This window comes from Thunnus albacares, chromosome 22, assembly GCF_914725855.1.
Source record: "Thunnus albacares chromosome 22, fThuAlb1.1, whole genome shotgun sequence".
In the NCBI taxonomy this organism is placed as follows: domain Eukaryota; kingdom Metazoa; phylum Chordata; class Actinopteri; order Scombriformes; family Scombridae; genus Thunnus; species Thunnus albacares.
The window spans coordinates 27,140,514-27,212,602 of NC_058127.1; the positions used below are offsets into that span (position 1 = coordinate 27,140,514).

Below are 72,089 nucleotides of genomic sequence, written 5' to 3' on the forward strand. Positions count from 1 at the left end.
ACAAGATTTGATGCACACACACATAATGTTGGAGTGCTTTATTGGAGATTATGGCTCAACATTAATTGAGGAAGACTCTATGTTTATACTCCATACTCTTGGAAATACAAAATTAAATGAGCAATTTCACATTTTAATTTTCTTGACAAAGATAGTGGCGTTTGGATCCGGGTTGCAGCTGACTGGCAGAAATTTGAAATGGAATTGAACCGCTATCAAAAACTTTATATCTCAGAATCAAGGGAAAAATAATTAAAACTAATGGCCTTATCATTAACTTATCGTATTGTTGACTTATCAAGGACACTTTCCTGTTTTTGTGTTAATTAAAGGAAAAACTGGAACAGGTCTGAATCCTGACCCCTACAGCGAGGATCTGGTGGATCTGTTATACTGCGGGGGGCATTTTGCTGGCATGGTTTGGGTCCACTTGTCCCTTAGAGGGAAGGGTCACTGCAAAACAGTACAAAGTTGTTCTGAGTCATCACCTTTATCCTATGATGAAATATTTCTGTCCTGATGGAGAATGGTCTCTTCCAGGGTGATAATGTCCCAGTTCACAGGGCACGAGAGGTCACTGAATAGTTTGATGAGTATGAAAATGATGTGAATCATATGCTATGGCCTTCTCAGTCACCAGATTTCAACCTGATTGAACACCTATGGGAGATTTTGGACTGACATGTTAGACAGTGCTCTCCACCACCACCATAATATGATTGTTATTAATCTTAATTATGATTTTGCAAGGGTATAGTTTTTTTTAAGGTTTAGTGACTGACACATTTATTACTAATACTACAGCCACAAGTACTTAACACTACAACATTTTACAGACAAGACACAAGAGGAAAAGGGAAACTAGTACACAGGGCTATGACTAGAAAATGATTGAAATGCATGATGTAGAGTTATCTATTGTGTAGCTGGTACTGATGACTGTAGCCTGAGAAGCAGCAAGTCAAATCAATGGTACCACAGCTTAGTTCAGAATTTCCAATTGAAATTACAAATCATGAAAGCACCAAGGTTTAAGCAAGTTGATGGAAGTTTTGTACTTGCTTGCTCCCTGGGGTGGCTTCTTGTGGAGAATGGAGTCCATTGTGCTGGGGTGAGGAGCTGGAGTCTGGATCTGGTAGTGATGAGTGACTCAGCTGGTCCGGACTTGAAAAGGTTCCATTGGAAGAGAGCTCCTAGTTTATGCTCTCATGTTCTCCAAGGCTTGATCCTCAACTCATGACTCCAGATTCAGAAGATGCTCTGAATCACATCTTCAGACTAGCAAACTGTAAGCTTTCCACCGGCATGGCAGAAAGCAAGAAGAACCAGCAAGCAGCATCAAGCAGCCTTAAAGAGCAACCACGGACAGGCGGGTACAGTTCCTGAATATGGTTACTCCATATAACAAAGTATTTACAATTTAACAATTTCATGATTCCTAACTTTGCAATTTGGATAGTAGCTTTAGCGTTCTGACAGTGAAACAAGCAGAATGGTACTAAACATGATAGGGTTATCATGGATGATGGGATTATGTTAGTGGTACATGTCTTGGCTTAAAAGTAGTGGAATAAAAGTCTAACCAAAGCACATAACAACACACATAAGATATACACACAAATCAACAAACAACAATAATTGTCCTTAGACAAAATCTAAAACTAATCCATGGGTTTTACAGTCCTCTGGTCTTTGGTATGACTGCAAACGGCAGGAGTCCATGCCATTTTAGGGTGTGGGTCTGTGTGTGTGTGTGTGTGTGTGAGAGAGAGAGAAAGAGAGAGAGAGAGAGAGAGTGAATGGGCATGGCATATAGTGCAGCATGTCTTGTGCCTTATGCTGGTTTGTCCAGTGATCAGTTCTGGGGTTGGTCACCCAAGTCCTGAAAATCAAAATCCACAGTGGGATTAAAGTTGGTGCCAGCTCATCTCTGTGTGTGACTGGCTCTAAGAGATGTGTCATGATAACCAATGGTGGGGGTAGTTTATCCAAATGGTGCTATCAGTTCACACTGGGGTGTGAATTAGTCTCTCTATCTTGCTGGCTCTTGTAGCTGATAGCTGAAGGCTCTGCCTCCCATTCTACTTTTAAAGACTGTAGGAACCACTAGTAAGCCTGCATTCTGGGAGCGCAGTGTTCTAGTGGGATAATACGGTATTATGACCTCTTCAAGATATGATGGTGCTAGTCAGTGGTCTGGTTTGGTGACCATGCAGGAGATGGGGGCCAGCATTCCTGAGGGCTGACGAAAGAGCTGGTCTGTTGTTTGAGGCTTGTGCTGTCTGCCTTTGAAACATGCAGGGACTTTATCCTACAGTAGCTTACACTAAATTAACATGTAATAATGTCCAAAACTTATTTTAATTAAGATACAAGACTGATAATGTTAGTGACATGATGACAATTTTTTTTGCTCTGTTTTGCTTACCACTTTCTCCATGTGCTTGATGGATTGAGTAATGTGAGCTATACTTCCTTAATTTGTGGTGACATGATTACTTTTGTTTACGGTTACATAGATATAGGGGTTGGCTCATTTTACCCACTGGCTCGACTTACCCCATTCTCCCCTACAAATTAAAGTAAAAGACATTTCAGTTGAAAGTGAGATGTTCACACCAACACATTCAATCTCAACTTCAATCAATCAATCAATCAATTTTTATTTATATAGCGCCATATCACAACAAAAGTCATCTCAAGGCACTTTTCACATAGAGCAGGTCAAGACCATACTCTTTAATTTACAGAGACCCAACAAGTCCCCCATGAGCAAGCACTTGGCAACAGCGGTAAGGAAAAACTCCCCGTTAACGGGTAGAAATCTCAAGCAGAACCCGGCTCTTGATGGGCGGCCATCTGCTTTGACCGGTTGGGTTGAGAGAGAGAAAGAGAGAGGGAAAGGGGGAGGGGGGACAGAAGAACAACAATCATAACAATAAGTATAAGCAGCAATAGCCAGGGAAGGATGCCATCAGGTCTGTGAAGGACCGCGAAGGCTCGGCCCAGAACCCAGGGTTTCCTGTGAGATGAGAAAGCACAAAAAATTCTCAGAGCTCAGTGCATCATGGGAAGCAGCAGTCTAGGCCTATAGCAGCATAACTAAGGGCTGATCCAAGGCGAGCCTGGTCGGCCCTAACTATAAGCTTTATCAAAAAGGAAAGTTTTAAGCCTACTCTGAAACATAGAGAGGGTGTCTGCACCCCAGACCGAATCTGGTAGATGGTTCCATAGGAGAGAAGCCCGATAGCTGAAGGCTCTGCCTCCCATTCTACTTTTAAAGACTGTAGGAACCACTAGTAAGCCTGCATTCTGGGAGCGCAGTGTTCTAGTGGGATAATACGGTATTATGACCTCTTCAAGATATGATGGTGCCTGACCATTAAGGGCTTTGTAAGTTAGGAGAAGGATTTTAAATTCTACTCTAGATTTTACAGGAAGCCAATGTAGTGAAGCTAAAATGGGAGAAATGTGATCTCTTTTTCTAGTTTTAGTCAGTACACGTGCAGCTGCATTCTGGACCAGCTGGAGAGTCTTTAGAGACTTGTTAGGGCAGCCTAATAATAAGGAATTGCAATAATCCAGCCTAGAAGTAACAAATGCGTGAACTAGTTTTTCTGCATCTTTTAGGGACAGGATGTGCCTGATTTTTGCGATATTACGTAAGTGAAAAAAGGCAGTCCTTGAGATTTGATTTATGTGGGAGTTAAAGGACATATCCTGATCAAATATAACTCCCAGATTCTTTACGAAGGTGTTGGAGGCCAGGGTAAAACTTCCCTTGGCCATTCAGTTTGATTACATTTTAAAGTGATTTTGACAGAGTAAAGCCCCTCCACCCCTCCCTTGATCCCTGTCTTTTCTAAAAACATTGTAACCAGACATGGTTATTGCAGCCTCTGGAGAGGAACAGGTTAACCAAGTTTCTGTCAGACCCAAAAAGTAAATGTTGGAATCACAGAATAAATTCTCCAGTTGTTCATGTTTAGGAGTCATACTCCAGATGTTTAGGTGTCTGCCAAATAACCCTTTTGCTTTACATCATGGATCCCAGACTATTTTAGCCTGATTCAACATTTGAAAGAATTTTGTGGTCCGGTGCCTTTTCATAACTGGATTCCTAGGTTTAATAGACGTAGTCGGTTGTGCATTTTGGCAGTCTGAAGTTAAGAGAGATTGTGGAGTCACACACTTACCACTGGAAGTTTCCACAGTTTGCATGCCCACCTGCACCACAGGTGACTGTAATATTATGGCAAGTTGACCAAATCCCAGACACAGGTTAGATGGTGGTATCTCCTTGCATGTCTTTGGAGGTGCCTTGGCGTGACCATTGTTTAGGATCCTGGAGAACAAAAGGTGTTTGCTTCTCAGGGCCTCTCAGGTGACAACATAATGGAAAGGACCATACAGAGAAATATAACTTTTCTTTGCTTTTTTGCTTTCACTTTTTTTGCTCCCAGCCCTCATCCCATCATATTATGCCTTGGGGTTCTGTGATGTGGCATTACGCATGACACAATGGCTGGGAATGGAGCGCTCTTTGTTAGTTTCTCTTGAAGTAGGTGTGCGTCTGTGCTTGTGGTACTGGATGGACCCGGTGTGGCATGGACCATTTCCTGCTTTCCTGCTTAAAATTAAAAGTAAAATGGGAGAAATACTTGGAGGGACAACTCAGAGACAGCACTCCCCTCCATCAACGCTGAATGTGCAATAGGAACCATACACAGGAAATAACAATTTTGAAATTAAATTAAAAATAAATAAATAAATACTGTAGTAGGTTTATAATAAGTCTAATGAATAATTGAGGACCATTAGTCTTGAATGGTCCTCAAAATTTTTGCAGAAGAACAGTGGTGAAGCATTTTGAATTTAATCTTCAGATTTTCAATGTAGGTAGCCACTGCATTTTAGTAGGAGAAACACAGCAATGTATCATAATAATACTAAAAACCATACATCACACAGGTAGAGGGTGCATGCTCATGTCACCCAGTCATGGGAAAAGAGGAGGTTGATGTTCAGTATCATTCTCGATGACTCAGATTTATGGTTTATCTTGGTACAACACAAACTGATTGATACAAGCCTCAAGGGCTACTGTAAGTGACAGCAGAGACAGACAAGAGACCTTAGTTCTGGTTAAGAGGTTGGAAAGATGTCAAAATCACTATTTGATGGAGCTGTTAACAGCTCATAGAAATCTGAAATGTGACCCCGATTTCACTTATTCATTCATTCATTTTAATTGTATATCCGTATATATTCTTAGTGTTTCCCACTCATCCCTTTTCCTTGGTTGTTCAATAAATATCTTGATATATCGACAAGTCGTTTTTGTTTGTATTGTTATTCCTACATATTTTATGGCACCCGTGTGAGGTGATTATTAAATGACCATCTCTGAAATAAAGGAAGAAAGGCAATTCATGGCCTATTTAAGTGGCCTTTCACAAAATCAAATTGCTATATACATATGTATATATGTATATATATATATATATATATATATATATATATATATATATATATATGCTACACAAACTTGACTTTTGACTTAATTACTTACCATTACTTTTTTTTTAAATAAATTGTATAATAGTTGTAAACTTGCATGTCTGCTTGCCATTTTTCCCCCCAGAATTCTGCTTTCAGAGCTAAGTATTAATTATTAAGTTATTATTAAAACCAATTATAATTGAATGCAGAGGTAATTATGTAATATGCCCAGGTGTCATGCAGTGAGTGGAGCAGGTGGACCCAAACGCAGAATATATTATTGGATACTCAAAAGCCATAGGAGACACTGAGAACAGGAACCAGGAACACTGACCATATACACAGGAGACAGGGAAAGGCGGGAAAACACAGGAAGTGAAGGTAACAAAACACAAGGAGATAACATTTCAAAATAAAACAGGAACTAAAGTAATTAGACAAGGAACAGGTGACATAACACAAGAGCAGACTGGGAGCTGATAGACTGGGGAAGACACTACCAGCAGGGCAGGGCTAACAAGGGTAATGCAGAGCAGGTGAGAGGAGGAGCACATAAGGGAAACAGAGAAAACCAAAAGTACAAAAACACAAAGAGTCCAAAAAACAAGCAGAAAGTCCAGGCAGGATGTGATACTAGGATGAAATTGAATTTGACACCCCTGTTCCAATCCCCCGAAAAGGGGTCGCTGGATTAATCAAAGAGGTCGTGAGATGATACGACAGGATGGAATACAGAAAAAACAAAAACAAATTTTGGACACAAAATTGTGATTTTTTTTCAAGCTTTCCTCTAATTTTTGCTTTATTTCTCATGGATTTTTGTATTTTACCTCCTCAAGCCTCTAAAAGTTATTCAAATAAACAAAATAATTCCTCAGTATAGAGCTGCAACATTAGTCGATCAATTGATTAGTCGATTGACAGATTGATCAGCAACTAATAATCGTTTTAGTCATTTTTTAAACAAAAATGAAAGAAAAAAGGCTGGTTTCAGCTTATCAAATGTGATGATTTATTGCTTTTCCTTGTCAAACATGATGATGATGATGTTGATATGATAAACGGAGTGTCTTTGGGTTTTGGACTGTTAGTCAGACAAAACCAGACATTAGAAGATGTAACCTTGGTGTGTGGGAAACTAATCTGTAACTTAACTGTTAGACAATGTGTGCCGAGGGATCCCGGGTTTGCTATATTTAAAGGGGTCACAGGCCAAAAAGGTTGGGAACCAGAGGATCAGAATCCTAGCGGGGACAAAAACCTTGAGTTTACAATAGAGTGACAGTGATTAAGAGCAACCAAGGCATCATTATAGATCAGTAGAATCATTTTGTTTCCAATGAGAGAGATACAGGAAAAAAATATTGAGGTCTAGTGTCCCCACACACAACTCCACCCTCCTGAGACATTTTTGACAAGCTTACAACCCAACTCAGTAATAATATCAGATTAGTATTATTTTACTTATAAATTATATTTTCTGTAAACTTAACCTGGTGCCATATGTATAGCTGTTGTGGAAGGTAATACATTCCTTAAACAAGCCTTTGTAGAATGAAAACATCTCTTTATTTCATGATAAAAGCCCTAAAATTCTAGAATTATTACCTAGGACATGACTAAGGTGTAGCCTTTAGTAGTCCTGTTACATGTGTCCTTCCAGGATTAACCCTCTGGGTAACACTCCACTCAGGGTTTATCCTCACATACTGTTCATATTCTGACTCATAATTACTCTCTATACCAAATTTCTGAACCACAAATCTTTTTTTCATTCATAAATACCTCATCAGTCATATTAAAAAGGTGATTAATCCTTGAAGAAGCTTGCAGAGAGAGTGTATTGAGGCTAGGTTTAGGTTTTACACTAACTGCTATGGAAAAAAAATCACAAGCATACTATATTATTATGGTCCTAAAACAGGAGAACATAAATTATAATACATAATTTCATGATTTCAATTAATTTAATAAAATGTCATTTTTGAATGTGATTTTTGAATAAATACGGGTCAAACTGAACCCAGAACACTCTACAGTTTGTACAAAAATGTGACTTTCAAACAAAATCATTCTAGTGTCTTCAGATTTGAGAAGCCACCCAAAAGTCCATGATAACCTGAATTCTCCTTGTCATTGCAACAACACAACCCGCACTAAAGAGTTCAGACATCCCCATTCAGAACAGACTTTTAATGTGAAGGGACGTATTACTTGTGGCACCAGTGGGGTTGTTTACATACTGAAATGTCCATGTGGCTTGATGTATATGAGGAGGACAAAACAACAATTGAAGGTTTGCATTTCAGTTCACAAAAACACTCTTAGGAGACAGGGTCTAACCTCTCCTGCAGCAAAACATTTTGTAGAACACAGACACAATTTCTAGTCTTCACTTTCAAGGCTTTGAGAAAGTGAACTGCAATAAGCGAGGTGGCAATCTGGATCCATTGCTTTTAAAACATGAAGCATTTCGGATACATAAATTAAACACACTATCACCACATGAACTGAATGAAGAGCTAGACTTGAGGTGTTTCCTTACAAGCTAAGTGTAACTTATTATTTGGCTTTGAAACAATTTGTTGGAAATTATATTGGAATTTGATATTTGATTTGTCCTTTTGGCTGGATTGATGTGTTATAATTTAATTTAACCACAAGATGGTGCTCAATTAGTGAATGATGCTTATCCTATAGGATGCCTTGTAATGTTTGAAAATGTATAAAAAGTGGTTTTCAACCCAGTGTTCCTAATTGGCCCCTGATGAAGATGTAAGTCAAAACGTTGGGCTAAATAAAGAAATTGATGAAATGATCAAGTCTGTGTTGGATCCTCCTCCTTTAACTAATGAAGAGGCTACCAGCACCAGCATTAACTTCATGGGGCTAAGGTGCTTCTTCATTTGACAAAAAGCAAATCCCCATTATATAAATCATTCTTTTTAGGGTGAAGACTTGGTTTAAAGTGGTTGGGGTTATCGGTAAGTGTCAAGGAAATGAATGTAAGACAATGCAATGTCCTCTGAAGGGATGGAAACACAACTGTGTGTGTCTGTGTGCGTGTGTGTGTGTGTGAGAGAGAGAGAGAGAGAGAGTGAGGGAGAGAGAGAGAGATAACCAGACTTACCTCTGTACTTCTGTTCATCGTTGCCAGCAGCTGTTGTATGTTTATTTTCATGCATGTGTGTAATAGTTTTAATGAGCATGCTGCTTCATGTTCACTTTTGAGCATTTACAGTACATGCTCATTAATATGTCTGATCAGCTTGTGATTTTATTTGCATCAGCATGCATACATATTGTATGTCTAATGTGTGCGCTTTTATGTGTGTGTGTGTGTGTGTGTGTGTGTGTGTGTACGTGTACGTTTGTGTGTGTGTGTGTGTGTGTGTGTGTGTGTTTGGGTGCTCTGCAGTGGCTGCATGATGATGTTGGTGGATGAGTCACCCAGTCTTCACCACGTGACATCATGAATCACTGCTGCACCTCTCCGTGGGCAGAGCTGCAACCATCAACCTCTCCATTTCTCCCTTAACTCATCCCTCCCTCCTCCCTGCCTCTGCCTCTGCCCAGCCCTCTGGTACTTTTTCCTTCAACCTGTCATCTGTCTTCTCTTTTCCCCAGGCTCTGGTCTGCTCTTTTATTTTTACCAGCAGCCTTTCATTTGAGTCTATTTCAGTGTAGCCATAAACTAATTTTAACCTCATGCCTCAACCTTACCTGCAGTCTTGCTTTGACTTTTTCATTTACTAATGCATGCCCCCATCTCATCCTTTCTGTCTTTTATCTCTGTGCATCTCTGTCACACACACAACCACACACACACACACACACACACACTGAGTCAATTTACACATCTGTTCATGTTGCCTGTCCTGAGGGTGAATGACTGAATGAGCTCTGGCAGCTTGTGAAAGTCCTTGTCATTAGACATCAGAAGGCTCCAGTGGAGGAGCAATGACCACTCTAAGGCACCTCCATGAATTTCAGTGTTTCTCAAACCTTGACATAGATATGCATTAGTGGTTACTGGTCTGCGTGGGCGTTTGCACATCCCTTCAGCCCACAATCAGCATCTCCTCCTCATCAGTATCCTAACCTCTAATCACCTGCTGAACACCCCCACCCCGGAGCGGCACGACTTATCAAAGCAAGCCTGTCTTCTGTTCCTTCCCACCTGTAATTACTGTCTGTGTTGTAATCAGCCAGAGAGACCACACAGAGATCACAGGGGATTATCATTCCTAACCCAAGATTTGATTTGTTTTTAACGATTTATTACTCAGAAGAACAATAGTTTTAAAAATGTTCCAGGCCATCAAGGCTGTTATTAGCCTAAATTTAGTGATTTTTGTTCATTTAAAGGGTGGGTTCATTTTTTGTCTGTCTTAAGACAACAGTCAGGTGCCTGAATGAACATTGAAACATGTTTTCTTTCTGTAATTATTCCTCCTGTTCAAACTGACCATTAGAAGATCCCTTCATGCTGCACTTAATGTAAGTGATGGGGGATAAAATCCACTGTGCATAGGAAAAACGGTAACACCGAAAGATGCTAATGTACGTTTTCATTTGTGATTCACTGCCAGCTGTAGCTGCTAGTTACCGACTGGTTTTTCCGGTAACACTTCATTTTACGGGTCCACAAATTTCATGGTAATTAGGTGGTAATTAGCAAGTAACTTCTTTGAAATTTCTTTGAAATTACCCCAAAATTTACCTCAAATTTCATGGTAACTAGGTGATAATCAGCAAGTAACTTCTTTGAAATTACTCCGAAATTACCTCAAAATTTGTCTCAACTTTCATGGTGAGTAGATATAATAAGCAAGTAAGTTATTTGAAATTTTGTTGAAATTACCACCAAATTACCCCAGCATTTACCTCAAATTTCATGGTAAATAAGGGAGTTGTTGCAGCTTAATTTCAGAGTAGTTTCTGTCTAATTTCTACTGAGTAAAAGTCGGGAGACTAAGCAGCCAGACATTTCTCCGTTTTCTATTTCTCTGTTTAGTGTCTTCAGGTTAGGCTAACCCATTGTTGCTAACTTTGGAGCTAACCCCCTTCACTTTTCCAGCAGTTGGGGAAACAACAGACGTGACTTTTCTTGGTCTTGACAAGCTGCAGCATTTCTTAACTTACACACTGTAGTCTTTACTATACATTTACTATCAGACTGACCACTTATTGCCAACCTTTTCCTCTGCTCTGCTCACATTCACATCACTTTTCTGCCACTTGCTCTCTCACTCAACTACTCACTCACCCACTACGCACACATATTACGCACTGCCGTATTCCTTAAAAGGAGCTACACTCCCAAGAGTTTCCCGGGCAACAACACAGAGGTTAACTCATGTTTTGGAACAGTGCTGCACAGAGGCTCACAAACGCTATTGATTTCTGAATGAATGGATATTTGGCGTTATTTTTGGCATTAGAAAATACAAACATTTTTTGGCCTGGCGGGGGTTCTCGTTATCATGTATTATGATCATTGTTATAAAGCATTATGAATACTTATAAGCAGATTATAACTCATTATAAGTATATTTATAATGCATTATAGACATAGGCATCATAGAAACTGTTACCATGTTTATTTTAGTCATTGTAAGGGTTTAATTGTGTGTGTGCAGATTTAATTCTTGTACTTCTAGTTTGATGGATACTGAAACAAGGAAATTCAGATTGTGTGATAACTGCTCTGCACACTTGTGTTTAGGCTGCTTTGTGTCTTTTTGAGGGACGATTCTATCTGTGAGTGGAGCTGCTTCATCTGCCATCCAGATCATCATCATTGCTCGTGGATACCTTCATCTTGGCGGGATGCTGACATGTGGATGTTGTGCCGTTCCAAAGGGGTAATAGGAACCAAGTCAAAGGGAACTGAACTAAGGAGCATTCTATTTTATTTTAATAAAACTGATCACAACTGATGTCATAAAGAGACTCAAAGTTGACAAACAACGTTAAAGGAACATTTGAAGTGAAGGAACCCAAGACCAAGTAAGACTAATAACCTTAAGGTAACTTAAGGGGGAAAAAAAGACTGTCAAGAACCGATAACTGATAATAAGTGCATTTTGATCCAACAGAGGATACATTTAATTTGTGTATCAAGCACTGGGAGTTGAATACTTTTTAATTTCTAACTTATTGCAGTTTTGTTTGTACATTCATTTGTTTTATTTATTTTTGTGGTATATTTGAGTTAAAGATTTGCATCAAACAAACAATTGTTTTTTTCTAAAGAGATGCTTTGCATGTATAAAAAGAAGCTATCAAGAAAATGAAAAAGGACAGAATGCCTTTATAAATATATTTTCTATTATTTTTCCTAAGTCAGCGGTCGTGTGTGTTTTGTGTGGCCTGGAGGTCTTTTCTCCTTGTAGAGGTATTATTTTTTTCTCTTTTGAATTAGCCTGTTATTTCTATACTATTTTTTAATTTCATGTCGAATTTGGTTTAGCTTCAGTTTAATTTTCACTAGTTTGTTTTTATTAGTTTTGTTTTTATCACAGATTGTTGGAGAGAGCTTATGGTTCCATCCATTATCATGCCAACCATAGGCGACACTTTGTGTATCTACAGACAGGGTCTCATACATAACATATTGAGAGAGCCTGGTGTTCTTATAAGGAGAACATCTACCGATTCAGGGGGAGGAGAACGGCCACAGCTCTTAAGATGAACCTCAGATTCATCGAGTGGAACCACCGGTTGGCCAAAAAACATGATGGAGTGGTTGGACGCCTTCTTAAAGACATCAGACTGTTTTTTAATGTGTAAAAGTAGCACAACACAAATGCTGTGTTTTCATGTCAGAAACCTTGTATAAATTTAATTTCTTTGTTAATGTATTGTCTGAAAACATAAAAGTGACATTTGTTGAGTGGTGTGAAGACATTATCAGGCCTTAATAAGGAAGTAAGGACTTTTAAAACGGTCAATTTGTAACTTGATTCTTGATTATGGAGTTGTATTTGTCAGTAACTAGAAATTTATAGTGGCTACAATTTTTAAAAAACGGATATATTGGAAATTTGTTGCAAGGTTGGACTGATCTGCTGAAATTGTACAGAAATTGGTGAGAATGTAAATGGTTAAAAATCATACTTCAATTTACTGGCCTGCAGAAGTTAGGCAGAAACTACTTGGAAATTAAGCTGCAACAACTCACTTCAATTTAGGGGTCCACTCGGTAGAAATTAGACAGAAACTAGTTGGAAATTAAGCTGGTATGATCCCCAGAAGTTAAGCAGAAATTACTTGGAAATTAGGCAGCAACAACTCACTTCAATTTAAGGGTCCACTCATTAGAAATTAGACAGAAACTAGTTGGAAGTTAAGCTGGTATGATCCACAGAAGTTAGGAAGAAATTATTTGGAAATTAGGCAGCAACAACTCACTTCAATTTAGGGGTCCACTCAGTAGAAATTAGACAGAAACTAGTTGGAAGTTAAACTGGTATGATTCACAGAAGTTAGGCAGAACTTACTTGGAAATTAGGCAGCAACAACTCACTTCAATTAAGGGGTCCACTCAGTAGAAATTAGACAGAAACTACTCGGAAATTAAGCTGCAACAACTCACTTATTTACCATAAAATTGGGTAATTTTGTGGTAATTTCAACAAAATTTCAAATAACTTACTTGCTTATTACTACTTACCATGAAAGTTGAGACAAATTTTGAGGTAATTTCAGAGTAATTTCAAAGAAGTTACTTGCTAATTACCACCTAATTACCATGAAATTTGTGGACCCGTAAAATGAAGTGTTACTGGAAAAACCAGTTGGTAACTAGCAGCTACAGCTGGCAGTGAATCACAAATGAAAACGTACATTAGCATCCTCCATCAAAAACTAGTGCAGTCACTCGGCTTGTCTGAGAATTACCTAAAATGAGAAACTATCTTTGGGAAAACTTTATTGGACGTAGGCTTTGATTTCTTTTAGTTTGGCTCATGTCCCATCCACTAACATGGGAGGGGTGAGGTTTATACCTATACAGCAACCAGCCACCATGGGACGATCAAGATATTTTGGATTCACTTTTGGGGAGCTAGCATGTTGCCCATCTTTATAAACAATCTATGATGTGGGTCTTTTAATAGCCAGTATGAACAGGAGGAGTGATTACAGTGAGGAAAAACTTCTTTAAGTGTTCATATGGACACCTAACTGTTTTAAGACACACTTGAAAAACTGTGAACCCATCCTTTAAGGGACACTCAGGCAAATGACAAAAAACATTATTTCCCTCTCATGGTATTTATTCATGTTCATTTGTCCAAGTTTTCAGTTAAGGGTCTCTAATATTTCTGCCTCCACCTCAAAACAATGAAGCTGAATGGTGTGTTTTTGTGTGTGTGGTTTTTTCTCCAGAAAAAATGTCCCTCCATCTTGACAGTCACAACAGTAGAATTCTGCTGAAGCAAATGTGTTCTTCCACATGTTTGACTGCCCATCAGTGTGTTGCCGGATGATGTTGCATTGAAGCAGGTTCGACTTATTTGTTGGACAACCCTGTGTTTTTTTGCCAGTACCTTTGGTATCGTCCCCTGAAATAAATGAGCAGGTTGCTTTTGTTTATACAGTGCTAATGTATAAACAAAAGCAACCTGCACCATTAATTTTTATGTGTGCTGACCATGGTGTCCCTTTTACTCTGAATAAAATATTGTTTTTCAAAGCTGTGGGCAGCACAAACTAAATTCCATCTACTTTTATTGTATTGGAGAGGATGCAGAAAAGTCAGAGACATACCTTAAAACCTGTACAAAGAAAACCTATCTTCATGGAGAGAAACCACTAGAACTAAGTGAAAAAATACAATATAAGTCAAAACTTTTGACTGGTATTGCATGTTTTTCATAATTTTGTTAAACCAAACACATAAGAAGTTAGAATTTGTGCCCAACCAAGATTTTTTTGATGATAAAGTCTCTCAAGAATTATTACCTTGATTTTAATGAGATTTGCTGTTGATATTCACAGTCCTCATACTGTTTCCTAATGTCCCTCTCTTTCTCTTTTAATTTCATAGTGAGTGCTTCAAAAACCATCCATCCATCCATCCACCCATCCATTCATCCATCCATCAGTTTTATCAATTTACTGTACAATTTACATAGTACATATAACTACCCCACAGAGGGCTAGACATTTCAGTCACTCTGGGGCCAGTATTTCAAAATGATCTCACAGGATTATATTGGTTGGATTAGATTAAATTATGATCTTATCTGAAAATTAGGTATTTCAAAGCAGATCCAAAGATTTCTGATCCTGAAGATTTAGATTCAGATTTGGTAATCCAACTTTGCCTTTAATCCGGACAAAATGCTGTATTTGGGTATTTCAAAATTTAGGGCAGATCTGGATTAAATTAATGCCAGAACTCAGGATTATTTGGATCCCAATTCAGAGGTGGATTTGATGTAGATTGACAAATAGCCTAGGCTTCATTTCTCACAGATATTGATACCCAATATGTTCATTATATTTAACTCCAAAACAGATGTGACCCTCAAATTTGAAAGTGTTTCAGTTCTAATAGAACCAAGTAATTGAAGAAATGTAAAGCATTGCAAAATATGGATAAGCCACACTTCTTCATGAAAACCAGGAAACACCTAGAAAAACGGCTGTGAATACATGTGTAACAAATACAGACAACACATTTCTCAAAGTCTAGTTTCACTTAAACATTGTTACTTGTTTGTACCAACATATGTTGTTTTTGTTTGTGATTACACAGTAAGCTAGCAGAGACAACAGGATTGGGTGGTCAAAACAAGGTTTTGATTGTGCTTTTATAATTAGGCAAAAATGCCAACAAAGAACTAAGTAGTTGGCCAATAACAAAACAATGAAAAATCATGACATTATCAATGACAACACTGTAGCCTACCAAAACTAACACCACTTCTGAATGAACCGCATAATTCGTACTATGTAACATCGTGTTTCCAAAGTGTTACATGTAGCCTAATTAAAACAAGTTTGCTGTGTCAGCAGGGACATAATAATGTCAGCTAGGTTGCTGACGTTAGTTTCAGTGCAGCTAAATCATAGATTTGAATACTTTGAAAGGGTTGGTGTTTGTTTAAAGAGTCAATGTATGACGTAATTGCAATTAATTCCCTTTTAAAAGTTGAACCATAGATTGCCACATACATCACCAAAGCCAGCTAACTCACTAGCCACTAGTGGAGCCAAATTAACTTCTGTTAGCATGACCTAAGCTTAATTAGTGATCATTAAGCTCTCATTTAAGTAGGTGACAATTAAAGTAGTTGGCCATGACAAGTTGGTTGCCATTTGTATAGTCTTATAAATGCTACATATTAGACAAAAGTATATTTAATTTGGACGCAAAAACTGTGCAACCACTTGCTCCTGAAATGGTGAAATGCGTGAAATGATCCACCAGGTTTTTTTTCTGTTCAGATCCAGTTGATACAGAAAGAATTCTGAAAATAACACTCAGGTCTTCCACTGGTGGCTGCAAGCAATACAAATGAGACTATTAGATCACTCGTATTGCTGCAACATATCTTCACAGCAGCACGCTGCTGCTAAGCTGCACTGAACTCAGTGAGCAAGAAAGAGACTGTGCACCATCTTTGAATTTACATGGTTTGTATTGATTTTAATGGAGGATACTTTAACTCTTTGTCAGAATTTATCATTATTTTGTGACTTAACACCTGCATGTTTATTATTTTAAAAGTTGCTAAGAAGTGTAGGGGATGAACCCAGGAATATGAGAGGAAGCTAAAATTCTCTCAAAAACATTATGATTTATTTTGGTTTAACAGTCTGTGTAGGTGCAGGAGCACACACACACACAGACACAATGACCTCTGACCTAAAGGCATGAAGGATGTCGGGAAAAGACATTGAACAGATACAAAGGGAAAATGTCAGTTGGAATTAACGACTTTGTTTTTCTGCCCCAACCTGGATGAACCACCCTCCACTCACACTTTCTCTAAAGTCTAAAGTCTGAAGTAAATTTTGGAAGAAGCTCCTTTCTGAGTGTATCCTCCTCCTCCTCTCCTCTTTTTTACACAATGAGTACCTAGGATAGTCAAAATGCCACTAAATTATTTGAAATTATATATTTTGACTTTGTAACCAATGTTAACCTTTATTGTGTTTCAGAACAATTTAATTATTTTGATATTATGGGAAATTCAAATTCTGCTTCAAAATCTGTTAATTGACATGGTACCACATGAGTGTATTTTGATATTAACTAGTGTAAGTGAATTATTTAGCTATAGTTTTTAGTACAAAGATCATGTTGACCTTTCTTAATGGTTCTTACAGATTAGAAAATTAAGGTATTGATTGTATTCTATGTTTATTTGGTTAATCAATATTGCAATTTATACAAGTTAGTTCCGAACAAGTAATTTAATTGGACAAGAGGCATTCTATGAGTGTTGATATAGAGTACAACAGCACTGGGACTTTTAACTATACATTTATCACTCTGCTTTACATGTGTTCTAATATTCGTTAATTACATTAATGGATGTTATCTAGCTTAGATTGTAACAAACTTTGCACCGCAAAGATGAACATATTTCCACAAATAACAGTTGAGTTAAATTATGAATGGTCATCAGGGGAGGATGAGGGGAGGAAATAAGCCTGGATACTTCAGTGCAAACCTCCAGGTGTGACATCAGCCAACCTGGACAAGTTTGAGAAGAGCAAAACTAACACTGTAAGGCAAACAACATGGGCTTTGAACTGCTTTCAGACTTGGCAAAGTCTCAAAAATATAAACATTGACATTCAGTACATTAAAAAGACCAAGCTAAATACAGTCTTGAGGCAATTTTGTGGATCCATCTAGACAACTAAAGGGGAGCTCTAAAGCATCAGCAGCTACCTTGGGCTTCGGGTTGGTTTAAATGCAGGACCCAGAATTCATATCAGCTTATGATGTTTTCAAAGGTGTTGTAAAAGAGATTAGAGGGGCAGAAGACAAAACAACACATCACCCCCCATTTTTACCTGAAGACCAGCGCATCTTAAAATATTCTGCAATACTGAGTCCAGACAATCCAAAAGGTGATGATATAATAATATGAGCTCTTTAAGATACAATGGTGACTGACCATTAAGGACTTTGTAGGTGACGAGAAGGATTTTAAATTCTATTCTGGATTTTACAGGAAGCCAATTCAGTGAAGCTAAAATGAGAGAAATATGATCTCTTTTTCTAGCTCTTGTCAGTACACATGCAACTGCATTCTGGACCAGCTGGAGAATCTTTAGAGACGTGTAAGGGCAGCCTGATAATAAAGAATTGCAATAATCCAGCCTAGAAGTAACAAATGCGTGGACTATTTTTCTGCATCTTTTTGAGACAGGATGTGCCTGATTTTTTCAAAATTACATAAGTGAAAAAAGGCAGTCCTTGAGATTTGTTTTATGTGGGAGTTAAAGGACATATCCTGATCAAAGATAACTCCCAGATTCCTTACAGTGGTGCTGGAGGCCAGGGTAATGCCATCCAGAGTAGCTGTACCATTGGATAAAGAGTTTCTAAGGTGTTTAAGGACAAGCACAATAACTTCAGTTTTGCCTGAGTTTAGTGGCAGAAAATTGCAGGTCATCCAGGTCTTTATGTCCTTAAGGCATGCTTGGAGTCTCTTTAACTGATTGGTTTCATCTAGCTTCATTGATAAATATAATTGGGTATCATCTGCATAACAATGAAAATTTATGGAGTGTTTCCATGCTGTCTCTGTGCTATGATGAACTCTAAATCCTGAAAATCCTCAGTAAACTATTGTTAAACTATTGTTATGAGGAAAGTCACACAACTGATTGGTGACTGCTTTCTCAAGGATCTTAGAGAGAAAGGGAAGATGAGATATAGGTCTATAGTTGGCTAAATCAAGAGTGGGCTTCTTAGGAAGAGGTTTAATTATAGTTACTGGACTGTAGTACATAGCCTGTTACCAATGACAGATTGATCATATCTAGTAAAGAGGTGCTAACTAAGGGTAAGACTTCCTTAAGCAGCCTAGTTGGGATGGGGTCTAAGAGACAGGTTGATGGTTTAGAAGCTAACAAATCATCTATTAAGTCACGTTATATTGACGTCATCTCACCTGTGTCACTTCCCACACATAATTACTACAGCTGCTAGATGGTGTAAACATAACTATAGGTCGTTAGGCCTGAATTTTAGATCTATGCTGTTGTTTTTTCTTGTGAGGACAGACTGTGTATTTGTGCATTCCTTTTTAACGGAGATGAAGTTCTCTGTATTCAGAGTTCACGACTTTCAGATATAAGACTAATTAATTTGATGTAATTAATTTCCCCCCAATTAATTAATTGATTAAAGGTTCTGTATGTAGGAATCAGAAATTCCTCTTCATTCGTGACATCTGTGGCCGTTAAATGAGGTACAGTCAACATCCTGGTGTTCACGCTCATGTGCTCACGTGCATGCTTACATGCTCGAGACTATTGCAGGTTGTGTTTTGCACCATGTTTCAGCAAAGCATCTCTCACTCCCAGCCAGTCAGCCCTTCCCCCCACTGTATGTACGTGCGCTCGCTCGCTCACACATAAACACACACACAGACCACCCGAACCTGACCCGACCCACAAACCGCCAACTTTTTTTTTTTTACCAATCGTGTTTACTATCCAGCCGTCTCATTAGCTGGATAGCTAATATCTACAGGGTGTTTCTAGTTAGATAGCACAGTTTTTGTTGTGCTATAACATTACTACCTGATCACTCATCACGCAGTAAAAAACATTAACACATCTAAATTGCTTCACAGTTCTACATATAGAACCTTTAGTTAAGTAATTAATTAATTGAGGTGGTGTCCCTTTTAATTTTACAAGTGCATAATATTCATTTCTAAGTGTAGTAATCACTACAGAAGTCTGCCAACCACCTGGTGAGTTTTCAACATTGTTTCATATGAATGCCTGAGTGTCCAGGCTTAGTAAGGTGGCTATCCTGGAATCTGATGTCCTGGACTTCCCAAACCACCTTATCTGGCTCCTCTCACACTCACATAAAAATTCTCTCTTTCCACAATGATGCATTTTCATAATAAAAATAGTTGACTTTATTTGTTTTTTTATGTGTAGCAAACGTAGTCATTGACATGCGCATATTTACATCCAGCAAACGCATGTTTATTACGATGGTTACAACAAGGTACATCTAGAAAGACCATAGACAATATTCGCTGCATACATGACTCAAACAATGATTTTAAGGTACACCAACGTCATTGTTTCTGTCATCTTTAAGATTTTTTTATTCATTTTTAATTGATGCTTTGTACATCTTCAAAGAAGCAAATTTTAGATGCAAATACACATAAACGTGCAGACACTGTACCCTCACATCTGGTCTGTCGCTCCATAACTCAGCCACTCAGTCTTTCCTCTTTCTTAATCTGTAAACTCCTGTTTAATTTCATAAAAATCAAAAAATCATTAAAAATTACAAAAAGCTTCCTCCTTTCAGTTCACTCTCTTTTTTTTAACTGATGGTCTCATGTTAGATTTTTTTTCATGATAAGATTGTCAATGCCATGATTCTGTTTTGGCTTGGCAACACACGCTGTGATTTGCTCATCCCTTAGCAACAGATGGCCACAAAGGTCAACAATACCAACAAACCAAAGAGCAACATCTGATCTTATTCCCTCTGACATATTTGAGAACAAGGAAAAAAGGAAGTGTTTATTGATTACTGATTATCAGTAACCCATGTAAGTTAAAACAAGAAATCTCACCAGTAGTCTTTTTTTGTCATGTTAAAAAAACAACAATAATTTTATAACACTGTCATCCAATCCAAACGGTAAAAAAATACCTTTGTTATGTTTTTAAAATTCATTCATCCATTGGAATGAGTTCCAGAGAATCATTTCCAAACGAATGTTGAATACTAAAATCACATTAAATAATCTTCATTGAGCTGAAGGGAACTTTGGGATTTGGAGGGCACTTTGGGGCATGTTAGTAAAATCATGGACTATCTTTAATGGATAAGGTTGGCGATATTCTATAATACAAATATATGAATCCCATGAAAAGACCCAAACCAACAATGAATGGATCTATTAACAAGTTCTACTAACAAGTGTTATGTTTGTATTAAAACCTGATATATCTTATTCCTCTGTGCTGTATAGCTCCATTGTTGTCCAAAAACTTAAAAACATATCAATGAGCCACAGTGTTGCACTGGGTGATATTTTCTTTCATTACCATGAACACACACACTGTGGTTTATTTTGACTCAATCCCACACACACCATACATTAGCCTACGTGAGCCTTTTTTAAAAATAAAATGGACTAACACATTATTGGTTTTGGTCTTTTCACTGGATTTGTTGATATTAAGAAAAATACAGAATCACATCAGCCTTGTCTTTTTAAAATGCGCGTGTTTAGTAAAAGAACAGTATGCCCACTGCTTCATACTAAACACAACAGCTGTATCCTCTTCTGAAGGCATCATATGTAAAAGAATGCCATATACAGTTTGACCAGGGTTTGGCACCATAGCAACAAGGTAATTGAAGTTATGCAAAAGGATGAGTCATCCAAGCCATTATAGTGATGTTAGTGTGGCTCCCACTGCCCTTTAAATGAAATATGCTTTTTGCTGTGTTATATTTCATTTAAAACAGCTTAGGTGGGTATGTGTGGATATGCACAATGAAAAGGAATTCTTTTGGTGACATTTTTTGCTGCTTTTTTATACAAACAACACAGAAATTATGCGCATAAAAATGTATCCCCTTTAAGACATGAGTAAGGTATCTGGACACCTTTGTGGTCTGGGGCTGTTTTTTGTGGTTTGGGTGCCTTTGTTCCAATGAGGTAAAATGTTAATGCTCCAGCATACAATGATGTTTTAGATAGTAGTGTCCTTCCAACTTGTTGTGTCAACAGTTTGTGTTTGTTCCTTTCCTGTTTCAACGTGATAATACCCCTGTCAGCTCCATAGAAATGCTTTTCCCAGTTTGCTGTGGGAGAACCTCATTCCCATCCAACACCAGCCAGACGTTATCACCAACATCAGTGCTGACCTCACTAATGCTTTTGTGCCTGAATGGGAACAAATCTCTGCAGCCAGGTTCCAACATCTGCTGGAAAGCCTGAAACCAGAAGACTGCAGGCTTTTATAGCAGCACATTCATGAACATGGTGTCAGAATCACGTTACATGACCACAGTTCTTGGTTGTCCACATACTTTTGGCCATGTAGTGTATGTCATTACTGAGAGATAATATTTGAGATATTTTTCCTGACAGATTATCACATAAATGTTCTGTTTTGAGTAGAATTACATCAGCCATCAAACATTTCCCAGCATCCATCACTACCTACAATGTATCCAGCTCTCACACTCTGACTCTGAAAAAGGATTTATTAAAGGTACAGGTAACAACATATTTAAGTGTCCTCCTTTTCTGGCATTGTAAAATGTCCAAATGGAGAATGTTGTGATGCTGGGAGTTTGGATGAAAAGTTATAGCATGATACAAATGTGTGCAGCATCATGCTTTCCAACCGACCATGTTCATACTGTTTCCCCTTCTTCACAGGGGAGGAGGAGTGTGGATTCATTTTCCTACTAAAGTTCCATTTAATGCAGACTATCACTGGAAAAAAGTCCTTTGCAAGGTCCTTTTCTAAATGATAGCCAATCAAAATAGGATAAAGAAATGTGTTATATATGTAATAGGAAACAGAATACCAGCAAAGTAAAAATATGAAGACATACAGTCTCATCTCGCTTCCTTTCCATCTTTCCCATTCTCTCTCCTTCCATCCCTCCTTCAGTCCAACATCTCTGGTTGCTTCATGAGTATCTGCTGAATGTATTTCTCCAGATCATCACGGTTGCTGCTATCTGGCTGCTTTCCAGCCACATAATAATCTTGGTTCCTAGTCGCTGTGGGTGCTGGGGCTGAGTAATAAAACTGCTTCTGTTGAGGAGGGATTACAGGCATTCTGGGAGGGGAGTGAGGTCTGGGGATGAGTAATGGCTGAAATGTCCGCAGGTACAGCGGGAGGGGGTAGCTGGTGTAGTAAGGCTTCTGGTGGAGGCCTGAGGGGGGTTTTCTCAGCCGAGGTTGGACCCAGCTATGGTAACGGCGTTTGGGAGGGAAAGTGTACGCATCATCCACTGAATTTCCCAGGAGATTGTTGAGGGTGAGAGCAGGTCTGGGGACATAATAGCGGAGTTTCGGTCTTGGAGGAGTAGGGACATAGATGGGGTAATAGTCTGAGTAGTGCTTCCTCTGGTAGTAGGAGGGGTATGTGTAGGGGTAAGGGGGGTAACCAGTCCAAACAGACTTGGTTGATTTGAGCCAGGGGTCCTGCTTGACTGACAAGGCCTTCTGAGGTTTTGGCCAAAGATTTTGATTTGTAGGCTTTGTAGTTTTGCTCCAGAGATCCTGCGATTTTGTTGGAGACTTCTCCTGAAACCAGGTCTTGAGGACATTGACAGCTGGTGAGGGTTGCTTAGCGACAGGGGGGCTGATTTGATTGGTCTGTGATACTGAAAAGTCATTGGTCGATGATGACACAGACAGGGGCATTAGGGGGCGCTGCCAACGTGACGTCATCTCAGGCAACACGTCTTTCTTCTTCTTCTTCTCCACATCGCTGATGATGTCCACCACATCATCTGCAGGGAGGTGCAGCTTGCTTGAGATCTCGATCAGCTTGTCAATAGTCTGAGGATCGATATCGTCCTCCTCTGTCACTCCCTGTTCCTCATCAGACCTCTTGTCCTCTGCTGCATTGGACAGAGATGAGCTGTATTTCTTGTTCCCGTTGTTCTGTTTGACCATGTAGCGCAGCAGCATGTCTGAGGCAATGTCGGCCAACTTCTCCTCCTCCATTTTGGCTCTCTGGGCCTCAGCTGCCTGCCTCCTCATCTCTTCCTGCTCTGCTTTTGCCTGAGCCTCCTCCTCCTCTGGACTCAATACCTCTTCATCTTCCTCCTCCTCCTCCTCTGGTTCATCATCTTCCATTGCCTCCTGCTGCGACGGAGGCTGGGACTGTACTGCATTACCACCAGCGTAATTACTGTCCTCAAATTCTTCCATAAAATTGCCTCCCCTGAATGTTGGGAAGTTCAGAGCTTTCTGCGTTTCTTCTTGCCACTTCATTTTCTTCTTAGACATGGCGAGGTTGCTGCCTTTATTTATTGGTATGATGTCATTGTAGGTGCTGTAACCCCTGCTCACTCTCTGGGTTTGCTTTGAATCTCCCTCCCTCCGAGTGGCAATGTTCAAACGAGGAAACTCCTTCATCATGGTCTCGAGGCTCTTCAGCTCCTCTGGGCTGAGCTGCTCCTCCTCCTCATTGCCTTGTTCCAGGCTGGTTGGTTCCTGCTGGGGGACACCATCCAGCCCATCCACCCCCCTTCCATCTGGAATAGCAGGCTGCTGTTGTGTTTGGACCTGCACTGTCTGGCTTGTAGTGTGACTGGTCACCCTCTCTGTCATCTTCTCCTCTTCTTCCTGAGCTTTCTTCCTCTCATCTGCCTCCTCTCTTTCCCGCTCCTTCCCTTGTGCAGTCATCAGCAGTTCTAACTCCTGTCTTCCATCTCTGTCTCGGTCTGCTCCCTCCATTGTTCTCACTTCTCTGTATGCCTCCTCTTTTTTAACCTCCTCCATCTCAGGCTTCATCTGTTTTTCCATCCCATACTCTCCGTCCCTCCTTCTCTCTACTTGTGAGTGATTCAGTGCCTCCAGTAAAACTGCTGCAAGTGTTTTGGGATCCACGTCTTTAAACAGCTCGTCCTCATGCTCTTTTTCCTCTGCTTCTCTTTTCTGTATGGATTGTCTTTCCTCATCCCTTCTCTCCCTCTCTCCTGACACCACCAGCCCAGTAGGAACAGCACTTTGCAGGTTATCTCCAGGGGTGTGGATAGGGCTGGGGTCGGACAGATGGGGGATTGAAGAAGCCCCTGTCAGGAGGACCAGAAGGATAAGGGCACTTGAGGCATCGTGGGACCCAATCATGGCCACTCAGAACAGGGCTGGCTGTGAGCAGCAAGGGGGATCAGAAATGCCTGAAGAGAGAAAAACACAGAAATGAACATTTAATTGCAATTAACATTTGCCTTTTTATCAACTTTAACAACAACCTTCCCCTGACCCTGACACAGAAAAAAGAAAAAAGAGATGGAGACTGGATCTAGTTTTGGTCCACAGGAGGGAAATCCAAAAGAAAACCCTGCCAACAAGGCGAGAATGTTCAAACTGCACACCATGGGTTAAAACCAGGATCTTTTCACTGAATGGGGACAATAAACCTCTGAACTACAGTACCACACTGGACTGGGCTATTGGTTATAATTAATCATTTTAAATCTGTAACTTTTATTGATCCCTGTTGGTGAATAGTAGGAATAATAATGAGGAAGCACACACTTATATTATAATTTAGTGCTGAGTATTCAGTCAATCCAGTTTTTTCTTTTCTATTTGTAATAAACAAAATGTGTCCATAGCACCACATATTAAAAACATGTGATTTTCAGACATTTCAACTGTTTTTAAAAACTTCCCTTGCCATCCTTTTTCCGCCATGATTTTATGACAAGGTTCACATTTTTTCCTGTTCCTTACACTGTTTTTTTGGGTGAAATATATCTACGCATTGGTTAAGTGTAATGGTCCTCTGCACTATTTTATCCCTAGCCTCTATAATATTTCTTATAGTATTTAGATTATATGGATCCATACGGATTAATGATGAATTGGCATTTGTGCCCTTATTTATGCTTTGCCAAAGTACATCCTTGACCTGTGACAATTTAGTGCCATTTGGAGGTAGATATAATTTCTAATGTATGATAATATTGCAAAGTTTTTTTGTTTTTTTTCTTTCTTTACAAATTTACACTTTTCCTTCATTTACCTTTCATTTCTGACCCTCTAATTGGTTTGTTATGTTTGATAACACTGTTAGATTATTGGCATTGGTATTATTATTGGTATTGTAAAATTTATTGGCATTATTATTTTGTATTACTTTGAGTTTTTCGGGGTATTGCTGACTCGTACGTCAAGGTGCACAACTGTCAAACTAATCTCTGTAGTCCTCTAATTGGATGGTTGAAGCAGCTCCTACGGAAATGCTGCCAATATGCCTGATGTAGGTCGGACGGACCAAAACACTGTGATTTAATGAACCTTCCAGCAGTGAGCGAGACAATGTGCGGGAGTTCCTCTCATTGTTTTCAAGACATTTCAACTGTAAAATGTAAGACATCACATACAAAACCAAAAAGCACCAACTCTTGAGCAGGACGAGGTGAGAATACGCAGTACCAACAGTAGGCACCACTGCTTAGGGAGTAATGTTACTCACTTCAGCTCAGCACCAAGGACAGCCCCTGATGCTGCTGCTGGCGGGGGAGGGACCCGCCGCTGTCCTTGGTGCTGAAATCTTCAGCGTTTTGAGTTGCAACAAGTGCAGTAACGTTGACTGGTTTGTCTCAAATATCACAGCAGCTGAACATAACTGCGGGGTTATTGTCATTCCTTATTCTAGTTGGCATCAACAAACGTTTCCCATCCACCCAGCATTCTTGGATTTGTGTTAAAATGCACGCAGGTCTAAAAGATCACTGTGTGGTTCCAGCTCGCTCACATCGCCACAATAACCTGATCTTCTTTTAAACGCCAAGCGACACCGTTTGCTGCAGTTAGTATTAGGACACTGCTAAAAATATCTGCAGTCATTGTGTCTATTATGCCTTCATAAAAATCTTATTTCCTCAAGAAAAGCGAAAAAAAAAAACAAAAAAAAAACAAAACAAAAAAACACCTGTCATCTGGGAGATTATTATTTAGTCATCCTAATACAAACGTATTTCTAAATATTTACACTCTTTTCAAGAAAATCTCTGGAACCGTGTTTAACTTTCCTATTACGAAATTATTTCCTCCCTTTTCAGTTACAAAACAAATATTTCAAGACACAGTAACAGAGCAAAAAACTGGTGGAGCCGGGCATTGTGATTGTGGTTCTGCAGTGGAGGTGGCTGGATTGCAGGGGGTATGTGATGCGTGATGCGCAAAGTCGCAGCGAATGATTAAGATAAACAGGATGTAATATGACCGAGCTCATGCTCTATACAATCCAAACGAACCGCCTTGCTTGCATGTGTCTCCCAGTCTTATTCTCTCTTACAGAAGGTGAGCTTCTGGCCTGAGCAGGTCACAGAGTTTATACCAGCAAAGCGGATTAATAATCCGCTTTTGCTGGATCAAGCAAAATCATAAAGCAAAATCAAAAGCGTAAAAGCACCTCCAGACTTCATGAGTAACCTCCCCGCAGCCTACATATCTAACCCTCAGTGTTCTGTAGAAATTTTAGACACGACAAAAGACTGTCATGGTCACTGTCTCTGTGGCATCATAACCTTCTTGTTGTCAACGTCACCACACCTTAATGCACACAAAGAGAACAGGTTGTAGTAACTTCATTCTGCTTCGTTTTTCAGCCTGGATATTTCTGGCAAAGCGAGCCATGGTGATGATGGCTGGATGTGACGATAATGGTGGTGGTGGTGATGATGATGATGATGGTGATGATAGGGAGGAGGAGGAGGAGGAGGAGGAGGAGGACAATACGGCCACCTCTGTGTTGACCATAAACAAAGAAATATGGCCAGTCCAAAAAACGATATATTTAGCTCCCACAGTGGTCGCAAATCACCACAACATCATTTAAAAACCGCCAGAACCGCTCATGTATATTTCTGTTGGCAGTGAAAGATGTTTTGGAATGTATATGATTAATAAACGATATCATTTGTCATAGCTCATATTCTTACAGGGAATTTAAATGTTTTATACTTCAACTATCAAACATGATACAATCCATCAAGCACCACAGACAACACACTCTGCTAGAAAAGAAAAACCTCTTCTGTACATGTGTGATATGTTGTGCTGTGAAGCTCTGCACACTGAAACAAATTGGGCTTTGGTTTGCCTATCAGGCTTCAGAGTAATTTTATTTATTTATTTTTAATATCTCGGGATTAATAATGAGCCAGCATTAAAACGGATATTATTTGTCAGAAAAGAAGGTTAAGTAAGTCCAAATAAGTTGACACTTACTTGCAGTTCAGTGGGAGCAGCGGGGGGATTCCAGCTTCCCCTCCTCGTCACGTCACACTTCGAGCTGCTAGAAGTCCTGTTGTCATGCACAGAGCCCGCTGCCTGCACTGTGCTGTTGTGGTGTGGTTCTTGTGTGTGAGTTGTTGTTGTTGTTGTCCTCTGGTGTTAACTGTCGTCACTGTTTTTGTTGTTTGTGATTGAGTTGGGTTCCGTTGCTGCGCTCCTCTCTCGGGATTCCGCTCCTTGGCTCGTCTGTTTTCGGGACTACAGACAGCGGCTGCGGCTGTCTTATACCTCCGCCCTCCCGGCCCACATGATTCATGCGTCAAGCGGTCCCCATTGACGTCACCAGACTGAGTTTCATTCATAAGATTTTCTGCACCCCCTCCCCTCTCTGATCGAATCAATTAGCTGCAGTGCTCGAGCTGCTGAATGAACAGAAGCTGGTGAATGAATTCGCCGTTTATGGGAACATCTCTCAGGGCCGGACTCAGCCCTTCTGAGGCCCTCCTGAGCCGAGGAGGAACGTGTCTCCGTGTCTGAACTTGGTTGAGATCTCTGCTTTTTACTGTTTCTCAATTTCAAAATACATATTGAAATGCCATATATGCAAAACAAAGAAAACTTACTGACACAGAGGGAGTCCCCCAGCCCACAGACATAAGGCCAAATGAACTTAACAGAGGCTTTAAATGCTTTAAATACTGTCTGGCAAAACCACCAAGCTAATATCTAGGGTAAAATTAAACAAACAATTAAAGCTATTACAATGATGGTAACATTGACTTTTCCATTGATGCTTTAAAATGTACAATAACTCCACAGTATGCTATTCAGGCTAGAGTTAATTTTGCTAGGGCTGCAAGGAAAACATATTGTCCACATGCAGTCCATATTGCCAACACCTGTTAGAGAAAGTTGCATTCATGTGTGTGCATTCATGAGAGCACCATCCTCAACCAGGAAGTGGACAAAACAATGATTAGAAATCAAAGCAAACAGGAAACCAATGAAACAAATACTTGACTGAAAAGTAAATAAAGCAAATGTATTAATCAACTAATGTGGATCCTAAGTTAAGATGTTGAACAGATGAACAAATCAAATATTAAACTAAACTAATAAAGAAAAGCGCTTTCACTTGATTGGTGAAAAGGTGGTGTAAAAATGAGCACTGCAAGAGTTATTATTTGTGATCTGGAGACAAGGATAAAACAGCCCTTGATTCTTTCTCATACAAAGCACATTATAAAAATGATATCAAATACATCTGGTCCCAGCAGTCTGTGAACACCAGACCAAAATCACTCACAGCATCCACTGGGAAGAGGTAAAAGTATCATTGACCAGGAGTCAGTGGACAACTGGAGAAAGATCATGAACATTCACATCTGACACCAGAGACCATCTTTGAGCAAAAACAGAGGGCACCATCTCTGTAATAACTTGAACAGGTTTCTAAATGATTTGTTGTTCATTTGCCACGTTTGTTTGGTTGTGAAGACTTGAAATAACATTTTCTGTCTTTTTAAATAGAAACAAGAGCCTTGGTTGGTGGTGAAAAACCTGCAGATGCAGCACCACTTGCAGGTCATCATCTGCACTCTCAATCAGGAATCAACAGTAGTGAATCACCTCAAAGTTCAGGCTGCCCACTCATTACACACAGCTTTTAGTGTCTAGGAACAATGAAGATGGTACACTGTGTTTTTAAGGAGGGTGTGGTGAGAGAACAGGTGGAAGAGGCCACTGTGAAATGAAAATAAACGGAGGCATGAAAGGTTGAAATAAAGGTTAAATGCTGAGAGGTCCAGTTGGGAGTCATTGGAGGACAGAATGTGGTATGAGTGCTGCGTTCAGGTCTTCAGATTTCTCTTTTTCCTAAGTAAAATTCCAAATGCAGAACTTATGAAAGTGTATTTTGAAACACTTCTTCTTCAGGCACAGTGGTGGAAAAATGGATGAGATGGAATTTTGTTTATAGTACACAACATTGAAAAATGACATTTACAGAGCAACTTAACAGATTCAGATTCAATTTCTTATGTTGCTTCAGTGATGTGCAACTGTACTCCAGGGTTTTTGTCAGTACACCATGACATCACTGCTGGGTGTGGTTACAGGTGCCTTGAGCCATTGCATCCACTAGATTTTGTCTAACCTTTGATGTTCAGTATATGAGAGACTGTGGATCATTAGGTTCAGGCACAAAAACTACTTGGTCAGGGTTAAAAGGCTGCGATTAAAAAGAATCCAAATTTGACTGTTGGTGGGATAAATGAACAGCAGTCAAGTAATCTCAGGCTTCTTCCTCCTTCACTCCTTGAAAGAGTCATTTAGGTCGTCGTTTAGTCGTTTTGGGCATTTTCAAAATATAACTGATGCTGTCATTTTTTTCAGGAGGACAGTCTGGAAATCTCTGGTTATCTTTAGAAATGCTTCCATATCTTATTTGTTTTTAATAATCTAGAATGCGACTCTACCCCATTCATTTTGGTTATGTTTTAATGTTTTGGACATAAATATGTATACTGTTTCCATTCATTTCTGTGTTAAAACTAAATCATTTGGGAATTATTTGAAGAGAACTGGTGTTTTAGAACATACCTTTTATACATCATGACTTTGGAATATATTTTTCCAAGCTCTGTATTTTCATCTGCAATAATTTCTGATTTCAACACTTTGTGCTTGTGTGAAAAAGACAGAGCCAGACTATCACAAAACATCAGGAACACACCATTTGATTTTGCTTAAAATGTTTTATTTCTTTATAAAATTACATTCACACACCAAGTCCCTTTAGCCTTTGCCTGTAGACCATTACACAGATTCAAAGAGCTTCTGCTTTTCTACGCTAGGGCCCCTTTACAGCTCACTCAACAATACACTGTCTCAAATTTTCTTCCTCAAACAGAGAGATTTAAAATCAAAATCTTCATTCTCTTTTATATTAATTAATTTATGACAATCACCAAATTGATTAAGTCAAAACATATGATGAGCTGATTGACTAAAGACAAAGTTGAAACTGGGTATTAAATAAAATCTCACCCAGTGGAGAAGAAAAAAAAACGTTATTTAACACACTATTAAAAGTTATCCACGTTAGAAGAATGTCCCTTTGAATGAGAAAAAGGGGCAGCAGAGGTCAGGGTTAATGATACAACCACAGGAAGCCCCTCAAATATGAAGAATGTGAGGAGGATTGCCCTTTCAGTATGTTTCAAATGAAGTGCTTGTTGGATTGTGGCCAAAACAGAATTTCTGACAATCACACCAACTTTAAGCAGCATTTGGACAGGTGTGCTGAGGTGTCAAAGTACGCATACAACTGTGTGCAACCCTGTGAATGTCTTCGAGGTGAGACTGTCCAAAAATGAGTGTTGTTATCCCGTCAGAACTACAAAGTCATGACACAGACACCAAATTCTTGGGGGAGGCAGTGTGATGCAGAGAGGGGGAGGTTATGATACCCTGCTTTCTAATGAGTGGCCATTCAAAACAACTAGAAACACGATGCACATCTGTCACATTGCTCCAACTAGTTCATTTGAAGAATATTGAGGGTTACAGGGATAAAGGAAAAAATACATTAAAATTCTGAGATTAGACTGAATTTTGAGATTTATGATGGAATTCAAGAATTGACAAAGATTTGTAACATTTTTCTCAAATTATTAAACATACTGCCATCTCAGAATTGAAATGATTCGTCTCCGATGCTGGTCCGGAAACAACCGACAAGCTGGTGTCTTTGTTTTGCAGCAGTTTCCAGCAGATTGTACTGCAACACATTTTCAGCTTCTCTTCCCTGTGTGCTCCTTTTTTCGCATTTGTCCCTCTTACACAGCGATACAATGCATCATTCTATCTCTGGCATATTAGAAAACAATCAGATCACACGATGAGCCCTTACTCCTGGAACATGTACTAACATTTAGAGTTCAGCAGGTGTCTCATACAGAGGAAAACAAAAGGATTTATGTGTACAGAGAACAGACATTCAGCAGAACTGACTCTGCAGTGCCATTTGCACCTCCTTAGAAAAGTTCAGCATGAATGTACTGCAGCCTGTTCCCAACTAAGACCTCTACACTTTCTTAGTTTCTCCAAGAAGTACACTTACTCAAGGGTCATGAGGATGTGCCCTCTAAAAGAACATAGTGTTGCAATGACAATTCGATATTCACTTAAAAGTTCTCTGTACAAATATACCAATAACATGTTCAGGAGGTCACATGAGGTGTGTGACAAACTTGGCTGGTGGGTGGATGGTCTGTCATGAGCTGTTGTCTGTTTCTTGTTGTAGTTAAAAGCAATATTGGAGCATTAAAAAAAGAATATTTAAAACAAAACTAAATAGAGACCCATCACCAACCAGAATCAAGCTGCTCACACAGTGTACAAACTTCAAGCATAATCTGAACATCTAAACATTTTTCACTTGAACTGATCACATCTTTGACAGTCCACATCATTCTTTAATTGCACTGCAGCAACTCTTTGAGCACGATAGCAAGACCCAGAAAAGAAGGAAAGCAGTCAAGCTAAAACCAAATTCCTCCTGTAACCACTGCCATCCAACTTTCCTTCATCCACATCTACTACCAACCACCACACCCCTGTCTTTCATACATTTGAAAGGCTGTGATCTAGGAATGTGATGAAAGCATTCAAAGAAAGAAAAGTAATTTCCTATAAGAAATTAGATGGAGGTTCAGAGATTCAGAATTCCCGATAGAACACTGTAGAAATGATAATCCTGTATAATGAAAGACAAGCATTTACTTTGAGGCAGTACAAGAAAGGTTTTCCTCTGTAGGTTTACATAGGACTGGAAAATGTAACAAGACCTTTGTAAGCAACTGCTAACAAAACAATGTATCTGGAATCCTGGTTGTCTTAATATTGTAATTCAGCCTAAAAGAAATTATTTTAAATGAAAAGATCTGTTTCAGCTGTGTGAAATGAGTGATTGATACATTTTGTGAAAGCACTGATGACATGATATTGTAATAATCAGTTCTGATTTTATGAAAATAATTATTTCAATGTATTTATTTGAAGAAAGTGAACATTTGCTGAAACTAAGTGGTTCCTGAAGCATTTTGGCTTTTTAAAACCTCATCTTGCCATGAAGGAACATGGATAAGACTGCTTGCAGACACTGTACAATCATTTATTTTCCCGAATAGTTAATCCAAGGGAAAATCTGGTTCACTACATGTGATGAATGATGAGTTTTTGTACATACCTTAAAAGTGACTGCGAAGGAAGTTTGATAGTAAAGCTAATATAATCATCCCTGTCCACAGCTTATGAAGTAAACATGTAATACATTATATAAGAACACAACACAACACACACTAACTTTAGACTAAATACCAGGGGTGTAACAGTGCACATGTTCACTCTACATTGTCAGCTTTGTATAGGGCCTGCATGGGCCTCGTACAGGTGCTGAGCAAAAGTTGCACATGTGTGAGAATAAACATAAGATCTTTGTGCATTTGCATACGTTTCCAGCAATTTACATGCCAGTCTAAACTAAATCAAGTTGAAATAGAAACTGGGAAACAAACCAAACCCTGACCTAAAACATGAGGTATGGACAAACCATGACTTTGGTGAACTGTTACACCCCTAAGAAATACATTCAAAACTGATTGCAGGCATACTACTGTTTAAAGAATGCACTTTGTTTAACTTAAATGTCATTTCATCTACTAAAGGAAGAGCATCTATATCTGCCATTTTACCTTCCTGCCCTTGATGGCATTTCACACAGATCAGATTAGATCAGCAACATCAGTAACAACCAGACATTCAAAGGATAAAAATTCATAAAATTATGTCTGACCATAGGATGTACTTGTCTATTATTTATTTCTAATTGCCTTGAACTTGAGTCCAGTCCTAACATGTAGTGTCAGTCACTCTATCTCAGCGTTAGCTTCCTGCTTTCTGGAGGTAAACTAAGTGGGATGTGATTCTCAGTTGCACTTTGTTAAATTGCATAAGATAGACTCGACATTTCAATCTTGTTAGTACATCAGTCAATCTATGGTGCATATGAATGGCTCATATTGGAACAAGCTATTTTAGGTTGTGATGCAAATCTCAAATGTCTTCAGTTCATTATTCTCAATCCATTCTGCAGTTTAACAGCCTAGGCCCACTGTATTGGGCAAGATGGACCAATCACAGATACGGGAATGAATTTCAAAAGGTACAACTCTGCCTGTATGAAAAAAGTCAACATAAAATCTTGAAGCATCAATTGTTCAATAAATTGCAATATAGTGACGGGTGTTTCTGATGCCATCTCTGGATTATATACTAGAACAACTAGAGAGTGAGGCCAGAAAAGAAAGGAAGATGTCGTAATTGTGGCCCTCAAATCCTATTAGTTATGACGACACTTGTATCTTCACTGCTGAGATCTTGGGATCATGCTGACTCAACCCGGCTTTATAATGTGATGCACAAAGCAACAACACAGGCCATTCAAGCCATCATGTGCTTAAATGACTTCACTGGAAGTGAAAGTAAATTACCCAGCCTGCCTGTTGTTAACATCCATTAGATCTTTTAGAGTACAGAGATAGTACATAGACATGAACATGCAGTGTTACAACTAGAGATGCACCAATAACGATGCACTGATATCAGATACAGGTCTGATACTGACTCAAATAGCTGGATTGGGTATCCGTGATAATGGATCGATTTGGTATTGGATACCATTATTTTAATAAATAACAATTCAGTAAATTTATATCTATGTATTTATTTGTTACAGTTTGTTTTACAAAGTTAAGAAAGCAACGTTTTTGTCAAGCTTGATATTGCCTTACATATAAAAGAATGATCCCAGTCTTCTCCACACAGTGAGGTATACAGCTTATTAATTAAACACTGGTCATCGATTGGTACATGGTATCAGCCAATACCAAAAGCCCAGGTATCAGGACTGAAAAAGTCAGATCGGTGCATCCCTAGTTACATTATAGATGACTACTACACTGTATGTTTCAGTTGATTTCTATTCAGAATCCAGTTGATATAATATGGTTAAATTGGGGATTCGTTTACAACCTGTCTGGTTCTGTTTGACATAGACTGTATCTAACAGAGTGGTTGCATCCACCGACACCAGCAGTGAAGCTGCACCATGGCCACAGAAAGTGCATGTTTCTTAATGGTTGGTGAGTGTCTGTTAGAACTATTTGAGGAAAACTCATCAACACTTTAACCACCACTCTACATTTGTGAAAGGTACAGACGGGGCCTACCTTAATGTTGCCATGTCTGCAACGGGCCACCGACCCCTGTCAAAAGATACTCGTCACCAGACCTAACAGCTTTTCTGTGGGAAACCCTGCATCTGTATATTAAACTGCAGGTAACCATAGCAATAACACCAAAGCTTCATGCAATGCAACCATCAGTTAAACAGAACTAATCATGACTTAAATTGGATGACTATTTGAACACAGTTTTTTGTTTTGTTTTGGGTTTTTTTGCAGTGGTGACAGGTAATAATCCAAGTGGGATAATAGCTCTACGAGGTGTCCTGATATTGATGACAACACACTGGTGGAACACTCATTCTCTGGTATATTATTGCTTCCATAATCAATAGGAATAATGGCGAACACTACAAAAGCAAGACTGCAAAAACATTGAATTTTTTTCTTTAAATAAGTCTGGTGATATCCAGTAGTTTTTGTTTTGTCAACAATTCAAAGTCCAAAACCAACAATAACAAGTACTGTGTGTGTATCCAAAGCCTGATATATCTTATTTCTCTGTGCTGTGAAGCAACAAATGTGGATTCATCCGCCGCTGAAAACAGTCCCCTTGAAATGCACTACTTCCTCCTGTTTGAGTAACATTTGTTAAAAACTACAGTGACCAGCTGTTTTTTTTAAATACAAAACTATATATTTGTGAGCTATTTTTTAAGATTTACATCTTCAGTAGGAACCAATGTGCTTGGGACTGAGAGCGACACACAGGGTAGGGAAGTCAGAAGTACTGAGAGATGGACTAACACATTGTTGGATTTGGTCTCTTCAAGAGAATTGTTTACAATAAGAAAATATATAATAACACCAGACTCATCCTTTAAGTGATTCCCAGTTTTTTTTCTCTCTCTTTTTCTATTCCCAAAATCCCCAACCTACTCTTAAGCCCACACTGAGTATCTGACCAAACTCCATGAAACAGTGTGCTATTTGTATCAAAGCATCAGCGAAACTACAGACCTGCCTCAGTATGGCTCTAAAGCCAGTATCCATGGTGGGTTATTATCTTAACTCTTATAAGCAAACTGGACTCCATCTCACCCATTTAAAATTCTGAACCCTCCTGCATCCACACACAGATCACACACACACACACACACACACACACACACACACACAGACACACACAAGGATCTTCCAGTCCTAACTGAGTCTCTTCCTCAGTTAAACACTGTTTATCAGTCCCCAGAGCCCACAGATACACAGAACCAGTGCTGTCAGTCCAAGCATGTTCATTCCCAGATTCCATCCCGCCCCCACTCATCCAGCCCTCTGCCTTAGTATCTATAGTCTCTCACAACGGTGCTGTGTACTACGCCAAGCCCATCTCCTCCAACACACTCCTGGGTGACTCGTCTTCCTGTGAAGAAAACAGACACAGAGATTGGAAGACTCAGTTACAGTCTTTAACGTTCACTAATTAATCACAATAAGTACAAAGAACACCAGTTAATGAATACAATAAAAAAGATATGTGTATATGAATATTTCATTAGCTACCAGCTCTAAGACGTAGCGAGCAGACTCAGGCCTTGTTCTGTCACATTACATTATGGCTACAGCTGCAAGGATGAATCGATTAGTTGCCAACTATTAAATTAATCGACAACTATTTTGATAATTGATTAATTGTTTTGAGTCATTTTTAAGAGGAAAATTTCCAAATTCTCTGGTTCCAGATTCTCAAATGTAAATATTTTCTAATTTCTTTAGTCCTCTATGACACTCAGGGCTCCTACACCTTTTCTTAAATCAAATTCAAGCACTTTTCAAGCAAATTATATATATACACACATATATACATATATGTGTGTGTGTGCGTGTGTATGTATGTATGTATGTGTGTGTGTGTGTGTGTGTGCATTTAGCACTATATCTTTAATACATACATAGCAGGGTCCAAAATGTCTGAGACCACTTTCCCATTTAGACTTTTAGATCCCACTGTAAATATACTGATCAGCCAAAACATTTAAACCACTGACAGATGAAGTGAATATATTAGGCAGCAAGTGAACAGTTTGTTCTTGAAGTTGACATGTTGGAAGCAGGAAAAATGGGCCAGCATAAGGATCTAAGCAACTTTGACAAGGGTCAAATTGTGAGACCAGATGACTGGGTCAGAGCATCTCCAAAACAGCACATATTGTGGGGTATTCCCAGTATGCAGTGGCCAGTCACTACCAAAAGTGGTCTAAGGAAAGATAGCTGGTGAACCAGTGACAGGGTCATAGTTGCCCAAGGCACACTGATGCACGTGGGGGACGAAGGCTCGCCCGTCTGGTCCGATCCCACAGAAGAGCTACTGTAGCTGAAATTGCTGAAAACGTTAATACTGGGTATGATAAACAGGTGTCAGAACACACAGTGCATTGCAGCTTGCTGCGTATAGGGCTATGTAGCCGCAGAACAGTCAGAGGGCCCATGCTGACACCTGTCCACCGCCAACAGCGCCTACAATGGGCAAGTGAGCATCAGAACTGGACCATAGAGCAATGGAAGAAGGTGGCCTCGTCTGATGAATCACATTTTCTTTTACATCATGTGGACGGCCAGTTGCCTGTGCATCATTTACCTGGGGAAGAGATGGCACCAGAATGCACTATGGGAAGAAAGCAAGCTGGCGGACGCAGTGTAATGCTCTGGGCAATGTTAAACCCTGTGTGCTGGCATTCATATGGACGTTACTTCGACATGTACCGCCTACCAAAACATTGTTGCAGACCAAGTACAGCCCTTCATGGCACTGGTACTCCCTGATGGCAGTGGCCTTTTTCAGCAGGATAATGCACCCTGCCAAACTGCAAAAACTGTTCAGGAATGGTTTGAGGAACATGATAAAGAGTTCAAGTTGTTGCCTTGGCCTCCACATTCCCCAGATCTCAATCCATCGAGCATCTGTGGAATGTGTTGGAAAAAGAAGTCCGATCCACGGAGGCTCCACCTCGCAACTTACAGGACTTCAAGGACCTGCTGCTAATGTCTTGGTGTCAGATACCAAAGGACACCTTCAGATGTCTTGTGGAGTCCATGCCTTGATGGGTCAGAGGTGTTTTGATGGCACGAGGGGGACCTACACAATATTAGGCAAGTGGTTTTAATGTTTTGGATGATATATAGATATGTATATTTAGTTGAATTTATTAATAGGATAGCCCCTTGAGATGTAGCATCTCATTTTCAAGGGGGTCCTAAAACACACAAAATACAGAATATAACACATACTTACAATGACAACGTTATATAACAAACATAGACTACAAATACACAGATACAGACAGCTCTCTCATCATCTGCCACCCACACCCCCCACCTTCAGCAGTTGTACAAGAAGCTAGATACAAGAAATGAAAAATGACCCGTAAAATCAGATCAGTTTCATCAGTACCAAGAGCACTTGAAACAATTCATCTTCTAATTGCAAATACACACAAATTAAAAGCATGAACAGGTTGTTTTAAGATGACAGAATAAAGAGGTCCTGAAGCAGTGAAAAGAATTAATAAACTTAGCACAAAAAGTAAGGAAATTTGTGCTTGGTAGATTATTTCTTTGTTGTAACAATGCTTCTTGGCAATAAATCTTATACCGTTGGAAAGCCTGTTTTTTTTCCCTTTTAAATGGTGCCACATTTGAAAGGAACATGCATTTGTGGGATGAGCAGCAGAGCTGACTATGTGGGTTGCGTCCATGAAAAATTTGCCAAATCTTCTCTGCCAATGCCAGAAAGCTTATTTTGCTCTTGCTATTGACTCCCCCAGGTGCTGCTAATCAGGTGACTGATTGGCACCTGATTGGAAGCACCTGTGAGCATGGGCCCTGCTACAGTGGTCAGTAGCATTCCACGTTTGACTGATCTGGATAGGGCCTGTGCGATTGGACAACTTAAAGCTGGTGTTCCGCAAAACCAAGTTGCAGCATTATTTGGAGAGAGCCCTAGTACCATCTCCAAAGTGAAGGCCAAGTTCCATATAACGGGGGATGTCAGAGACAGGCCGCAAAGTGGGCATCCCAAGAAGACGACACCCCAAGAAGACAGTTTCCTCACCCTGTCAGCACTTAGGTACCGTAGGCTGTCTTCTACAGATTTGCAGTCAAGGTTTGCAGGACGATATGGCTGACGGCTCTCTACCCCGACAATCTGGAACAGATTGCACGCAGCCAATCTCCAGTCTCATAGGGCTGCCAGGAGGCCTACTCTTTACCATCAGGCCCATTTGCGCTGGTTTCAGCAACACATGCACTGGAACCTGAACATGTGGAGCAACGTTATGTTCAGTGATGAGTCCAGATTCTGCCTAGGCAGTTGGATCGTAGGGTCAAAGTGTGGACAGTAATGTAATGTGAAAATGTAAGAACTTAACCAGGATGGGTCTGGGAGCAGATCTAGTGCAGGAGCTGAAGGTGGGAGGGCGATGAGCCCTTTCGATGACTGGGACCATGGGGGAATTCTCCTTGCAAAGCAGTAGTGGAATCAGCTGGTTCACAAAGGCGATCATGTCTCTTCCCTCACTTTGTTCGGGCACATTAATGAAGCGAAGATTAGATGACCTACTTCTGTTGTCTGCATCATCAACTTTCTCCTTCAGGTAGGCATTTTCTTTTTCAAGTGATTGTTTAAGTTTCATCAGGTCATCAACGTTATCCTCATAAGCACTCACCCTATGTTCAAGCTCAGAGACTTGATCACACAAGGTGGATAAAGATCCTTGAATGTTAGAGAGACTCGTTTGGATGGTCTCAATTTTAGAGTCAAAATGAGTCTTTATGTCAGATGTGGTCCGCTGAATGGCGTCCCAAATCGAATGAAGGGAAACTTTGGCCTGATCCATACCGGGGTCCAAAAAGTGATCCGAGTTAATGATCCAAATAGTTATTTACTGCAGGAGATAAATAACCAGAAAATGTCGATCTAGATAACTGGGAAATGTAGATCTGGACGTCAATTAGACAAAAGTAGCATATAAGACAGGCCCAAATTAGAGAAGCAGTCTGAGACCTGCCGGAGACCCTCATGCCACACACATGGATACTGGAATGCTTGGAAACATACAACATCAACAGGACACAATAGCCTTCATCAAGAACTCAATGGGGCTGTGGAAAATGACTCAAATTCCAACTCAAAGCCAATTGCACTAGAATGAGCGAGACATCGACTCACTGATTCACATCACCAGGATCAACAATAACGACACTGGAATGTCATTCAGACTAGATAAGTGTGGTCGGATGGTATCAAAGGGAGGTGATCAGAACCAAGGGGGTTGAACGACAAGAAGGCAGCGTTGCAGATGTTCAGGACAGCTACAAATACCTTGGGATCCCGCAGGCAAATGGGAACCATGAGGAAGCCGTAAGGAAGTCAGCCACAGCCAAATACCTACACAGAGTAAGGCAGGTCCTGAAAAGTCTGCTGAATGGGAAGAACAAGATATAAGCCATCAACATGTACGCCCTGCCAGTCATCAGATACCCCGCTGATATAATAAGCTGGCCAAAGGAGGAGATAGAGGCTACTGATATCAAGACAAGGAAGCTCCTCACAATGAATGGAGGGTTTCATCCCAAGTCCAGCACCCTGAGACTGTACACTAAGCCGAATGAGGGAGGCCAAGGACTGGTGAGCGTCAGAGCCACTATCCAGGATGAAACAACCAAGATCCAGGAATACATCAGGAAGATGGCCCCCAAAGATGAGCAGCTAAGTGAATACCTCAGGCAGCAGAAACCTGATGATGCAGAGGAGGAACCATCATGGAGGGACAAGCCCCTACATGTTGATCGACAAATGACAGAAGAAGGCAGTGGTGATAGATGTAGCATTCCCAAGCGACAGCAACATCAGGGAGAAGGAACATGAGAAGCTCGAAAAATACCAAGGGCTGAAAGAGAGGCTAGAAAAGATGTGGGGAGTAAAGGCAACAGTGGTGCCAGTGGTAATCGGAGCACTGGGGGCTGTGACCCACAAATTGGGAGAGTGGCTCCAGCAGATTCCAGGTACGACATCTGAGGTCTCTGTTCAAAAGAGCGCAGTCCTAGGAACAGCTAAGATACTGTGTAGAACCCTGAAACTCCCAGGCCCAAGGGACCCGAGCTTGAGGAAGACACATCACCACCCCCCATGGGAGGGGGGTGAGAGGGGGATTTTTTTTTTTTGTATGGTTGTGTGTGTTGTATGTATGTATGTTGTTGTGTATTACTATGCTATAAACAACCAAAATTATGTTTAGTGACGGCATTCTACAAAAGGGAGACAAATTTAAAAGAAATGTGTCACTGATCCAGCAATTGGCTATGAAAGTAATGCAATTGCAATTTCAAGCACTTTCAAGCACTTTATTCAAAATCCAAAAACATTTCAAACTTTGAAAATACCACATTAATATTCAAGTGTTTTCATGGATTTCCAGCCCTGGTACAAACCCTGTAAACTGAGTAGTTTGAGCTGTGGACAGAACAAGACACTTGAGGACATCATCTTGGACTTTGGGAAAGTGATTGACATTTTTCACCATGTTCTGACAGTATATGGACCAAACAACTAATAAATTAATCAAGAAAATAATTGACAGATCAATCGAAAATGAAAATTATCATTAGTTGTAGCCCTAATTATAGCATTATGCAGCCCGCCAAAATATTCAGCAATGCTGAAAGAAAAATGCATATAATCTAATTTATGGCAGACCACAGATAAGACTGCTCTCAAACTCATGGGTCAGTCAACTGAGCAACTAGTGCTAGTACTAAACCTCAATGCTTTTTGACACCAACCAAGATGTGTTTGTAACACCAAATATTGAAAACTACCAAGTATTGAAAGCTAAAAGTCTGAATAGATTCATAATCTAATCAAATAAAAATGACAAGAAATGTCTTCCCTGTTGTAATATTACCAGTTATATTGACACATTAACCACTAGTAACTGGATGATTAAAGCTGTACACAAGTTGTAGCAGCCTATGTTTGGGTTTGACCATTCAATGACATTCAGCACTACAAACTCCACCAGATCAGAAAGCACCACCTCTGAAAGCAGGGACTTTTTTGGCACCGGGAAACTATGTAAAACTCTGGTTTCTGTGGTGGAAACAAAATGATTCAGGGGCCCTGCTATTATTTTTATTTGGTATTTGTCTTAAATAGTAGATCAGATCCACATTTCTACTGTCAGGGCTTCCCACCATGTATTACAGCAAATGAGAAAATTACTGAAACAAAGAGTGTCCTTACCAAGGTCAGAGGGATTTCTATAAAATGTTAACCTCGAGGAAGAAAGCGTGAGGCATTTGCTAACTAAATTAATAATCATGATCTCTCTGATACAGCTCAGAGGGTGACGATTGATAGATTGATCACATCATATGTTCACTTTGTGGTTCATAAGAGAAATGTCAGGGAAAAAATAAAAACTTCAGTTCTGCTATCCAGCTCTTACCATGTCACTTCAGTATTTTTCAACCTGGACCCTATTTTTCATTTATCATTTTGTGTATAAGTGACTAATGGGGACAACAGTTTTTGAAATTGGTCCAATATTGAGTGAGAGTGCTTCAGCTGGCAGCCGCATAACAAGCGTCAATGTCCATCCACTAAAAGTGCTTGTTTTTGCCACTGACAGGAACAGATTGTTATTGTAAGTGTCTGACAACATTATGTTAAGGACCATACAGAGAAATAAAACTTTTTTCTTAACCTTTTGCTTAATCCGGTTTGTTTGTTGCATGTCTCACCAAGTCTTGCTCAATGAGAAGTCTCATTCTGAAATCGCAAGAGCTGACTTGTTGTCGAAATCAGCTAAATATTGAGCCATGATAAAGCTGGAGAGAGCAGTGCTGGGAGGAGTTTGTTGTGTTGGAGTACCAAAAAGTTTGTGTTATCTAAAAGATTTTCAAAGTCATGGGCGAATATTTAGCTGATTAGCACTATTGCCCCGTCAGATTACATTTTAGCCCGGTTTGTGGCTACTGGCTGAAGCGCTCTTGCTCAATACTGGACACAAAATGATGGCAGAATAGGGTCCAGGTTGAAAAATACTGAGGTTTCCCTTTAACTCTAATCTCCTGATAACCAACAACCAGGCAAAGAAAAAGAACAGAAACAGAGATAGTGGGTGAGGTTACCTCCTGCAGTAGGTCAGCTTGTTCAATGGCTTTGAGGACGCTCTTCTTAGATGTGTCCTGGATCTCCCCTCCCATCAGGAACTCATCCAGAATGAAGTAGGCCTTCTCAAAGTTGAAGATGATGTCCAGCTCACACACCTGTACAAACAAATACCAATCATCAAGGTATAGTTTCTGTAAATCCACATGCACAAGCAGCAGATCAGTAACCAGATTTCTCCCCACCCACAACCTGAATTTAGAAGCATGGCTTACTGATATTAACTAGTGGTGTAACGGAACGTAGCTGATCTGTGATCCCAATGGATCGCCCCCCCCCACAGTTCGGTATGCATGTGAACCGCAGATTAACTGCAAAATTTAATGTCTCATTGGAGAAAGAGTAAACTAACTGCTGTAGCTACAAGTCATGGATATACAGCGTGTTGCTAACAGTTTGTGTGGGAGCAGACTGACAGCGCAGTGAGAGAGAAAGGCACGAAAAGTGTTTGAATTTAACAAATATCTAAATGCTGGTGGTGGAAGCCCACTTGTTTATACTTTTATAGGCTACTTTGTGTTCAGAGCTGAAAAAAATTAAATTTACCTGGAACTATTACAATACAGTGGAAAATGCTTGTTGTGATCACGTCTGTCTGGGTGAAATTGATTGCTATAAGTGGACGATTATTATAACCGATTTTTTTTCTTTTTCTAAATTACTCATGCAGATTACCATTTAATTGATATTTGCATATTTATTACATGAATATAAAGCAATGCAATGTGCAGCTTCACTATTTACTGAATTTTATTGACCGTTTCAAAATATAGTAGTTTCAAACGCTTGTTGTTTTGCTGCTGCATCTCGTTGGCTCGATTTTGGCAGTTTGTCATAAGCTTCAAGGAGACTATGCTTTTCATCGAGAGAAAATGACTTTCTTTTTCCCGTCATGATGTCAATGTGCAGCACCAGGTAACCAGCCTGAAGCAGAGGGGTCGTGTGTTTAGGCGGCGGGGGTGGGGGCCACAGGGGCCTGCAGTAAGAAAGTTTAATCAGAATCAACTTTTGGAGAAATGAAACCCGCTGTACAACCCTGCCATGAGGGGACACAAAAACATTATTAAGAAGAGGGGAGGACATTTCTCTTTGATAAAGTTAAAAGTAAAGTTAGGCTTTGCTGACAGCTTCCTGACTCATTTTAAAAAAGACGAGAGAATAGAGAGAGTGAGAGAGAGCGAGAGAGACAGAAGCAGTGGTCGAGTGAGCTAAAGAGTGGACGAGGAGAGTGAGCGGTGGTAGTGAGAAAACCGGTGAATGAGAGGAATAATACTTTATTTTCTGATTGTTTCATGACGGTTACAAATACCGCACCCCCACCCCACACCTCAGCACAAACCTGTGGAAGTAGGCCACAGCGCCTGATAATAGTGCCGCAGCTGCTAAGTACATATCATATGTGTATCATGGCACAAAATGAATACTGTAAGCGGACTACTTGATTACTATAAGAAAATTATTTAAACAGCATTTGTATAGGGATGATTCTGTCCCCAGCTTTTTGATCCATATAAGCGGTTGATCATTGTAACCGTGATCACTATAAGCAGTTTCCACTGTATGATAACATAATATAATCGATTCATCTTTTTTTAAGTATTGCCGAAAGATTGCTGTTTTCAACATCTCAAATGTGATGATGTAATGCTTTTCCTCTTTTCTAATATCCTGCCCCGATTACAGAAACCAGGTTCCTCATTTAAATGATAGTTAAAAAAATCTGATTACTGGAGATAGCGGACTGTAACCTGGTTGCCTGAGTACATGTAAACACACATAATGCTTTGTACAGCAGAGAAAATCTAGGTAAAATATTCAGAGAGAGCTTTAGAGATCTAAGACTTACACTGCCAAAGTATTTATCCAGCAGCTCTACAAAGCGGTGAATGACTTCCAGTGTGATCAGCTCATTGTCCTGCTCTTCAATTGCACAACAAAAATACAGGCTGGCATACCTGCATGAATACACACACACACACAAAATCACAATCATAAAAGAGAGAAACACTGTAAAACCTCAAAAGGAATAAATGGTCAAAGTCAATGGGGATGGATTTGCACTTCACTGTAACATCTGTTTTCATAAGATATTCCTCCATACATTAATGCCTTTGACCCTTACCAGGCATTAGACTGAACACAGCCCTGTGTTAAAAAAAATAAAAATGTCTGTGTTGGCTTGATTGAGTAATATTTCCATGATTTGCATTTTAATTTCTCTTTGGGATAAATAAAGTATTTATCTATCTATCTGATATGGATATGCTATCAGCCACCAAAATACTGCACAATGGTTTATAATATAGTGACATTGAGTTGCTCCAAGAATTCTGCCATTGCTTCCTAGCTTCTAGCTTGCTTTTTGCACTGTCAATTGACATTTTGTCTTTTCACTTAACCTCCCTGTAAACTAAACATGTTTAGACAGTTGTCCGACAACAGTGAGGTTGTGCTACATCATGTGTTAAACCTGCACTAATTGATATTTCTATATTAACAATGGATGATGATTTTTTTGTTCTAACTCTTGAAACAACTAGAAAGCCTGAGCCAGAGGACCTAAGAGTTCTGATTGGTTTATATTGAATGAGTAGGCCAGAGAGGTACTGTGGAGCAGGGCCGTTTAGAGCTTTATGGACCAGGAGTAAAATTTTGCAGTCAATTGTGAAACAAGTATGATGTGGTCAAATTTGCTCTTTCTGGTTAAGATTCTGGCATCAGCGTTTTAGATGAGCTGTCGTCTGTCCACAGTCTTTCTAGGTAGACCAGTGAGGAGGGTATTGAAATAGTCCAACCGACAAGATATGAATAAATGTATGTAGTTGTTATTCTGTATCTGCCTGAGACAAGAATCCTCTTGGATATGTTCTTTAACTGATAAAATTTAGTTTTTGTGATGTTGGTGACATGGCTCTAGAATGTTAGGTCTAAGCGAATGATGACACCCAGATTTTTAACCTGTACAGTACTCTTTAGGGAAAAAGAGACTAGCAGAGAACATACTTCTTGCTGCAGAAGCTTAGCATCAATCATGGTTAAGATGGAGGAAGTTGGGGGACATCCAGGTGTGTATGTCTTTGATGCTTTCAACCAGTGATTTCACAAGTCTCCAGGGGACAGGGACAGGTATAACTTTGTGTCATCAGCATAATGATGGTTGCATATGCTGTTTTCATGTATCATGTGGCTAAGAGGCAGGATGTATTTATAATACAATTATAATAGTACAATTGTGGAAAGGGGGATACTTAGACTAAGTATTTAATACTTAGTCTGAGGCATACAATGTCGACATTCAGATGAAGTTCCAGAGAGACACAGAAAATTTCCGTCGTCCATTTGATAGGAGGCGAACCAGTCAAGTACTGAGACAGAAATTCCTACCCACTTCTCAAGCCTTTTAATTAAAATGTTATGGTCAATGGTATCAAATCCTGCATTCAAATCTAATAGTACCAAGACTAAGACTTCACCAATGTCACTGTTACCTCTTAGATCATAAAGTACCTTGAGAGTACTTTGGTGTCACATCATCCTGTGGGGATCATGAATGTCTGTGCCAAATTTCATGGCAATCCATCCAACAGCCAATGAGATATTTCAGTCTGGACCAAAGTAGTGGAGCGACTGACCAAACTACTAGCATGGCTAAAACCTACAGCATGCAACCTTCAACTTTACCTGCATTTTATAATAACTGAAGTAACTGGTTTTATTATTGTAAAGACCTGCGTGGAGGGTGTTGCATGTTTGAACTACAAGAGGACAGCTATATAAACTTAAAACAATTAGTAAGGAAATTTGTGTTTGGTAGATTATTTCTTTGTTGTAACAATGCTTCTTGACAATAAATCTTATACCGTTGGAAAGCCTGTTTATTTCCCTTTTAAATGGTGCCACATTTATAAGGAACATGCATTTATGGGATGAGCAGCAGAGCTGAGTATGTCGGTTGCGTCCATGAAAAATATGCCAAATCTTCTCTGCCAATGCCAAACAGATTATTCTGCCATTGACTCTTGTTTGGTGGATTGGATGATTGAAGTTTGAAGAAACAAGACATATTGGCAATTTAGCAATTAATTCATTTAACAAACAGGAGCCTCCGTAGCATGTGGAAGAACCATACACAGCCACAACAGCCTGGCACTGCTGCTCATCCCACAAACGCATGTTCCTTACAAATGTGGCACCATTTAAAAGGGAAATAAACAGGCTTTCCAACAGAACATGATTTATTGCAAAAAGCATTGTTACAACAAAGAAATAATCTACCAAACACAAATTTCCTTACTTTTTGTGCTAAGTTTAGTTCATGCCTAGATCATATCAGGGTTGTATGATCTGAGATTTTCTTTGAGAATAAGTCTAATATCTTATAACTTGACAAGTTCCACATTTGCCATATTCTATTAAAACAAATCTAAAATGCCAGGCTTAAAGGGTTAACAGGAGATTTGTGATGAGCAGCAGAGCTCTTTTTACAAGTGCAGTATTCCCTCGGTCCATCTTCTCTGCAGGAAATCCCTCTGTGCTTGACTCATCACCCACCCACCTGCCAACACACAGGCACAGGCTGATAGGTTCTCCTTTGTTTTATTTGTCCACCTCTGCATTCTGTTCACACACTGTGGCATCTGTATGTATGTGTATGTATATGTGTGTGTGTGTGTGTGTGCGTGTGTGTGTGTGCAGTTAAATCAATGAGAGTGGAATGCTGGGTCTCACCCTGTCCACCCACCTAAAATCTAATGCAGCTCAGCCTACATACAAACAGACAAGAACTTTCATTGGTCTGTGGGAGGTGAACTAAAGTAAAGAGTGCACACACTAAAATCAGAGACACTGCTGCTTTACTGAAGTCAAATGTAAGACTTTTTAATTGCTACCTGGGAATCAATCCTTGACCGATTTCAAATCAAAACAAACAAACAAACAAACAAAAAAAACAGATAAGGTGCTAAAATCAAAATCAAAATACAGGTATATTTGACTTCGCTAGGGATTTCCAGCCTGACATTAAAACTGAAGCTTCCTTTGAGATGAAAAGTATGAAGTCTTCTATCCCAGCATTAACAAGCACAGTGGGTAGCAACAGAGATGGATGATGGAAATGGAGGGCAGAGAGATGCAATGAAGTGCAACTCGTTTAAGTTAGCTGCTCCAACACTCTCAGCTCCAGTGTTGTATGCTAGTGAAGTCAGTTTAACTACTTATTCACCAAGTACAACTTTGAAGTTGTCATCTTCTTTAATAACTTTCTAAAAACATTTAAAAATATATCTTTTATCTAAAAGATGGCCACCCACCTAGAGCCCGGTTCTGCGTGAGGTTTCTTCCCGTTAAAAGGGGAGTTTTTGCTTGCCACTGTCACCAAATGCTTGCTCGTGGGGGAATTGTTGGGTCTCTCTAAATTAAAGAGTTCAGTCTAGACCTGCTCTGTGTGAAAAGTGCCCTGAGATGACTTTTGTTATGATTTGGTGCTATAAAAATAAAACTGAATTGAAAATTGAATTGAATTGAATAGAATTTTATGTGCCTGGGTATGTATTACATCTCTTGTACATTTAAAGTGTTCAAATTTCTGTCTGATCATTTTTTCTGCTATACATGTTTTTTGTCTATTTGATGTTGTATTGTTTTTATGACCCCGTATGTTTTTAATGACTTTGAAATTAAAGGGGGGACTTTGTATGGGCTTCTTTCCTCTCCTGCAAAATCAATATAACTTTTTAAAAGTGGAATATTTTATTGTAACCTCTGTGCAAATAAACGAAACTAAACTAACTTAACGTTAGACACTGAGTCAGATGTTGGTACAACCTCCTCTATTGCTGACAGCAGCCACACAGGACAGGTACTCTACAGCAGTCATTCGCAACCAGTGGGCCACAGCCCACAGCTGGGCCTCAGAGCGCCATCTAGTTGGCCGCAGAGACACTGGTACTGCCAAATGGTTAGATTAAATTTTCTTTTGGTAATTTACAAAGCAGTTATTTTTATATCTTAATGTGCTCAAGAATTCCCGTAAATAAAAACGTCAAATTAAAATGCAAAATTTCAATAACCAGCTCCGTTTGAATATCACCACGCCAACCACGACACATCATCAGGTAGAGACAAATGTGTTTTGCCACTGTTAGCTAGCTACCTAAGTTTCTCTGTTGATCTTGCTTCAGAAGACATGGGTCTGTCCACTGTGTTGGAAAATGAACTAATGGAACTATCAGCTAACAGCAGCCTGAAGCTTCAGTTCACACAAGTTGACCTTGCTTCACTCTGGATACTGGCTGCCAGTCAATATCCCTCTCTGTCAAAACAGGCAATCAAATTTCCATTGCCTTTCACCATTGTGACTGTCACAAAATCAAAGCCAAGGAACAAATTGAAAGCAACTTTGAATGCTACTCTACCTGTCAGCCTCTCACCCATTCCACCACAGCTTGATCTCATTATTTCCCAGAGGTAAGCACAAGTGTCTCACTGAAGGTAAGCAGAGTATTTATTTTGGCCATTACAGCTGACAGTGGCATAACACATATTTACAGCTTATTACAGCTTACAGTTTATTTTTTCTCTGTTTCAAGTCATGTTATGTTTTTTTTCTCATTCATTTGGGAAGGTGGTCTTTGGAAATTTTTTTTCAATCAAATCAATCAAAAGTGGGCCTTATGTTACAAAAGGTTGAAAACCCCTGCTCTACAGTGCACTAGGATTTCATCACTATGACCAGGATGCACCATTTTTATATGCAGTGTGGAAATCTGATGTTTTACACAGATGAGGTAAAACCTGAAACTTGACATGTTGGCTGTTAACGGACTTTAGTGTGGACCATTTAGGTGACTGGCCTGTAGTGTAACTGGGCAGCAGCCATGAATAATATATTTCTCATAATCACAGGTGAGCTACATTGGAGAGCAAATATCAGGGCTTGTGAAAGAAAAGCTAAATATACACATAGGGTTCAGTAAAGTGCAGCATGACCTGCTGTCAGTCATCATAATTTGATTTCCCCTTGTGGATCCATGTAGTGCTGATGATGCAGGATGACTTCATAAAAACTGTCCAATAAATAAGTTACCTGTCGGTCCATGTGACTTCATGACTAGTGTCATACTTCATTAGTCAAAGACAATGTGAACATAAAGCAGACCAGATCTTAAAGACAAAGATGATCATTAATTTCTTTTGTCTGGATCAACTGAACTGAACTACAGGTATAAACAGACTCTCTCAACAGGACTGCTGATGTTAAGAAAGTGTTTTCCAGTAGGTTATCATCATAAGTAATTGTAATACAAAAATATTGGACTTGTCTCCACAGTGTCATTTTGTGTATCACTGTAAACCTCTGTAAATGGAACCACATTCCAGCACATGTGCAGTGGCCTCTACATTACACAGAACTACTCTGCAGAGACTGAAAACATGATCGCTGTTATTAGTCACTTACTTTATTTGATTTAGCTGCTGCCTGAGGAAGAAGTTACTCTGAAGATCATATTCAGCTGAAAATGAATCAGTGGCTGTTCTTATAAGTTTCATGAATATCATTTCTGTGTTAGACTTGCTGTATGTAAGCGTGAGCAAACAACATACACACCAGAAATAGAAAGAAAAGAAGATCCAGAGGTGGAAAATATTCCATCAGGAAAGTGGTATTTTAGCCAGAAGAAATGAATAAATGAAGAGAGAAGAAGAAGACGACAGTGATGACACAAACTAGATTGTGTAAATTAATTGTTGAAGTAATTTGTGTTACTTTATCTTTTTTACACATTAATTCTCATTTGATATCAACATCACTTAACAAAGACCATAAGTGTTCATGATATAATTATGGACTTTAAAATGAATACAAATATTATTTTCGGTTCCACCAGTAAGTTCTGGAGCTTCTTAAGATGCTCTCAGCCTCCTACGAGTGTGTAGAAGTCACTTGTGAATTAATCATCATTAAGGTGTGTTTGGGAAACAAGGCCCTGGTCTTTGTTTTAGGGGAAGAAATATGTTCTATGACAATAGTATAAAGATTTAAACATGCAGTAGTGCTGCAAATAATGCTGCCAGTTCCTGGTAGAAAATAATACCAATAAATAAATGCTTAAGCCACATACCACATACCACATAACCACAACATCCTCAGTTCAATTCCAGCTGACCTGTTGCATGTCATATCCATTTGTCTATACTGTTTGCTATTCAATAAAACCTGACATGCCCAAAATATCCATCTACTAATAAATAAATGAGTAAATAAATCTGTTTAATAGCTATTGCCTAGAACATGTTGCTATGGTTACAGTGGCTACCATAGTATTTAAACAGACGTTTTTCCACCTTTAAGCAGAACCAATAGGACTGTTTGGTTTTAGATTGTGTAGAGTGTCAGCTGAGAGGATGTCAGCTGATAGAATATCCATGTGGTTCATGGTTTAAGCCAAAAATATCAAGGACAAAAAGAGTGAGAGTACGCACATCCGAAAAACTTTCACGAGTGCTTGTTCAAAAATCACATAGAGGCAAAAATCAGAAAAAAGATCTGCACACTGTACTAGTTGCTGAATACGTCTGTGCCTACATATTGTTTGTCTTGCTCTGTGATGGTGATTTGACAATGCCTGACGAAGATCTCTGGTAGATCAAAACATTGCTCAATTAAATTTGCTGGGAGCTACTAGTGCAGTGTGCGGATCTTCTCTCTGATTTTTGCTTTAAGCCAAAAATATGAAATGACTCCTCACAGCTTGTGCAACAATAACCAAGTGTTCTAAAACTAAATGACTGCACTGTAATTTCCAAAGTCCAACATTTACAGTGATTTTCTACCTTTTTGCAGCTGGTCTAAACCCCAACACACACATATTCAGGTGTCATGAATAGAGCTGAAACTAAGGTTAAGCTGATTACTCGATTGACAGAAAATTTATCAGCGACTACTGTAATAAATGATTCATCAATTTTCAAAATTTTTTAATCTGAAGTGCCAAACATTCACTGGTTCTAACTTCTACAGTGTGAGGATTTGATACTCTTCTTCGTCATATAATTTTTATAAATATTTTTTTATTATGAAAATTAAATATTTATGGGTTTTGAACTGCAAACAAGCAATTTGAATACACCACCTGTGAGAAATGCACTATGGGCTTTTTAACCATTTTATAGCCAAAGCCATTAATCGATTGATCAAAGAATCACTAACAAAGACACTTCTGTGACAATTAATGACTTAGCATTTTACCTTTTATACACAATCTTGAGGTCTCTCCATTCTAGGAAGCTGCACATCTTTGGTTTGCGGGCCAGCACTATCTGCATCAGCTCCCTGACCATCTTCTTCTTGTCTCGTTCAGCTGTGGCTGTGTACCACTTCTGCAGCCGCAGCTTCCCCTGCCGGCTGAACAGCAGCATGAAACGCATCTGCAAAGACAAGAATGGAAAACATTAAAAGCAAAGAGAGGAACAAGGACAGGAAAGTATTGATTAATAATGTCAAAGTAAAAAAACAATCTGGTCATATTCTGTATTTTTCTTTTTGTCAACAAATCCAATTCAAAGTCCAAAACCAACGATGTATTTATCCTACCAACAAGAATTGTATGTGTATCCAAAGACTGATATATCAAATAACTCTGCCATAGACCTCTGCTGTTGTCCAAAAACTATTAAAAACACGTCAGTCAGCCACAACACTGCACCAGGTGACATGTTCCTTCATCACCAAGAGTTTGGTTGTGTTAGTTTGTTTAGAAACGGCTCCAAAGACTAATAACAGTGATCACATTTTCAGTCTCAGGAGAGTAGTTCTGTGTAAGGCAGACACCACTGATCATGTGAGGGAACGCGGTTTCATTTACAGCTTCACTCGCTTGTTGTACTACATATCACAACTTCTTCTTGACATTGTACTTAAGTTCTTTCAACAGTGTGGCTTGTTGACATGTTTTTAACCGTTTTTGAACAACAACAGAGCTCTACAGCACAGAGGAATAAGATATATCAGGCTTTGAATACAATGAGTTCATTCTTGGTTTGGCTCTGCACATGAGATTTATTGACAATGAGAAAAATATAGAAATTGTCAGCCAAATACTTTAATGACGGCTTTCATGTTGATGTATTATCTGGCAACATGGGAAAATGCAGTTTTACTGCTCCAATAAAGGAATTTCAAATAGTTACAAGTCTCACACTTCTGACTACCTCATGAAGCTGGTTAAGCTATTGCCAAGAGTGTGCAAAGCTGTCATCAAAGCAAAAGGTGGCTACTTTGAGGAATCTAAAATATGAAACATCATTTCAAACATAGTTTCAATGTCTTCAGTGTTGTTCTACAATGTAGAAAATAGCAAAAATAAAGAAAAAATGAGCAGGTCTGTCCCAAGTTTTGGCTGGTACCATATACTGTGAGATAAAGATTTTGCCATACTATTTATCTCTAGTTGTATTAGGCAATTGTGGGCAGTGTTACAAACTAGCTGAGCAGCAGCATTGATTCATGGCAACAATGGATTTTTATATGATTTCACATGAATGAGATGAAGTACCATAAAATCTTCAGCACTGACTGGCCTTTACTTACCTCACCTGCAGAGAGGACCGGGTATTTATATGAAACAGTCTTATTTAAAGACCAGCCTCTCATTTCTCATATTTTAGTATGAAGGCCCCCTTGTTTTTGATCTGCTCCTGTTACTGTTAATGCAAACTCAACACTTCTTCCATGTTGACTTGTTGTCTTGATAAATTCAGTGTAATGTACATTTCCACAGCATTTATTCCATCACATCCTCAACACTCTGCTGAGAACACCTTCTCCTCTGAAACATAAATATATTTTCATTCAGTATGTAATTCCAGTCTCTTCTACTGTTTTTTCACAGTTAAGTTAGCTTCAATGAAATTCACTACTTCCTGCACAGATATTTCACATTAAAAGCCTTTCAGTAGCTCTAAAGGGCATTACGCCTCCCTTCCTGGTATGTGAAACATCTGCAGGAATGTTGAGTTTCTTAACAGCTTTACCTTGACAACGATCAAAAATTGGCTAAAAGGAAGTGACTGAAGATAATTATAAAAATAAAACAGCATCAGTGTTAAAATGTTGGTATTAGAGGAATAGAGAGCAGCAGCATCGTGAGCATGACTTAATGACTTTGTTCTGTGGAAATGTACATTATACTGTGAGCTATTGTGAGAGAGAATAGGTAATTATACCCCCTTCAATAACTTTTACCTCTTTTCTTTGTATTAGCAACCAGCATTTGCATGTGCTGGACACTCATCTATTATTTGAATTCAGAATACTTTACCATACCGTTATTTGTCAGGTATTTATTTTACTGGATTTTCAAAAAAAAACAAAAAAAAACAAAAAAAAAACATGTTCATATGTTTTATCCATAAACTATTTCTCACATGCTTTTCCATATCTAATGTATCATGATTTATATCCATATTGTGACATATTGCCCATTTCAAGGCTATGCTTAAATACTGGTTCTGCTTTTATCAAACAAGGTTAGTTTTAACTAAATCATACATGTCTTCATCAGTCAACTTCAATCCAAATACCCTCAGTGAGTTTCAGCCCTCATGGAGAACACTTAAATGGAGACATGCTGCACTATAGAGAACATCACACAAAATTCTCTTTAAAACTACTTAATGTGGCCTGTTGTTCAAGTTTTAGTGTCAGCTAAAACCTAGCTCTGGTCTAATATAATATAGGTCCACAGTGCTGAAGTTAAAGTAAGCTAACAATATTATAATACAGCTCCACAGTTCTGAAGTTAAAGAAAGACATTTCATAAGCTTGTTGCTTTAATTCTACAGCCACTGTGCACTACCAGCTCAGCACCAAACAGCATACAGACACAGTTAGAGACTAGCCGGTTAAGATAGTGGAGTATTTAGTAGCTAAAGAGACAGGTATTTTTCCTCAGGAGTTGGTGGAGACCAAAACAGAGCTAAAAGATCAGTGATTATTGTACTTGCATTTGTAATTTAGTCACAAACAAGACTGCAATGGGATGACAATGTTAACTCTGTGTCTGCTGAGTATGTAAGTAGGAAATGGTATGCTTACACATTAGCCATTAGAACTTCATAAGCTGGGGATACGTAGGTGCTGTGCGTTCTGTTCTGAAGTGGATGTTAATTGATTAATCTATTGTCATCAGATATCTAAATGGAGTTTGGTGTGATATTCTCTCCACACATGAACAAACATGCCTGTCCACAGCTAGAAGAAGCATACAGGTATTACACAAACCTGATGCAACCAGGAAAATCAACACATGCTGCAGTGACTGTGGGATTCATCTAATTCTATTAAAGGCTCTACAATGCACACAATCATAACACAATTCTACCACTACCTACTAGTTGTCTTTACTTACATCTGCCTGCTCTCTCTATGGTCTCTATGACAAAGAGAAAGTGTGGTGTCTGTTTGTTTTACAGCAGCAGTATACTTGGATGGAGGATATTTGAGTATTGCCAGTGGTTATTGGAAATCACATCTGTTTAGTGCAAAGAAAAAATGAGTTTGTTTTAACTGCGTTGTGTACAATGTACCAATAATGTGAGAACAGTGTCTCAAGAGAAATGATACATTTTATCTTAATAACTTAACATTTATCATCAATTACTCATTGTGTATACATCCTGTCGACTGCCAGACAGACAGAAACATCTCACTGACACCTTTATTGTTGACACTGACAAACAATTGAAGCTTAATTCAGTAACTATGAGGAAGCTCGGCAGCTAATCAGACCTTCAAATATCACAGTCTGTCATGCTAAATGTTAACATTACCGAATGTTATTGTGAAACAACTAGCATAACACGACTATAAGCTGATTTAAAAGCCCAAAATGTGCCAGTTACGTTAGTCAGGGCTATTTCACACCGTATGCTGTTCTACGGCCTGTTAGCTTGCAGGCTACGCTGAGAGAAGCCAGGTGCAGGTACCGCAGGTAGGTACTTCCTGATATCATACACCTTGCTAGCTTTAGCTTAGCACCTAACTGCTGCCTTTTTAGCGAACGAGACGGAGTAACTTACCATTTTTCGGATTCTTTTTAAGCTACCACGACGTCACAGACGAACTCTACCTCTAAACTGCCTGGTCCAACGTAAATATGTACACTGCAGCTAACGTTGACAGTCCATGTCTGTGTCAGATGCTGTACTACTAAACACTGGACCCATTCCCTGAGCAGTTCCGGCTCCTGCGGAGCATGCGCAATTCATAAAACTCCAAGCCCTGAGTTTTGCCTGTCAGGTAACACTATCTTTGTCAATTCGTCAAATCTAAAAATTACGTTACATATTACATTATTTTGTTACTCAAACATTTTTAAGAAATATACAATTTATATAAAAATAACTATGGAAGTTGCATATATATATGTTCTGTATATATATATATACACACACACATATACATATACATATGCGTGTGTGTGTGTGTGTGTGTATATATATATATATATATATATATATATATATATATATATGTTACAATGTCAGATATATTCTACGTGACCAAAGTTTGAACGAAACTGCAAACCTTTGTGCAAATCTTCTTTATGCATCCACACATTGGGCAAAGCGCCGGGTGTAAGATAGGGCCCTTATGTAGAAGTAATCCCTGTGAGCAAAAAGCACCAGCTTAAAAATGCTCTGAACATTCACTTTCCAACGTTTTTTTCTACTTTGAAACTGAGCTGATTTCAACTTATGACGGATTTCTTTATATGGTCATCTGGGCTGCAGCGTGTGTATCAGCTGCTCTTGTTGGAGTTCACTGCTGTGCTTCTAATGGCCAGTCTAGTAAATGTGGTATTACTGCAGTGCCAAATAGCACCACAAGGTGGTGCCTCCCTTTGTTTTGTTGTGATGTACTAGACTAGTACAAGAAGAAGTTGCACACAGTGCTACTCCGACTTCTGTCCGCAAGAGAGGTGTCATTATGGATCCCAGTACTTTTCTTGACACACATAGCATTCAAGCACTAGGTTTGGTGTCTGTGCTTGCTCCGCCAGTCTGCTATTTCCTAACAGTATGTTCAGTGGGTGTCTGGTGTTGAGTAATGGGAAACGTTAATTCAGAAGGACTATAAATTAACAGTTTGAGTCAAACAAAGAGGCTGTATTATGTGTAGCTTGGAAAACAGCGATATGGGGCACTGAATTTTTCTTTCTTCCTTGTCAGATCTCTTTTCCTGGTACTGCACCGAGGAGCCACACTGCTGCACGCCAGCCACAGTGCACAGCAGGATGGATAGACATGTTGCCAAGGTCATATGTTTGAAATGCAGTTTGGGGACATTTTAGAGGTTTGTACTGTCCACCATTCTGGTTGTGTTTACCTAACACTGGCCATGCAAGTTTGCAATTGTCAGCATCTATTGCTGCTCACCTGAACTAAATGATCTAATGTGAACTAGCTTGTACACAACTACCACAGCTAGCACTAAGTTAGCAAACTGTAGGTACTGCCAGTACGTAGGCAAGCACAGAACAGCACACTCACCTGGAGATGACATTAGCTGTGTTTCCATTAGATTTACAAGATAACTTTAAGCAAACTTTTTAAATGTTGCAAAAAGGACAATGTAAATTAGGTGCGTTTCCATCAACTGGTTTGAAGCGAATAAACTAGGCTATGCAACACATAATTTCATCAGTAGATGGCAGTATAGGCTAAATAATCCGCCAGTAACAGAGTAGAAGAAACAGAGGTTGCCAACCAGAAACAAAACAGATAGTTATATTGCCTTGATGAGAGAAAAATGGAGGGAGGTCTTTAGGAATTTGTTTCAATTGGGCAAGTTGTCATTGTTATTTTATGTCAGCTAGTATTGGCCATGCTTCATGCTATCTGTAGAGGCTAGAAGACGCTGAGGGTGGAAACAGCTGATCAGTCATGTGAGTTAAATGTTTATTACGTCATTATTTACTTGACAAATGCTTTTCCATTACCCATTGCGCACATAAACTCTCAAGTTTTTTAAATTTTTTGCGTTTCCATTAAGCTTTTTTAATGTAATACTTCAAAATGCACATAAAATAGGTTAATGGAAACACGGCTAATAATGAGCCCGATCCTGATTTATGACCATTGGGTTAAATAAAGATGCTCCACTTTATCTTTCACCTCCTGGTTGAAGCCAGGCTGCTGTCCTTCTCCTTGTTGTCTCCTGTTGTACAGACAAAGAACTAGATTAATAAGAAGTGAAAGGTAATTGGTCATTCCATTGCAATATCAGCATGCAGCAGCAGAGCTACACCTCCACCATTTTGGACTGTAGGCTACTATCGAATTATGAAAGAACTTAATGATGCTTGTAAAAAGTCCCGCCTACAAAGTGCTGTACAAAAGTAAAACTAAATTCTTTCTCCTTTATTGTTGTATATTTAATGCCTCTACTGAAATGGCCTGTGTTGAACAATGAAAAAATATTTTAAATATGCATACTACTATAACTATTTACTTACTTATTTATTTATTAAATTTATGAAAGAAACAAATCAGAAATTTGTAAAAATTCAGTCAGAATTTCATTTATTAAACAGCAAAAACTTTCAAATCATGGGTTCAGATTTAAATATTCTGAGTATAGAAATAGAAAGATAAAGCATAGTATAACATAACATTACTTTTTGTCCCGCTTTCCAGAGGAGCAAAAAGTGAGCAATGGACATAAATCGAAGCAAGAAAAATCCAGCACTCTTGGGATTTTGAAAAACCAGGCAATCTCTAACTTTTTCATATCAAGGACCTCCAAAACAGGTGCATATGGAATAAAATGAGGGTCATATGTATTGTAGCTGTGTGTGTCACCATATCTAAATGCGTGAAAACATTCTTTATGAATATATTCAAATGTGTGATTGTGTAAAAACATTTTGAGCAAATGAATTCAAATGTTTGAATGTGTAAAAAATATCTTAACAAATAAATTTAATTTTTGAATCCGTAAGGAGGCTCGACGCTGTGCATGACATTTTGTGAACAAAACTAACCCTAACCCTAACCCTAAGCCCAACCCTAACCCTATTTTAATGATCTCAGCACACAGTCTGAATCGCATGGCGCAAGTGCATTTACGGTGTGTCCAAATCCACTTTTGTTTAATGGCAGAAAAAATGGTCGTAGCGCCAAGCGAATGGTTCGAAAGGATTGTCCTTAGTCACTTAATTAATCATGGGTTTGTTTTGGGCATAACATGCAATAAACCAATGAGAATGACATCTCCCATTCCCTTTAAAAGCCAGGTGCGTTTGTACTTTGGTGGATTGCTATTATAATGGCACATTTGCCAGGTAGTAAGAAGGAACACTTCTCTGCAGAGGAAACAGATCTGCTGGTGCACAAAGTGAAAGCATACGATCCATTACTACTCCCGGACCCTCTCTCCCCCAGGTAACAAGTAAAATCAGAGGGGTTTTAATTGCTGAAAGTATGGAAACCTGATCACTGTAATCTCAAAATTGTTAAAGAAAATTTGTTAAATATTGTTCAAAAATTAAATCATTAATTTTAATCATGTAAAAAATCATCACACAAAAAATCATCACACAACTATTTACTTATTTAACTATTTATTCACACCACAGTTTCTTCAGAAATGGCCTTGTCAGGATTTGATCAGCTCTCCAAGGTGCTGATCCTGCTGCCAGCAGCAGCTAGAAGCTGTCCACAGTTCTTTCCTTCTTTAGTTTAATCATTGTTTTGACCTCATTTATTTCCCCATGTGTTCCCCTTGTCCTCATGCATTGATGTAGCAGGAAAGTTGATCCATGTCTGATCTGTTGTTCATATCTGTGTGCTGGGTCTTGACAGACACCCTCAACCTGATGGGTCTGTTTAAATACCTATGTGTATTGCCACAGTTTGGTCAAATAATTAGACAATTTCATCTGTCATTACTGCAATTAGCTAATTCTGATAAATATTTGGACTAACCATTATGTATTTTTTAAAATATATTGATGTACACAATAATCTTTCACATTATAATTCTTTTATTTGTAATCTTTTGCATGTTACTATCTTGGCGCATATTACTATCTTGACAATGCACCCTTGGAATAACAGTGAAATACAGCGCCTTGACTTCAGACCAGGTTTTTGTTGGTCAATCTCGCAATCACTTCCTGCCACCTCAAGATAGCAATGCGCCAACAGTACGCCTGACTGCACCTCATTTTTAGACCAACACGCCCATGGGTGCTCAGATAGGCGCAAGTGCATTTGCTATTTAAACAACATGGGTGCTGGATGGGAAAATGACAACTGCATTGGTCTTAAACTAGAAAAGACGCTTGCGTTGCACTTTGCGTCGCTTTGCACCGGGTGTAAGATAGGGCCCAATGTGTGAGTACATAAAGAAGATTTGCACAAAGGTTAGCGGTTTCAAAAAAGGTTTGCAGTAACATATCAGGTTTGCAGTAATGCAGCTATCTGTTTGTGGGTGAAAAAAGTTCACACAGAACTCAATTGTATATGTGAATCCCAAGATTACTACAAATGAAATCTTCCCACTAACTATTCATACTGCTTCAGCTGCTTTTTCATGCATTGTCAACTCCTATCTACTGACTCATACTCCATTCAAACCTTAAAATGTCTCACATCTTTCATACAACTTTTAAATCTCATTCAGACTTAAAAAAAATTTCCCACTTTTCCAACTCATACATACTACTTCAGCTTTTTCATCCAAATTAAAGTCAGCAATCCAGTTTAGCATCAGCCTTTAAACAGCCAGCATTCACACCACAGTTTCTTCAGAAATTGCCTTTTCTATTCGATATTAAAGTTTGCTGCATGCCGCACATAGAGCTGAATTAAAAAGTGACTTACAAGAATGATATTAAGTGTATTGTCATGTCTGGCCGAGTGGTGCTATACACAGTACTGAAAGGGATTCAAGGGATTTAATTCTTGTATGTTAGATGAGCATTTAACCTTTTGTTTTGTTATATTTGATCCTATGTGTCCTACTTGATGAGTTAAATTTTAAAAAATTGATTAAAATATTCCTGCAAATGTGGTGGTCAAGTTCAAATTCTGTAATTGTTTTATTAAAATTCATAATTATTTTATAAATGTTACTGTTGCAAGAAATAGCCTAATAGGTTTCATAGTCTATATATGAGCACTGTGGTTCTGATTTATCTTCATGAATAAAAACATTTCAACCCCCCCCTCATTTTTTTACAAATCGCACCCTGTCCATAAATAAGTATAGTGACTGGTAGACAAATTATTGCCCTTTTCAAACAACCTGGTAACAACAATAAGAACAAGAAGAAGAAATAAATGAATTAGTATAACACACAAGAAAAAATACATTTAAAGAGAATGGGAAAGTTAATGTTGTTAGAATTTAATTCTAATTCTATTTTTTTTAATTTACTTACTTATTTTTTTTTTTATAATAATCAGTCATTCTATATAATACATTCACTCACTCACTGGCGCACACACACACACACATACCCACTACTACTGTTATTTTTGTTGCTATCATTGTTATTATTGTATCAATATCATCATTAAGGTGGCAGTATTATCTTTTATTTTGGATTTTTTTTTTAATCTTGTACTTTTACTGAATTTATTTTAATTTTAACTTCTTTTTTTGCTCCTTTCCTCCTCTTATCTAATCTAATGATGTCATATATAATAATATATCAGTCAGAGGGACCAAACCACTACTTTTACTGCAATACTTTAACTACATCAAGCTCATAATACTTATGTACTTTTACTGGTGCAGGATTTTTCATGCAGGACTTTTACTTGTAATGGAGTATTTTTACATCGATGTATTGGCGCTTTTACTTAAGAAAAGGATCTGAATACTTCTTCCACCACTGGTTATCAATTAGCAGTCATTGCGTGTCAAACTGAGCCTGCTGAACTGCTGAACTTATTTGGAATATGGTCAAACTCTTCATCAGTGGAAACTGCTCAAATGGTGCAAAATGTTGCCCAAATTATCACAGTATGCCCAAAAATACCCACCAAAACCACCCAATCTGGTAACTGTTGTGAAGTTATGAATTTGGGCTATTTGGACACAAGAGGTCAGTGTTGACCTTCCACATCTATCTACTCAATACTACAGTGATCACTGAGACTGCAGCTTTGTAAAAACATTGTACTTTAATAAATATAAATACTACAAAAATACAAACATAATAACACAAAAATAGACATTATAATCAACAGTAAAAACAGATAAAAAATACATCTTTATTGGCACTAATGCAGCCATCATTCTGTCTGCAGTAACATCTCTCTCTGTGAAGTGCATCAGTGTCTGTTGTGTCACACAAAAAAAATCTCACTTTCCTTCATATTTCGTACTGTCTAGTCAACCATAAAACATTCAGAGAAATAAATTAACAGCAAACATAAACTCTTTACAAAGAATGTCTCAGTCATGTCAAATAGGTGTGTCACTTTGTCCTCTTGCATTAGGCACATTATAAATAAAATGTCCAGTAAAATAAGTCGATAATGTCATAAGCAGCCACATGAATCCTGTTGGTCTGGTGTGGTCATCATATGTATGGTCATCATGTGGCATATGAGCAGCAGTAGTCTGGCACAGTGGAATGAAGGCCGCTGTTTAGAGTGGGTTATTGAACTGACCCATGAACAGAACAGCACCTGCACACAGGAAGGGAAACATTACATAAACCACCTGCTCCACCTGCACTGCTCAATGGTATTGTAAATTGACATTTCATATTAAAACATAATAAGAGTGTTACCTGTGTGTTTGTGCTGGATGAGGAAGAGGAACGGTCGGTCCAGAGTGATCTCCTCCACTGCCATACGAGAAAACATCACAGCAGCTAACAGAGAGAGGAAACATACAAACAGGTCAGTGTCTGTAATGTGTGCAGCCCCCCAGGCGAACTATGGTACAATTGTCACATTTTAACTGTACTATTTTGTAAGCTGCTAAATCACTAATTACAAAAAATTACATGACTTTCATTATATATGAGTGTGTCAATATGTCACGAGTATGCGGTACTGGATGTGGTTCTTCTGTACATTTTGAATACAAGTTTCATTTGCGTGGATAAAATAATTATAAACTTGTTTTTATCAGGGGTTTCTGGCTTTGACTGCAGCTTTGCTTAAAGATTAATTCCAATTTATAAGATGATGGGTTTTATTTGACTCAAACATTCACTTTTTTCACATGAAACAAATTGATACCTTTAGTGTGTGTGTGTGTGTGTGTATGTGATTCAGTATTGAGCCTACCTGTTGCAGCTGCTCCTTTGGTTCCTTGCTCATTCACTTCGATCTTCACCCTCTGCAGGACCTTTGAAACACACAGTCTCTCATCAGCTGGAGGGCAGAAACACAGAGAGATTAGATACATAGTTCATCTGAATGCACTTTACTGTAGTCTGTAATGTGGTTCAATGTTCGAAATAAAGGGAAACTGCTGATATTAGTCAATGCATATACAGGTTGTTAAATGATACGGAAGCCTCAGATGCAACTAATAATTAAATACTAGGAGCAAAGCTTGTCATACCATGTAATCCCTCTCATTCTTTGCACTTGAACTTTGAGCTTTTACCCTTAAGGAGGCGCTGTAGACCAGTAAGAGCCAGAATAAACGTGTACAGCAAGTTCTTCCTGATAATGCATTTACAGTACTGAATGCAGCCTCCTTGTGCCTCTGTCTTTAATTACATTTTGCATTTAGCCTCTTTCTGTATTTTTAGGACTTTTTAAAACTGCATCTATGTTTTTTAGAGTCATGTTGTTTGTTGATTATCTGTCCTAAGTTAATTGTCTTATTTATGGTGTGTGGTGAAGACAAACTCTATACCCTCACTCTATAACTTACTGGTGATGCGTGTGAAGTCAGCTGTAGCCAGGTTGAACATGTCTCCCAGACCCATGTTAAGGAGAGCAGTCTTCAAATTCACCTCAGAGTTCAGAGTAAACCTGCAAAAAAACACAAAAATTAACATTTCATACTCGTTGCTTGAGGCTGGTAGCCATGGAAGAATCAATATGACACAAACAACCCAGAAAACTACACTACACTGTTATCTACCCTCATACAGGACAGTCTAATGTCTAATGTCTGCCTCACCTGGGCATGGCCAGCTGTCTTTTGACGTTCCTCAGCTCTGTTCGCCACTGCTGAATCCTCTGGTTGCTCAGATCTGCACTGAGTACGCTCAATGGCACCTCAGGCTCAAAGGGTGACACCAGCAGCATGCTCAGTGAGTCGCCCTCATATGGCACCTCGATTACATCATAGTCCACACCATCAGCAGTCACAAACTCACCTGTTGATTGATGAGAATGAGATATATGTATTTTTCTAAGTAGCAAATAGACTTTCTGTCATCCAGCATCAAACTGAGATCTGCACTGAGTCAGCGTGTTCAGCCTACCGTAGTTGAAGCGGTGGGTAAGTCTCATCATGTGCACAGGCACGGTGCTGCCATTGGCACAGTGGAACATCCTCTCCTGTGTCAGTTTGGGGTCAAAGGGAACCTTCCACAGGCCCTGGAAGTGAAGGGCATTAAGGAGAACCAGGCGAGTCTCATCAGTCAGAGATCCAGATGCCAAGAACTCAGGGATGGCACCTACAGAAGAAAATACAAAATATAAATCACAAAGGTTTCAAAAGATGGAAGCAAAGAAAGCAGCCCCCTTCAAACAAAGTTGAGGGTGTCTTTGGAGAAGATGGCATGCTGTTAGCTGGTTATTGTGAGTACCTGCAGTGTGGTCTGAGACCCATGAGTTGATGATGCCGACAGCTTGGTCTGGCTTGGTGAAGTCCACCTGGTGAGGGTGGGTCTGGAAGGCCTTGGACAGAGCCCGGCGGTATCCCTTCTCCAAGCTCATCTTCCTCTCCACCATCACCCCGCTGGCTATCTCCACACCCTCTTCACTGGAAAGGTCCCGCTGCAGGAGACGCTGCTGCCTAGACATCCCTCTCTCTGCAGGAGAGCGGAGAAAACGGTTTAATGCGCTCACCAATAATACACCAATTTAACTGCTGCAATAATACACCAATGTATAAGCTTATGATTATATTGTATTAACCTTGGTTTTTCTTATTTTTATTTTTTAGTTTTCTAATGCAATTTGTGATGCAATTCCTTTTATTCCTATTCTAATTGTTATTTCTGTCACATATTATAAATTTCTGTTCTACAGCTACAGTGAGACTGGTGGGCCTGTACAGGGTGCTACAGGACAGTCACAACTGGGTGCATACAGTACATGCACCTGTATATGGCTGCTAAGCATTGCACTCAATATAAAGTGAATTTTTTTTCTTTATTGTTGCACTCAGCATAAAAATAAAAAGTTGAAACTATTGTACAATTATATTCTAAATTATTATTTTTTTCTGTACACTGTTATGGTTTGCTGTTAGTCCCATTTCCTAAAAGAATCCTCAAACCATCTTCTCTTAACTACTGTATGACTCACCTTGCAGTGAAAAGCCCATTGCAGTATTTAAGGCCTTACGGGTGCTTCCAGCAGCACCCAGCTGGGCCATGGCCAGGACGGAGGCCACCCCATACGGGGAGAAGGCTACGTTCTGGTCCACGGAGCCCTGGGCTAGCTGGGAGAAGACCTTCAGGCCAAAGTCAGTCTGTTTATCCTGTAGGGAGCCCAGCCCCACTCTGCTCAGGGTTAGCAACAGGAAAATATACACGCAAAGCATCCTGGGAAAGAAATAAGATGGTAAGTTTGATTGTGATATTTTTTGTCACAAATGCTGGTTGGTTTAAATTCTGATTTAGTGTGCCGCAAGTACACTTGAATTTAAAACCTAAAGGTAAAACCTTTTAGTCAATTGAAAAAATGCTTTTTTCTCAAACATGCACTGAATGCCAATAGTCACTGGGTTAATAAAACCTGCCCCTACTCTTCTTTGCACAAACATGTAAAATGCGTCAATCGTGAGAGAGTAAATATAGCACCTTATTCCAAAGGAGAGCAAAAGCTCAGCAAATGTGTTGGATGGACAAAATGTTGCCCAATACTGTCTATTCAAACCTCTATTCAAATAGACAGTATAGACAGACTTAAATGCCTTTTGCCCAAAAGAGTTGGAAGTGAAACACACATTTGTCAGTGAGTGCAGTGCTTCTGTTTCTTATTGAGAAGGAACAGTGAGTAATAGAGTAACTCTAAACAGTTTTCTTTTGGGAGTTGAAAGAAAATTAACTTCGCTCAATGACACCGGAAATGATTCCACATTAGTAAGCTGACTGTAACAAAGATTTAATTACAAACAAAAACCAAACTTTGGCATAATTACTGGTATGCCTGTAAACATGCCAGTATTAACAAAACAAATGAATACAAATGAACAACATGACTAACCTGTTGATTCAGCGATCATTCATATTAGTTAGACATCATTCCATCAGTTTAACATTCTGTTTATTCCATCTACCTCTCCTTTAAACTGTGCCTCTATTATATAATCCCTATATCAGCCAGGTCTAATTATAAACCCCTCTATCCTATTTAACTCAACTTCAAATAATTTACTGCATCGTCTCAGATATTCAGATTCTTCATTTCTAATCTAGGATACCATCTTAAATAGTTGAACTAACCCTTTAAATGTTGTGCAAGCACAAATGTTGTCAGTGAATGTCCTTACTGCTATACTGCATCACAAGTGTGTGTGTGTGCGTGTGTGTGTGTGTGTGACTCATGTTCATGTCAGTGTGTTAACTGGAAAATCTGTGTGTCAGTAACATTGGTTTTCCACTGCAGGCATTAACACTGCATGGGTGCAGCTTTACATGCCAGCAGCATCACAGAGCTGGTGCTGGGTCAAAGGTCAACACTATGACCTCAGTCTGTCTTTGCCTAACTACTCACTTCCAGCTCTGAACAAACATGCCGTTACTGCTCACCACAGAGAATTACACACAGTTTGATCTCCCAGTTGCGCACCACTTCACCTTTGTGGTATTAGATGAATAAATATAGTGTTAAGTAAATCTAGTATAAAGTGAAGTGTTAATTCACATATAGGTATAATAATATGTATAATTTGATTACTGGTGCACCTTTTTAAGGTGGTTATTCACACTATCCAAAAACTACACAGCTTATATTTAATAGTTTGTAGCTTCAATATGGAATTGTTTTCATAACCCTTTTTTTTTTTTTTACTTGCATTCTGTTTTTGTTTGTTTTATCATATGCATGTAACACAAAAATACTTAATAAAGATGTCTTTACTTTGTTGCTCTAAATAAAACATTAGACTGACACTGATTCCAACATGGCGGCTTTGCATGATTTTAAGGATGCAGCTCCTGATTTTGTTAGAACACCCCTAAAATCTGAATCTGCAAATTAACTAGTAAGCTGTCAGTTAGTAGCATATAAGTATAAAGGTGCATAAAATGGAAATACTCAAGTAAAAACTTGAGTGAATGTACAAAGTTATCTTCCACCACTGCTAGTGTTAGATCTAGTATAAAATGAATCAATAAGTAATGTATGGGTATAATAATGACTATAATTCCACCAGTACTAGTAGAAATGATGGCTGTAGCTATCTTTGCATATTTTTAAATAAATGTATTTCAATGTGACTTCTCTTAGGGCAAATAAATATTTACCATAATGAAATAAACCAATAAATACACACAAACATACAGTAAATAAGACAGAAAAAATAATGCAACATAAATGAAGATTATATCTTACTCAATTTAGAGAAGAAAATTTGTTGCTCTAAATAGAATCTTAGACTGACTTTAGGTCCTGATTTTGCCCACACTGATGTTTAAACCGTGCATTTAAACTGTATTTCTGGACTTTTTGGCATTAGAAGCATCAGTTATTTTAAGCATCTTTGAGGCAGCAAGATATAACCAACTGACACACCTTCTAAACGTTTTGACACAGTCTTATAACTCTAATGACTTCTTGTGTTTACACGTTCATTTCTCAGTAATATGAATAGAATATTTAAAGAGTTAAGTTAGGTTCTGACTGTTTATTCCATTTATAGTGCTTACCTTGCAGTTGAAGTGTGTGAGATGTAGTAGAGATGGTCTCTGTTATTACAGCTTCAGTTTCCGTCTCTGCTGTGGCTGCTGCTTGAGTCTGAATGTCTGAATGACTTTCTTTCTTTTTATAGTGTAGAGCTGCATGGTCTGAAGCCCCGCCCCCCACCTACGCACGCACACACACACAGAAGTTATTAGTGATGATGATGTCATCTGACACTGTCTGGATAGGCTTCCTTTTCATGAACACACACATCCACTCTCCCTCCCACACTCACTTTCCTCTCTCTCTCTGTCTGTCTGTCTCTTTTGCCCAAAAGCATGACAGAGCTCATTTGGAAATTCACTTAACGGTTTTCCCTGTCGTGTTCAAACGCACACACACATCACTCTGGCATGTACAGGAAGTAGGGTGTCCTCAGAGGGAAGGTGCAGTCATGTTTTTTATACATGGATCCCTCTGGGTCATTGAATGTTTGAAATTGATAAATCATCAGTTGGCTGACAGCCAGGGGCTGCACCATTACATGACTTGTGATTCTCCTGAAGAAAAAGTCTGGGTGGCTGTAAAGGAAATGGGTGTAATTTTTTTGCTTCATTTTCTCATGAATAAGTACTTTAGTCTAGCCTAATCTATTGTGATCTTTGGTAAAAACATGTGAGATTCTAATGTTGGCTTATAAGGACAGGTTCACAATTTTAAAAGTGTGTCTTAAAACAACAGTCAAATGTTCATATGAAAAGTGAGAGAGGTTTTCCTCGTTGTAATCAGTCCTCCTGTACATACTGGCTATCAAAAGATCCCCTTCAAATGTGCTTTTAATGTAAATGATGGAGGCCAAAATCCACAGGGTCTCCACACAGTCATTTTGTGCAAAACAGCATTTAAAAGTTGATGTGAAGCCACCAAGAAATAACTGAATCTAATGAGCAGGTTGATCTCTGCTAGTGCCACCCTGAAGCTAAAATAGCAATTTTACACACATTCATGCTTCCACGAAGATCACCTTTTATTATTTTAATGATTTTTACCACCAGTCACAGAAGTTAATGTTACTGAGTGGGACTCTAACATTAGCGTAATATACAATCACTCTCTTGACTCTCACTTTGGGGAGTGACACATCAAAACACCAAATTTGGTCCGGGATACCAGCATTCCTTATCCCACTACTCACCAAGCATCTGGTAGACAGGACAGAGAACGGGAATTAACATACCTCTTCCATCTATGTGGAATGAGGCCTCAGTCAGAAAAAATTCTGATTAAAACCACTTGTCTTAGAAGTTAAAAAGCAAAGCCAATAAGAGCTTCCCTTATGTGCCTCAGTTATGGAATGTGTTTAATGTCTACGGTTTTGATTTCCTTCAGTGAGTAGAGGACAAACTAGGATTTTCAGAGGGTGTTGAGCCATTTCAAATACTAAGGTGTTAAGGGAGGAAAGACAGGGAGGGTCACCCACAACAAACATGTTTTCTCTCTTCACTCTGGTGGTACCTTTCCATGCAGATAGTTCTGGTTTTATTAGCCCAGGTTTTGAGGTATCTGTCTCTGAGATTTTTGCCTTCACCACCAATACAATGAAGGTGAATGGAAATTAGTTTATGATGCTCACAGTTTTGAAAGATTACAATAACAGTCATATCTCTTTCCAGAAACAGTGTCCCAGTTTCTCTGGATAATCAACAAAATACAATGACAATCATCATTAGAACTACTTTCTGCCAAAGAAATAGCAGATGAGAATCTGTGGATTATCCAGAGTAACAGAATCACTCCTGACAAAAAACTCTAACACCAGGTAGACATTGATATTGGTGATTCTGCAAATCCTGGATTATGTTCAATGACAATTTTTAAAAGATGATTTCCTTCTACAATATCAGTGCATGGAAACTACAGTATGGTTGAGTGTAGGGAAATTTTGTGGTTAATCGTTAGACATTGACAGGACACAAACTCTGGTCTCCTGGGTGCTACACACCCATCCACCACATTGACCTGCACACCCTTTAATTCTGTCTCTCTACATAAAGGATGCAATACTTCCTACATTTGCACTGAATGTTGCTTGAGGTGTGGAATCGTCCAATATGAAGATATTTTTGAGATACTGGGCTAGATGGTGATTTGCAGACCAAATGTACATCTACTACAGTTACAGAGTGGTGTTACTTACTCATTAATATGGAACAACAAAGTATTGTAGTGGTGGTTGAGTGATCTAAGGTTTTCTCACAGCAATCTAAAACATCTTTTCAATGTCAGAATTTGGGGGGGCTGCCTCTGACGATTTCTGTTTCTTTCCAAAAATCAGACAGAGGTCACTTGACCCAGTGATTAGCCATGTGTGTTGTAGACACTGTTTGTGCTGTTATCCCTATTGCTACAATTCATTGAGTTTAGATTGCAAAGACATGCAAAAGACAGTGGTCTTGTTGAGAGATCAGGAAAGTAGTGCCAAAACATCATAAGGTCATATGTCAAACATTTTACCTGGTTCAGCATTTACTGCAACCCAGAGCGACTTCATCTGGAATGGTAGACTATTTTAAGTGATTGTGGTCGTTGAGATGAATTGTAATATCCTGTCTCATAATATTATAAACTGCCTGTGCAGTGTTTTGGTGTCTGATAAGCCTTCAGACTAAAACTGGACTCCTTGAAACATATTTTACCGTAACACCAATGCCCAGAGTAACACGCCCACTCCAGCTCTCAAAGACAAAAATGTCCTCCTACAAAGTCATTAATGAAGAAATTCTCTTTAATTCCCCTTGAAATAAGGTTATCAAAGATAACTGACACTGCCAGCTTTTTGGCTAAATCGTCAAAGATGAGATGTTAAAGATGATGAAAATAGGGTTAGTTCCATCATGTCTCTTAACAAAGCTCCTATGATTGTTCTGAAACTGTGCATAAAGTTTAGCAGACTGACATACCTGCTGTCTTACTATGACACCAAAGCAAAGGACAAATCCAGGCTATTAACTGAGATGACATGGTTTAGGAACTAGACTACCCTGATGTCATTGTCTTCTGCTTTTTATCTTTCTCTTGTGCTTTGTACTTTTTGCCTTGTTTCTTGAACTCTGATGACTATCTCTGCATCCTGTTAGTGCTGTTTAAGTGTTGTTGCCCTTTAATTGCCTTGTTAAATCACATAATACAAAGTTCCCACTAATAACTTGGAAATGTGAGTGCGTGCTCAGACACAGCCGCACAAATGACAGGATAATAGCTTTGAGCAGTGGGTCAGTGACCTCAGAAGTTATTATAAGACTTTTGTTTTACCACTGTTGCGACTACACGTCATCCTGCCGTTTGTTCAGACAGTGTTGCCTAAAATATAAAGATGCATCAACACATCTGTTTACTTAACTTCACATAACCCCCACATCCCCTCAGGATTTGGTACATTCCATATAAGCTTGTCAGTGGAAATTTGGCATGTACCACCCACTCAGTTCTCTGTAGGGGCTTCAGAAACATTGGAATAAACTGTTGCCAAGACAACACACAACAACACACAGTCTTAGTAGTCATTAGATCCCAGGTGGTTGTAAAATAATATGGACTGATGACAGGATTGTTGCAGATAAGGTTAAACATTATGGGAGTGCGGTCACACACACCGAGAGCCTGAGATTAATGGATCAAATTGAATTGATAGTTCAGTTCAGTTCAGTAGTGATGATTTTTATGACTGTTAGTAGACTGGTTTTGTATATTCACGCAGTCAAATAACTCATCAAACAGAGGAACTCAGTGCTGTGCAGCAGGTCAGGCATAAGGGATTCACACCTAAACCCAATCCTGTTTTAAGGCCTGTCAGCCAATCCA

The 72,089-nt window shown here is 39.0% G+C and overlaps 3 protein-coding genes across 4 annotated transcripts; all 3 read right to left on the bottom strand.

Annotated features, from left to right (window-relative positions):
* Window positions 1-20,902: 20,902 nt before the first annotated feature.
* vgf (VGF nerve growth factor inducible) lies at window positions 20,903-27,937 on the bottom strand. The gene is made up of 2 exons (XM_044341393.1): window positions 27,687-27,937; window positions 20,903-24,622 (listed from the first exon to the last, which is right to left on the bottom strand). Exon 2 carries the CDS (start codon window positions 24,570-24,572, stop codon window positions 22,374-22,376), a length of 2,199 nt encoding a protein of 732 aa, XP_044197328.1. The 5' UTR covers window positions 24,573-24,622; window positions 27,687-27,937; the 3' UTR covers window positions 20,903-22,373.
* Window positions 27,938-30,428: 2,491 nt separating this feature from the next.
* Window positions 30,429-56,424, bottom strand: ap1s1 (adaptor related protein complex 1 subunit sigma 1). Of its 2 annotated transcripts, none has more exons than XM_044340951.1 (5): window positions 56,244-56,424; window positions 52,414-52,592; window positions 45,013-45,121; window positions 43,127-43,264; window positions 30,429-36,359 (listed from the first exon to the last, which is right to left on the bottom strand). In XM_044340951.1, the coding sequence occupies exons 1-5, from the start codon at window positions 56,244-56,246 to the stop codon at window positions 36,312-36,314; spliced, it is 477 nt and encodes a 158-aa protein (XP_044196886.1). In that variant the 5' UTR covers window positions 56,247-56,424; the 3' UTR covers window positions 30,429-36,311. The 2 variants fall into 2 exon arrangements, with proteins under 2 accessions (XP_044196886.1, XP_044196887.1); XM_044340952.1 differs by lacking the exon at window positions 56,244-56,424 and adding an exon at window positions 55,574-55,670.
* Window positions 56,425-62,436: 6,012 nt separating this feature from the next.
* On the bottom strand, window positions 62,437-68,341 carry serpine1 (serpin peptidase inhibitor, clade E (nexin, plasminogen activator inhibitor type 1), member 1). Its single transcript, XM_044341878.1, has 9 exons — window positions 68,255-68,341; window positions 65,688-65,926; window positions 64,964-65,188; window positions 64,637-64,831; window positions 64,330-64,528; window positions 64,078-64,178; window positions 63,480-63,566; window positions 62,975-63,058; window positions 62,437-62,870 (listed from the first exon to the last, which is right to left on the bottom strand). The coding sequence occupies exons 2-9, from the start codon at window positions 65,923-65,925 to the stop codon at window positions 62,830-62,832; spliced, it is 1,170 nt and encodes a 389-aa protein (XP_044197813.1). The 5' UTR covers window position 65,926; window positions 68,255-68,341; the 3' UTR covers window positions 62,437-62,829.
* Between the last annotated feature and the right edge of the window lie 3,748 nt (window positions 68,342-72,089).

Coding starts and splice junctions, on each gene's coding strand:
- vgf (XM_044341393.1), bottom strand. CDS start 24,572: ATGATTGGGTCCCACGATGCCTCAAGTGCCCTTATCCTTCTGGTCCTC.
- serpine1 (XM_044341878.1), bottom strand. CDS start 65,925: ATGCTTTGCGTGTATATTTTCCTGTTGCTAACCCTGAGCAGAGTGGGG. Junction 65,189..65,687: donor AATGGGCTTTTCACTGCAAG/GTGAGTCATACA, acceptor GCTCTCCTGCAG/AGAGAGGGATGTCTAGGCAG. Junction 63,567..64,077: donor TGACTTCACACGCATCACCA/GTAAGTTATAGA, acceptor TCTGCCCTCCAG/CTGATGAGAGACTGTGTGTT.
- ap1s1 (XM_044340951.1), bottom strand. Junction 45,122..52,413: donor CTCAAGATTGTGTATAAAAG/GTAAAATGCTAA, acceptor GTATTCATGCAG/GTATGCCAGCCTGTATTTTT. Junction 36,360..43,126: donor AAGCTGACCTACTGCAGGAG/GTAACCTCACCC, acceptor TTTTCTTCACAG/GAAGACGAGTCACCCAGGAG.